The sequence below is a fragment of the Oncorhynchus tshawytscha genome, linkage group LG23, assembly GCF_018296145.1.
Source record: "Oncorhynchus tshawytscha isolate Ot180627B linkage group LG23, Otsh_v2.0, whole genome shotgun sequence".
Classification (NCBI taxonomy): Eukaryota; Metazoa; Chordata; class Actinopteri; order Salmoniformes; family Salmonidae; genus Oncorhynchus; species Oncorhynchus tshawytscha.
The window spans coordinates 20801193-20872933 of NC_056451.1; the positions used below are offsets into that span (position 1 = coordinate 20801193).

General features: G+C 41.2%; 3 protein-coding genes and 1 long non-coding RNA gene across 9 annotated transcripts; 1 reads left to right on the plus strand and 3 right to left on the minus strand.

Moving 5' to 3' along the window:
- The first annotated feature begins 4408 nt into the window (after positions 1 to 4408).
- Positions 4409 to 9554, plus strand: LOC112245891. 2 transcript variants are annotated; one of them, XR_006079764.1, is made up of 4 exons: positions 4409 to 4532; positions 5557 to 5699; positions 8489 to 8625; positions 9049 to 9554. It is a non-coding gene; the product is annotated as an uncharacterized LOC112245891 (long non-coding RNA). The 2 variants fall into 2 exon arrangements; XR_006079765.1 differs by lacking the exon at positions 4409 to 4532 and adding an exon at positions 4969 to 5322.
- A 3529-nt stretch (positions 9555 to 13083) lies between these two features.
- LOC112245881 (transmembrane protein 147) lies at positions 13084 to 16397 on the minus strand. Of its 2 annotated transcripts, none has more exons than XM_024414047.2 (7): positions 16188 to 16397; positions 15792 to 15908; positions 15313 to 15382; positions 14711 to 14913; positions 14446 to 14530; positions 14160 to 14281; positions 13084 to 13754 (listed from the first exon to the last, which is right to left on the minus strand). In XM_024414047.2, the coding sequence occupies exons 2-7, from the start codon at positions 15866 to 15868 to the stop codon at positions 13634 to 13636; spliced, it is 678 nt and encodes a 225-aa protein (XP_024269815.1). In that variant the 5' UTR covers positions 15869 to 15908; positions 16188 to 16397; the 3' UTR covers positions 13084 to 13633. The 2 variants fall into 2 exon arrangements, with proteins under 2 accessions (XP_024269815.1, XP_024269814.1); XM_024414046.2 differs by having other exon boundaries at positions 16198 to 16396.
- Positions 16398 to 17923: 1526 nt separating this feature from the next.
- Positions 17924 to 36535, minus strand: LOC112245882 (glyceraldehyde-3-phosphate dehydrogenase). Of its 4 annotated transcripts, none has more exons than XM_024414050.1 (11): positions 36420 to 36535; positions 25105 to 25164; positions 23950 to 24046; positions 23620 to 23726; positions 20969 to 21059; positions 20578 to 20696; positions 20356 to 20437; positions 20059 to 20210; positions 19641 to 19803; positions 18460 to 18557; positions 17924 to 18324 (listed from the first exon to the last, which is right to left on the minus strand). In XM_024414050.1, exons 1-11 carry the CDS (start codon positions 36518 to 36520, stop codon positions 18255 to 18257), a joined length of 1140 nt encoding a protein of 379 aa, XP_024269818.1. In that variant the 5' UTR covers positions 36521 to 36535; the 3' UTR covers positions 17924 to 18254. The 4 variants fall into 4 exon arrangements, with proteins under 4 accessions (XP_024269818.1, XP_042160785.1, XP_024269819.1 ...); XM_042304851.1 differs by lacking the exon at positions 36420 to 36535 and adding an exon at positions 36077 to 36114; XM_024414051.1 differs by lacking the exon at positions 36420 to 36535 and adding an exon at positions 35334 to 35389.
- A 2236-nt stretch (positions 36536 to 38771) lies between these two features.
- LOC112245864 (potassium-transporting ATPase alpha chain 1) lies at positions 38772 to 51205 on the minus strand. The gene is made up of 22 exons (XM_042304852.1): positions 51035 to 51205; positions 50785 to 50895; positions 50604 to 50663; positions 50285 to 50488; positions 46884 to 46997; positions 45824 to 45958; positions 44891 to 45008; positions 43645 to 43913; positions 43244 to 43552; positions 42998 to 43132; positions 42635 to 42827; positions 42086 to 42261; positions 41827 to 41963; positions 41460 to 41610; positions 41135 to 41303; positions 40808 to 40962; positions 40589 to 40712; positions 40224 to 40369; positions 39628 to 39761; positions 39333 to 39434; positions 39134 to 39225; positions 38772 to 38959 (listed from the first exon to the last, which is right to left on the minus strand). The coding sequence occupies exons 1-22, from the start codon at positions 51044 to 51046 to the stop codon at positions 38931 to 38933; spliced, it is 3075 nt and encodes a 1024-aa protein (XP_042160786.1). The 5' UTR covers positions 51047 to 51205; the 3' UTR covers positions 38772 to 38930.
- Positions 51206 to 71741: the final 20536 nt, after the last annotated feature.

The following is a 71741-nucleotide window of genomic DNA, read 5'->3' on the forward strand; positions in this document are numbered from 1 at the left end:
TTAGTGCCAAAGTGATTGTAAAAAACTGTAAGACACTTTATGTTGGTGTTTGATTTATTTTAACAGTTACATTTGTCATGATATCAATAACATTATATTATGACATCCATAGTCTCACAGTGCAGATGGCATATTCATTTGTAGGCTATTTCTCATGCATTATAAGGCCAAACTTACAATTGGGATCCTCATCGCTTATTAATAAAAACATGTGAACTCTCAACACTACGCAAACACTGCAATGTGGTCGTTATGACGCATGCTCCATATAGGAGGGGAGAAAGCACGTTGGCTTATGATCAGGGCACACAAATTCACTCATCCATTACGTAAGGGATACACACTTCCTGTAGGCACTAACTTGATAGATCTAGCATATAAACTCAGCAAAAAAAGAAACATCCCCTTTACAGGACCTTGTCTTTCAAAGATAATTAGTAAAAATCCAAATAACTTCACAGATCTTCATTGTAAAGGGTTTAAACACCGTTTCCCATGCTTGTTCAATGAATCATAAACATTTAATGAACATGTACCTGTGGAAGACAGTAAGACAGTAACAGCTTACAGACAGTATGCAATTAAGGTCACAGTAATGAAAACTTAGGACACTAAAGAGGCCTTTCTACTGACTCTGAAAAACACCAAAAGAAAGATGCCCAGGGTCCCTGCTCATCTGCGTGAACGTGCCTAAGGCATGCTGCAAGGAGGCATGAGGACTGCAAATGTGGTCAGGGCAATAAATTGCAATGTCCATACTGTGAGACGCCTAAAGAGAGCGCTATAGGGAGACAGGACGGACAGCTGATCATCCTCGTAGTGGCAGACCACGTGTAACATCTGCACAGGATTGGTACATCCGAACATCACACCTGCGGGACAGGTAAGGGATGGCAACAACAACTGCCTGAGTTACACCAGGAACGCACAATCCCTCCATCAGTGCTCAGACTGTCCGCAATAGGCAGAGAGGCTGGACTGAGGGCTTGTAGGCCTGTTGTAAGGCAGGTCCTCACCAGACATCACCGGCAACAACGTCGCCTATGGGCACAAACCCACCGTCGCTGGACCAGACAGGACTGGCAAAAAGTGCTCTTCACTCACGGTTTTGTCTCCCCAGGGGTGATGGTCGGATTCACGTTTATCATCGAAGGAATGAGCGTTACACCAAGGCCTGTACTCTGGAGCAGGATCGATTTGGAGGTGGAGGGTCCGTGATGGTCTGGGGCGGTGTGTCACAGCATCATCGGACTTGTTTGTTGTCATTGCAGTCAATCTAAATGCTGTGCGTTACAGGGAAGACATCCTCCTCCCTCATGTACCCTTTCTGCAGGCTCATCCTGACATGACCCTCCAGCATGACAATGCCACCAGCCATACTGCACGTTCTGTGTGTGATTTCCTGCAAGATAGGAAAGTCAGTATTCTGCCATGGCCAGCGAAGAGCCCGGATCTCAATCCCATTGAGCACGACTAGTACCTATTGGATCAGAGGGTGATGGCTAGAGCCATTCCCCCCAGAAATGTCCGGGAACTTGCAGGTGCCTTGGTGGAAGAGTGGGGTAACATCTCACAGCAAGAATTGGCAAATCTGGTGCAGTCCATGAGGAGGAGATGCACTGCAGTACTTAATGCAGCTGATGGCCACACCAGATACTGACTGTTACTTTTTGACCCCCCTTTGTTCAGGGACACATTATTCCATTTCTGTTAGTCACATGTCTGTGGAACTTGTTCAGTTTATGTCTCAGTTGTTGAATCTTGTTATGTTCATACAAATATTTACACATGTTAAGTTTGCTGAAAATAAACGCAGTTGACAGTGAGAGGACATTTCTTTTTTAGTTTAGATTAAATGGGAAAAAGGAAATGCATGACGTCTGCATGTGGCCCATTTATACCTAAAAGCCACACCACAGAGATAGTATTTTAGCATAAAGCAAGGGCATGTAACCAAATGTCATACAAATAAATACAAAACAGTATGGCCATCTATCATACATTTTATTTATGCAATTAGGAGAAAAGATTTCTTCCTGGGGTTGATAATAAATGGTAGAGATGATGGCCTATGTAAGTTGCTGCTGAGACTCAAGGTAAAGTACAAAAAGTATTGTTCAAAAGCAATGGGTCTTTGACACAACCAAATAAATAGGTAAGTTAACTGATAAACATATAATAAGGCCTATTACTTCTTCACCTTTGCCTATTCTGCAATATGTTCAGAAAAGTGAAGTACCCCAATGGGTACACACTGGTTGAATCAATGTTGTTTCAATTAAATAACGTTGAACCAACGCGGTTGAGACGTTGAATTGACGTCTGTGCCCAGTGGGTACTTGATATAAGAAATGGGAAAAGTATATTTGATTCAAACCTTGCAGAGGTAGCCTACTTTATTATCACTAACAGTACATAGGATTTACACTGGGCATTACACAATATGTTTCTAAAATGGACAAATGTTTTCATTCATAAAACAGTGTTTTTGTTCCCTATTTCCAGGTCGCAATTGTAAATGAGAACTTGTTCTCAACTTGCCTACCTGGTTAAATAAAGGTGAAATAAATAAAATACATTTCCCCACATAATCTCAGATATTTCATTGAAAATTAAAACTATCACAGACAGGCACCCAGTTTAATGGTGTGTATAAAATGAGGGAAGTGTTTTGCAGAAACATCCTAAACGGAAAACCAAGAAAATCCAAGGCAGCAACTGGCAGACCACTGCTGGCCGTCTGCAGTGTTTGTGCACCCAGTCATTTACATGAAATTGTGGCATTCTAAATACAATAAAACATTTGAAAACAGTAAAATTGTCTATTCAACTAATTAAGGGTAGTGCATTTTCAAAATGAGAAAAAAATATAATTCAACTTTAGACAGCCTCCATACTGAAGTAAATATATTTTTAATTTAATTGTCTTTCATTGAATTTATATAGACCCGTCTTGATTATCGATACAATACAGTATTATATTGCAAATATTCTGATCTACTTTTGGCAAATTATTCAACCTGTTAACTTTAGAATGTGCAAGAAAGGCATTTCACTGTACTTGTGCATGTGACATTAAAACTTGAATATTTGCCTTTGACTATCAAAACAGTTTATTTGATTGGATTTTATACATAATCATTTATGTATAAATAAATAGCCATGTCATGTGCTAAAATCTCAGAGAATACTTTTCAAGCTCCCACCCAGTCTCCCGCCAATCAGTCAATAACGTTAGTGTTTAGATTTAATTTTGGCAACCGTTCTAATAACAACTCACTGACACTGGCGTTGCCTATCAACTTCGCTGGATGAGGTTGTCAAATGGAGTGATTTCAAATGGAGAAAAAAAAAGGTAAAACGGAAACGCATTGTTGAGTCCAAGCCTGTTGAGTGCTTACGGTAATTGTTTGTAAAGTTTTGTGGTTGTTGAAATTAAGGTCCCTTAATTTAGGAACAAATGCTGTAGTTGTACTAAGCTAACGTTAGAGCTCAGCTTGTGATGATTCTGTGGTTAGCAACTGGAATTGAGTTTGTAACTAGCTAGCTAACAATTCTTTTTTTAAAATTCGCCAATTATAAATCAAACAAACCTTTCCTCGGAAGGAAGTACATATCAGACCTCTGCAGAAGTTTGTTCCTAACGCAGTAAGCTAGATTCCCTATAGATGGCGGTAGAGGAGAACATAGCCAGGCCTAATAATAATTAAATAAGTGAGCTCCACACGTACAAACCTCCTTTCTTTCTAATTGATATGATTGGTAAAGTTACTATTAAGCGCAGCTATAGGATAATCATGCCCTGTATTTCAGATTACAGTATCACTTCAGTAACCCTACCCTACCCTGTTCAAAATGACCCCAAACAGACAATATTTGTAAAAAAAAATAAATAGAATATTTAAACAGGGCTACGATTATCTTTAAAAAAATATTTTTTATTTTTATACAAATAATGAAAATATGTAGGAGCACCTAAAGAAATTTAGGAGCAAAATAAAACATAATTGAGGTAATAAAACCGTAATCCTTGATTATTCTAGGCTCATTGGTGCTCCTAAATTTCAATTCAAGGTTGCACAGCAAAATATTTAGGGGTATATGTGAGTAAAATGGTCACACTGTAGAGCATGGTTAAATGTTCTAATGATTGCTGCAGGTCCCAATTTTCTTCAACATACCTATACATTTCTTATTATTTCAGCCTGCAAATCTGGATATGGAGTGTGTGATAGAGCAGTAATGAGTCAACCCAATACTCCAGCAAAGTGGAACTCAAGGATTCTGGACTGTTGCATTGACAGGAGAGTCTGTAAGTGTAGGCTATAATAGCAAACATAAACCTTATTTAAAAGCTACAATGTCGACAATTTCCTAATCATTTGTATCTTCCAGGTTTGTGTGGTACCTTCTGTTCAATGTGCCTAGCCTGTCAGATGGCTGAGAGGTATGGTGAATGCTTCTGTCTCCCCCTGCTGCCAACAACTATGATGATGATGCGCACATCAATGAGAGAGAGATACAACATCCCGGTGAGATAGCTGTCTAGTACAGTGCAACAAACCTACAAAACATCTGTGTATTAATGAATAACTACTTTTTTTTATCATCACAGTGATATTGCTGAACAACATCATTGTCAATTTTTATAGCTTGGTTTGACTGTATGATTGATGTGTACTTATACAGTACAGTAGTCACCAATAAGCAAAATATATATATTTTTTATCATCCCTCTGTATTTCTAGGGCAGCTTAATTGATGACTGGGCAGTGTACATGTTCTGTGGACCCTGTGCTCTATGTCAGATGGCAAGAGAGATGAAACATCAGCTGTGTTGAGATTGAAAGGCAATCAATCCATTTGAGTTTTGGGGGTCTGTGCATACCTAATAAAAGAAGAAGAAAAACATTGATGGATTTATATTACATACAGTATCTGATGAATTCCAATTGAATAAGTCATGCATGGAATTTAGAAAAAGGCAGAATAAACCTGCATGTACGATTATACAACTTTTATATATTGTGCACAACCATAATAAATGTTTTTGTTTATTTTCTTGCACATGCAGCTGTCAATTTGACTAGTGATTATTGTTTGTTGCTAAAACAATGACAAAGTAAAGTACAAAGTAAAGTACATGAGGAAATACTCTCACATAATTTTCAACACATTTTTATAGTAATGGCAATGAATGGAGGGATGATCGTGGCTGTGGAATGCAATTTATGAATTACCGTTGCCTAGTAACATCCTAAACATCAAAGCGTGCCATAAACTAACTTTCGAGCTAGATTAGGCTTGTTTGTTAACCTCTAGGTACGTTTTTGAAACGCAAAATAAAAGTTTACTAAAGAGTAAACATTAAGAATGTAAATGCATTACTTTGCAGATAATTTTATTTTATAATATTTACATTTGCTCAAGTAACTGGCTACTGTTGCTAGGTAGCTAGCTAGCCACAGTAGTTAGCTAGCTATTCGTATGATGAGCTAGCTAGAAGTAAAATCTAGGCCTATATTAATTATGTATTGCTTTATATTCATTGAGCAGGGTAGTTGCAGGAAATATGTGCAACGTATTTCAAGACGCCACTACAAGACAACCAAGGACTTTAGCTGGGGGCCAGTTTGCCGGGATCCAGAAAAAGACATGGAGCTCTGGAGTGATGGATTGCTGTGTCGACAGAGATGTCTGTAAGTAATGGCTAGAATGGTACCTACACATGTTGATTGTTTGCATACTATTTGATTAATACGAGCCAACATGTACAACTACATATTTATTTTGACAGTGAAACTAAAACGTTTAATTTGGCTTTATATTACAGCATTTTGGATTTGAGATCAAACATGTTAACTTATGAGGCAACAGTACGCAATGTCACCTATATAAGGGTATTTTCATACATATCTGTTTTACCATTTAGAAATGAAAGCACTTTATGTAGCCTATCTAGACCCCCATTTGAAGCTGTCATATGTATTTGGACAAATTCACTTATAGTGTATTACATTTTGTGAAACTTTTCTTATTTGGTCCCATATACCTAGCACACAATGACTACATTATGCTTGTGACTCTACAAACTTGGTGGATGCATTTGCAGTTTGGTTTGGTTGCCCAATAGGAATGGATGGTAAATAATTTGTGTCATTTTTCAGTCTCTTTTATTGTAAATAAGAATATAATAAAGTGGGTCAAAAAAGTATTTAGTCAGCCACCAATTGTGCAAGTTCTCCCACTTAAAAAGATGAGAGAGGCCTGTAATTTTCATCATAGGTACACTTCAACTATGACAGACAAAATGAGAGGAAAAAAATCCAGAAAATCACATAGGATTTTTAATGAATTTATTTGCAAATTATGGTGGAAAATAAGTATTTGGTCAATAACTAAAGTTTATCTCAATACTTTGTTATATAGCCTTTGATGGCAATGACAGAGGTCAAACGTTTTCTGTAAATCTTCACAAGGTTTTCACACACTGTTGCTGGTATTTTGGCCCATTCCTCCATGCAGATCTCCTCTAGAGCAGTGATGTTTTGGGGCTGTTGCTGGGCAACACAGACTTTCAACTCCCTCCAAAGATTTTCTATGGGGTTGAGATGTGTTGGTACCATTCTTTATTCATGGCTGTGTTCTTAGGCAAAATTGTGAGTGAGCCAACTCCCTTGGCTGAGAAGCAACCCCACACATGAATGGTCTCTGGATGCTTTACTGTTGGCATGACACAGGACTGATGGTAGCGCTCACCTTGTCTTCTTCGGACAAGCTTTTTTCCGGATGCCCCAAACAATCGGAAAGGGGATTCATCAGAGAAAATGACTTTACCCCAGTCCTCAGCAGTCCAATCCCTGTACCTTTTGCAGAATATCAGTCTGTCCCTGATGTTTTTCCTGAGAGAAGTGGCTTCTTTGCTGCCCTTCTTGACACCAGGCCATCCTCCAAAAGTCTTTGCCTCACTGTGCGTGCAGATGCACTCACACCTGCCTGCTGCCATTCCTGAGCAAGCTCTTTACTGGTGGTGCCCCGATCCCGAAGCTTAATCAACTTTAGGAGACGGTCCTGGCACTTGCTGGACTTTCTTGGGGGCCCTGAAGCCTTCTTCACAACAATTGAACCGCTCTCCTTGAAGTTCTTGATGATCCGATAAATGGTTGATTTAGGTGCAATCTTACTGGCAGCAATATCCTTGCCTGTGAAGCCCTTTTTGTGCAAAGCAATGATGACAGCACGTGTTTCCTTGCAGGTAACCATGTTTGACAGAGGAAGAACAATGATTCCAAGCACCACCCTCCATTTGACGCCTCCAGTCTGTTAGCATGACAGAGTGATCTCCAGCCTTGTTCTCGTCAACACTCACACCTGTGTTAATGAGAGAATCACTGACATGATGTCAGCTGGTGTTTTTGTGGCAGGGCTGAAATGCAGTGGAAATGTTTTTGGGGGATTCAGTTCATTTGCATGGCAAAGAGGGACTTTGCAATTAATTGCAATTCATCTGATCACTCTTCATAACATTCTGGAATATATGCAAATTGCCATCATACAAACTGAGGCAGCAGACTGAAAATTAATTTGTGTAATTCTCAAAACTTTTGGCCACGACTGTCCACACAATGACAAAGTGAAAACATGTTTTTTAGAAATGTTTGCAAATTTATTAAAACATAAGTATTTACATAATCATTCTGACCATTTGCTATGAGACTCGAAATGGAGCTCAGGTGCATCCTGTTTCCATTGATCATCCTTGAGATGTTTCTACAACTTCATTGGAGTCCACCTAATAAAATTCAATTGATTGGACATGATTTGGAAAGGCACACACCTGTCTGTATAAGGTCCCACAGTTGACAGTGCACGTCAGAGCAAAAACCAAGCCATGAGGTCTAAGGAATTGTCTGTAGACCTCCAAGACATGGAACAGGTAGGTGCGCTAGAACTTATTCATGGTTCCTAGGCACGTAAAGGTGGTGTAATTATTAGAGAATTAAGTCAAGGTCAGAATACAGCGTATCTGTAGACACACCTCTGCCACACCTTCATGTATTCAAGCTCCACCTTAAACGAGTAGTGGGTGAATAGCATGCTATTCTCATACTTAAATTCAAGGTCTGAATATGCAGAGAAAAGTACATAAATATAAAAAGAGAATGACATTCCATTTATGCTTTCTTATCTTTGGTCAGAATCTGGGCCTGAGTGAATATGCTAAAATACTTGACACTGTCAAATGGGGGGACTAAATACATAAAGTGCATTCGTTTCCAAATGGATATGTATGGAAACACCTTAAAATAAAATGTGACATTATGTACTGTCGCCTCATATGAAAAATTTGTTGTCTAAGCCAAAATGCTGGTGTATAGAGCCAAGTTATACATTTTAGCTTCACTGTCCAAATACAGTACATTTACAGAGGAGTGTAATTGAGTCGGTTTCAGTCATCATTTACTTGCCTGTTCATTCATACCAACAGGTCTCTGTGGGTTTTTCTGTCCATGCATTCAGGCCATTAAGATGGCAGAGAAATACGGAGAGTGTTTCCTACTCTCTCATGTTCCATGGACACATTTTATGTTACGAACCAGCATTCGGGAGAGGTATAACATAGAGGTATGCATATGGCATGTTGCTGATTGTACAGCTGTATAGAAATTCATCTTCATGTATTGTTGAACATTTCCATTACCTGTTTCTCCACTACCTCATGCACACTAATCAACATTATCTTTGTCCAGCATCAACTCAGTTATATCACAAAGTACTTCGGGCGGTGTCCTGGACTAACGTTAAGCTACATCCTGGACAAAAAAAATGCTATTTCAATGGGAATTCTCCTTTGGCCATGCTTTTTAGTCCAGGACTATGCGTAATCTGTGTCCAGTAAATCAGCACTTTGTGTTATCTGTCTCATCCTCACCCTGTCAGGGCCAGCGCTAGTCAGGGCTTAGGGACTGATCATTATAGGCCTACGACATAGGAATGTGAGAAGTTGATATCACCTTAGCCACCCTAATAATATGTTGATTTCTACAGGGAACCATTTGCGATGACTGGTGTGTGACTGCTTTCTGCGGACCATGTGTTCAATGCCAAATGGTTCGTGAAGTCAATAAGGAGATTCCTAACTGACAGAGCCAGAAAGTTTATGCTGACCCGCAAAGTGTTGTCTCCCGCACCTTGTTATGAAAATGTTCATTAAATTGTTGCAGTGAGGACCCTCAAGTTTTTGTACAACAAACTTCTTATGGTTACCTTAGGACTGCTGTCATCTGAAGACTATGCCTGCAAGTCAACAAACTTTTTATGTTCCTCTGACTATACAGCACTATGTGAGCACAACCCTTTATCCAAATCCTCAGCAGTAAGAAAAAACAAGACACAGTACCATGTGACTGTCAGATGTATACAATGTGCAATATAACTTACAGTATTTTACTATTTATGATAAGTCTGTTATTACCAGATGATGGCTAATTTAAATGTATTCAACTACCAGTTGTTTATATGAAAATAAATTTGAAATAAGTACTACACAAGAATAGTTCAGAAATTAAATTCTTGTTTTTTAACTTTTTGGATTATGTGTGAATTGCTAGATATTACTGCACTGTTGGAGCTAGAAACATAAGCATTTCGCTGCACCTGCGATAACATCTGCAGATCTGTATTACGCGACCAATAAACTTTGATTTGGAAGTCGGTCTTTGACCTAATCAACAAGCACCAAGTTCAATAAAAATACTAACAAAGTTACAAAATATACAGTTAACCACAAGTCATTCCTGTGGCAGTAGGACTTTAGGACCATTTCAATTCAAATGTTATTCGTCATATGCTTCATAAACAACAGGTGTAGACTAACACTGAAATGCTTACATACGGTCCCTTCCCAACAATGCAGAGAGTAAAAAATGTATAAAAATAATTGAAAAATAATAATGAGGACTAAATACACAATTAAATGTTTTTGTTTTCACCTTTATTTAACCAGGTAGGCCAGTTGAGAACAAGGTCTCATTTACAACTGCGACCTGGCCAAGATAAAGCAAAGCAGTAAGACAAAAACAACAGAGTTACATATGGGATAAACAAACGTACAGTCAAAAACACAATAGAAAAATCTATATATAGTGTGTGCAAATGTAGTAAGATTAGAGAGTAATGAAGACTTGGCTATATCCACGGTGTACCAGTACACTGAGGCAAGTTTTGAGAAAATGTCCAACTGCAATGCCTGGGCGACTAAACTGGATTGGTGTAAAAATACTTTATAAAGTAACACTTATAGTATTTTGGTGTATCTGTCCTTTAATATTTATATTTTTGACAACTTTTACTTCACTACATTGTACTTTTTACTCCATACATTTTCTCTGACAACCAGAAGTACTTACTACATTTTGAATGCAGCAGGACAAGAAAATTGTGAAATGCATGCACTTATCAAGAGAACACGTGTCATCCCTACTGCCTCTGGTCTGGCTGACTCACTGAACACAAATGCATATTTTGTAGATAACATCTTCTGTGTTGGAGTGTGCCCCTGGCTATCCTTACGTTTTAAAAACAATAAAATGGTGCCGTCTGCTTTGCTTCATTTGAATGAATTTGAAATTATTTCTACTTTTACTTTAGATACTTAAGTATATTTTAGCAATTAGACTTACTTTTGATACTTAAGTATATTTAAAACCAAATACTTTTACTCAAGTAGTATTGTACTAGGTGACTTTTACTTGAGTAACTTTCTATTAAGGTATTCTTTTACTCAAGTATGACAATTGGGTACTGTAAATGACATGAAGACAAACCAATTCTTAGCCTAAATGATTTAAATACAGTCTATTACTAACGTTATAGTACAGTATGTTCTTACCAGACTTCGGGTGTTACTGTGAAAATATCTTCATCCTCAACTTTCATTTCCTCCGCGTATTTAAAACTTTCAAAAGAGTGAGTTTCTTTCGGACACAAAAGTCCGCGATAAACGACATAATTTTCATAATTCGCCATACTTAAACACAGTTTACAGAGTTAAAGTATGCTACTTTTCGTCAAAAACAACGAATGTGCGTCAGTAAAATGGGAGGGAAGCAGATGCAAAAAAATATAATTCACTCAGCAGATAGCAGCATAATCCAATTACAATAATACACTAATAATAATCATTCATAACAATTAAAATAAGAATTGCTCATACTAATACTACTACTAATAATACATTTTGAATAGATAGATGTGGACCTATCCAAAGATGCAGTTACAACACCAAAATTGGTTAATTATGTCATGTTTGATCATGTCAAGCTGTTGAGCCTTGAATTTGAAAAAGGTGCCTAAAGGCTTGCAGATCACGCTGAGATATGGAAATCTATTTAATCAATTACCTGATTTGGGGTAAGTTATAGCAAACACATCCATGTCCTGAACTTTTAAATCATTGGCATATTTCAGACTCAGGTATAGCCCGCAGTAAGGTTCTGCCAGTTCAGCCCTGACCTAGAGGCAATTGTTTAATACATCAATGCAAATGTCAGAGAGGAAAGTACCCCCCCTCTCTTGTAGCCCTTTATTGCAATGGGGCCTTTGTCAAGGGCATAATCAAATGAAATCAACTCAAATTTTATTGGTCACATACACATGGGTTGCAGATGTTATTTAGAGTGTAGCGAAATGCTTGTGTTTCTAGTTCCGACAGTGCAGCAATATCTAACAAGTAATCTAACAATTCCACAACAACTACCTAATACACACAAACTAAGTAAAGGAATGGAATAAGAATATGTACATATAAATATATGGATGAGCAATGACCAAGCGGCATAGGCAAGATGCAATAGATGGTATAAAATACAGAATATACATATTGGAAGAGTAATGCAAGATATGTAAACATTATTAAAGTGGCATTAATAAAGTGACTAGTGATCCATTTGTTAGAGTGGCCAATGATTTCAAGTCTGTATGTAGGCAGTAGCCTCTCTGTGTTATTGATGGCTGTTTAACAGTCTGATGGCCTTGAAATATAAGCTATTTTTCAGTCTCTCGGTCCCTGCTTTGATGCACCTGTACGGACCTCGCCTTCTGGATGGTAGCGGGGATGAACAGGCAGTTGTTGTCCTTGATGATCTTTTTGGACTTGTGATATCAGGTGGTGTAGGTGTCCTGGAGGGCAGGTAGTTTGCCCCCGGTGATGCGTTGTGCAGACCACACCACCCTCTGGAGAGCCCTGCGGTTGTGGACGGTGCAGTTGCCGTACCAGGGGGTGATACAGCCCAACGGGATGCTCTCAATTGTGCGTCTGTAAATGTTTGTGAGAGTTTTAGGTGACAAGCCAAATATCTTCAGCCTCCTGAGGTCCCCCAGAGGAGGGCTTGAGATGGGATGGATGGCCCCCACAAGAAGCAGTAAACCCAATTCAAGAAAGGAAGGAGTGTTTGTAAACCTTTTCACTGTCTATCTGTTCCCCACAGCTATAGGGTATGCAAACAATGAGACGTCTCACCTAATGTTGCAACCATTACAAATAGGTCTACCTTGCCATTGACAACAGGTTTCAATACAGATTGGTCAATAGGTTTCTACACAGACTATTCTGGTCAACAGGTTTCCACAGACTAGACTGGTCATTGTAAGGCTAACTACAAGGGGAACAATCTATTATCTCCAGTGAATTAGAAGTGGCATTCCGGTGGTAGGTGTGGAGCACCGATCCTTCAGATTGGAAAGGCAATATGTGTGGGAATCTGGACACAACAAGAGTATTCATCATTCAAGGACAAGCCCACTACTGTACAGACACCAAGTCACCATGGAAACCAGCCGAATTGGGTCACACAGTACATAATGGGGTTTGTAGTGACAGTATGCGTGCACGTCAGGTGTGAAAATGTGATTTTCTTCTCCTTACAACACCACACCATACATAAAGCTCTCATACGAGGAGCCTGAACTACACCTCAAAGTTGAGTACAAATTTGACCTCCATCTCCTCCCTTTTGTAGATGTTTTAATTAAATTTTGTATAGTATATCTTGTGTAATAAGCACACTGTGCACAAATCAAAAGTAGCATATGAAGTCATTTATTGGCCATTCACACACACCTCACTAAATTTCCATAGAGTAGCATAACCCACTGTTACCATGTCATGTAATCTTACAACATAAATAAGCCATTATGCTGCTTCAGTCATGTGACAAGAAGTGTGCCAACATTTGTATTTCATCATGTCGAATGAGATAAAGTTAATCTCTTTCATACCTGCAGCAATGCAGCTGAGCACACACAGTGTAACAACAGTATTGTACCATCTGCTTACATGTTAAAGTAGTATGGTAATTGTACTACAACGCTTAAGAGTCATCCACTTTCATCCACTTGTTATAAATACTCAATCTACCGTACTAATTCCAGCACAATAATAAATCATACATTTAAAAAAAATAAGTATCATAACAAAACAAGTCTGAAATCATGAATGCTCATATTCCTGCCATCTTTCTGAGCGATACAAAATTAATCTATACAGGCGCAGTCTGGTTGAAAGGCCCTGTGTGTGTGTGTGTGTGTGTGTGTGTGTGTTAAAGACCCTCTTTGTTTGGGCTCCCAGCCAGTCTCAGTTGCTGTGCACCAGTGTGACGAAGAGGAAGAGAGAACAGAGGGAGATGGATCCAGTGAGCACCGCTTTCACCAGGAGGGCTGTCCAGCTCCCCAGCAGGAACACATGGACAAACAACCTGAGAGAAGTTAGAGGACAGAGGAGAAAATGAGTAGATGTCTATGAACAATTATTATGGTTGTGTAGCTTTGTTTTATACCAATATGTCAGTTGTTGGCTACCATGAAACTGATTGTTGCTAACATCATAATTACAATGGATTATGACATGAACTTGGAGGTGTCATTGTTTTCAGTACCATTTCAATACTGTATTGTTTCTTTTGAAAAATAGGGGTTGGTTATCCAGACCATTACACAACTGTAGCTAGCAGTGTTTATAATGACCTCTAGTGGTGTAGAGAAAAACTTCAGTTCCCTCCCAGAACAGATGAGCACTATGAGCTGAAAACCAGCTCTGTGAGGATGACCATTTCTACAGTATGCAGTTCCACGGTTCCCTTCCCTGGGTACGTGATACTCACTCCATGAGGAAGGCCTTGTATACACACAGCCCTAGCAGTACAGTCACAGGCAGACGGAAGCTCTTCGGGAGGTCGTACCGCGTGAACATCCACACCACTGCTGCCATGGCGATATAGTGCACCTGAAATAGAACACGACACCGAATTTCCTTAAAAACTATACTTCTTCCAAGCCTGCCACAGGAAATGTAATGTTGATGAGTATTCATTATCTATGTATTTACTGGAAGTCCAAATAAATGTCTATTTGATTAAGCAGTATAAGTGTCAGTGCAAGGGGACTTACCAAGCTGATGTTGGAGTCGAAGCTCATCTGTATGTACTTCCAGTCAAACTCAATGCCTCTGGCACCCACCCATAGAGGTATACACCTGGATGACAGGGCAAGAGGATTAAATACAAGAGACACCATTGCAATTAAACATACTGACAACTACACTAGTGAGCTTGGGTAGTGAATGACTATAATCTACACTGAAATGAATGTGAATCTGGAATGCACCCAAAGAGATTTAAAGAGAAACAGAGAAAGATAGAGAAAGAGAATGTACCTTGACATAACGAGCTCTGCTGTGGCCCATCCCATCGCGGCCACCATGATCTTGTACTCTCCCTTCCCTGCGTTCCTGGACATGACCAGATGCAGGCCCAGAAGGTCTGCTAGGTCCACCGTGGCCTTCATAAACTCACCAACAAAGTCATACACACCAGCTCCTCCCTCCCACGTAGGGAAAAATGTGGCCAGAAATAGCATCTGGAACAGAGACATTGTTAATGCAGTAACACATTTTTTTTAATTGTCACATATACCGGATAGGTGCAGTGAAACATGCTGTTTTACATGGTCAGCCATAGTTGTACCGCACCCTTGTAGCAAATTAGGGATAATTGCCTTACTCAAGGGCACATTGACAGATTTTTCACCTTGTCGACTCGAGTATTCAAACCAGTGACCTTTCGGTTACTAACCGCTAGGCTACCTGCTGCCCTAGTAGGATACATATTAACTAGTAATAACTAATAACTAGTAGGCTACATTAGTAATCAAGCAGTTTTTAGTCTGCATCCCAATGTGATCATCAGTTCCTTTGACAGAATGATGGTACTTTTATTGCTTTTCAGAAAACAGACAGTTCGGACAGTCAATGTTCACCTTGCATAGCTGCACAAATAGGTAGGTAGCTCCTGCTTGAACACATCTCCAGAATGCATTATATTCTGATCTACAATAGGGATCAAGAGAGAGACATAGTTTAAAACAGTATAGTATACAGGCACATGGTTGCCTAGAGTGGCAGCAGGATTGGCTGACTTCCTCTCATTCTGCTGACATTTCCATGTAGATTACATTTCACCCTCTACAATATTTTTTCTATTTAACTCGGCAAATTAGTTAAAATCAAATTATTATTTACAATGACGGCCTACACTGGATTCGAACCAGGGACTGTAGTGATGCCTCTTGCACTGAGTTACAGTGCATTAGACAGCTGTGCCACTCAGGAGCCCAGTAAGGGTGACTAGCTAGTGAACAGATTATTAAAAAAGATATGTTCAGTAGCTAAATGTATGGGGTAAACTAACAAATTAATCCAATGCATTTTATATAGTATGAGAGGTGCTGATACTTACAATCCACTGCATTTGTAGGTTATAAAGTAGGGAAAATAAGCCAAGGCAAAGCAATTCCCGAAATGAAATAGCGTCATATTGCCAGGGAGTCCAACACTGGCGAATCCTCCAACGAGTCTGTGAATGAATGAAGACATGGCGGTTAGCTAGCAACAATTATCGACACAATATTAGCTAGCTAACGTTAGTTACTTTAGAAGCATTGGAGCAGATAATCTAACAGTAACGTTAATGTTACTTGCTAGCATCCTCTCTTCCTGCACGCTCAAAAGGTTGCTTCTGTGCAAGGTCTAACCTATTTATTCCGCCATTATAAATTTAAATCTGTTAGATAAGTTAAATGCGTATACATAACACACGTCTAAATGAAGATCGGCACGAATCATTTAGAAATACCTGTACTTACTCAGGTTGACCGAGGGATTATTAAAATGCTAATGCTAGTTTGCTAACTCGTTGGTAGAAGGACGGAAACTAGTTTTCCAGTAGTTACCACAGCCACAAAGTTGAAATTGGCTATATCGTAGAAAATTAATGTGAAAAAAATGTGCATTTTGGTCTTAATTTAAGGTTAGGGTTATGCATAAGGTTAGCAGTGTGGATTTGCTAAGGTTCCAAATCAGATTTTAAGAATATAAATTGTAGAAATAGGCGGGGTTTAAAACTTTGTGGCTGTGGTAACTAGTAAAGACCCGGAAACTACCAAAATCCTACCATTAAATGATTCCGCTATTCCTTGATGTCCCCGAACTATTGTTCCGCTCGTTTGCTTGTGCATTAGGACAGGAACTCAAATAGGGTCTTGTAAAGCAAATGGACGGAACGACAGAACGGAGTCATGGTTAACCGTAATAATTTCAAGGCAGGACTTCGGCAGTTTCTGCCAAGATTGTTTCGTATGAAAAGGTTTACAAACTCGGTGATTTCTGATGTTCATGCAACGAGTAAATAGTTCATGCATTGTCGTTGGCATGAAAAATACAACTAATGACAATTTATAAGTTTAAGGATATTTGCAGCATTATAGCTAGCCTGGACAGCCGCTAGTTGGCGCTATTATCCACTGACAAACGACGTTAGGAATAGCGTTCTTGCGGCGGCAGGGCTACACTATGTAGTAAAACGTCGAGTTAAAGGCCCAGTGCAGTCAAAAACGTGATTTGTGAGTTTAAAAAATATTTCCAAACTATGAGCTTGGAATAGTACTCTGAAAACTGTAATGCCCTTTTAGTGTATGAGCGGTTTTAAAAGACATTACATTTTAAAATAAATTTCAACCTCTTTTTTTGGTGGGATGGAGTTGGTCTGCTCCTGCTAAGAAAATTTGTTTTCAATTCAAATGGTCAAAAATAATCACAGTAAGGTACTTAGATTGTTACCCAGAAATTGATTGAGCTATAAAATGGTTACATTGAACCTTTAAAGGTCATCATGGTCATTCAGGCATCTACAATGTGCAGTAGTCTAGGCTACAGTCTAATATAGAAATGTACAACCATGCTATAATGACATTCCAAAATAATGGATGTTGTGGCATTTCATGTGAACAGTGTTGAATGCAGAAAATATACCACCAGTCATTTGGTTTACCTTATTGTGCTACAATATTTGCCACTAGATGTCTCCTGCGATTTCCATTAGGGCAGGATTAAGTCACTTGCAATAGGTGACTAACAGAACTTTCAGAATGCATTTGCATGTTCTTGGAGAGTTGATACTTGGACTGAGTTTCTCAATCCATGGCCTTACATCTGTTCAATTCTGTCAGATAACCTGGCTGAGAAGTCATCCAGTGCAACATGCATAACCAGATTGATATTGAATTTGCCAATCATGTTTGACTCCTGGTCCTAGGTACCAACAAGGGTATGGAGACTTGTTCCGGCATAGTATTAAAAAAACTGGCCTGGCTAAAGAATCAGCTATTAAAACGGTAGTTTAGGGATTAACATTTGTACGTTCAAATAATGCAAATGTGCATACAAAAGTCAAATCCTGTCATTAATGTAACAAACATCTTCATGTTCTGCATCCTGTTGATTATCCTGAATGCAGATGATGACTTGTCATTGTGAGAGAACATGTTCTTATAACACTGGGCAAACAGGAAACATGAACAACAAGGCAAGACAGACATTTGTAAAGATTTTCCAGATTTATTACTTTTTTAGTTACAGTAGCTTGTCTTTCTCACTTGACTTACACTAGAATTATTTTAAACACCAATATTACATGGTAACAGCCAGTATGGAGACATCACGGTTATGTTCTGGGAAGACAAACACATACTGTCAAGTCAAAACCGTCTCAGTGGGACTTTCTCATAAAGGAAAAAACAAATACTCGTACACACAGCCTACTACAGAGACTAAGTTGTGTTGTAGAGAGTGGTGGAGGGCTGGGGTACTAGGGGTGTGACACTGGAGGGTGTGAGTCCCATTCCAGCTTTCTGGAGCTGGACAGTTACTCCTTAGAATGCATGTACAGCAACAGGTCAGCGACGCGGTGGCTGTAGCCAAACTCATTGTCATACCTGGGGAAACAGACAGAGATGGAGTCATAGTTCAGTTGAGGGCTGAGAATAACCAAGGGGTCCAGCATTAGCAGGGGGGAACTATTGAATTAAGAATGATTGAATATTTACTCTAATTCTAAGTGAGTTATTTACCAGGAAATGAGTTTGACAAAGTTGTCGTTGAGGGAGATGCCGGCGCCAGCATCAAAGATGGAGGAGTGGGTGTCTCCAATGAAGTCAGAAGACACAACCTGGTGGGACAGGAAATATAAGCAGTGAGAAACCCACCAACAAAACAGCTGCAGTATACAGAGAGCTATGTCATCTAGGAGCCCTGCTTTTAAACTACAACTTACTAATAACACATATAATTGCCAGTAAAACTGAGCTCCACTGCCACCTCTGCTCATCTTTCATGTTGACATACATATTTTGTAATTAACTTCTCTAGGGTAGGGGGCAGCATTTGGAATTAAAAGCATGCCCAAATTAAACAGCTTGCCCAGAAGATATGATATGCATATAACTGGTAGATTTGGATAGAAAACTCATTTCCAAACCTGTTCAAATAGTGTCTGAGTATAACAGAACTGATTTGGCAGGTGAAAACTACAAAACCTACTTCCTGAATGGATTTTTCAATGCCATTACAGTATCCATTGACTTAGGACTCAAATTGCAGTTCCTATGCCTTCCACTAGATGTCAGTCTTTAGAAATTGTTTCAGGCTTGTATTCTGATAAATGAGGGAGTAAGACCAGTCTGAATGAGTGGACCCTGACGTGTCAGAGCTTTTTCATGCGCAAGCCCAAGTGTGCCTCTTGTTGACGACGTTATTGTCCGGTTGAAATATTATAGATCATTTAGGCTAAAAACCTGAGGATTGAATATAAACATTGTTTGACATGTTTCTATGAACTTTACGGATACAATTTGGATTTGTCTGTATTTGAGCCTGTGGATTACTGAAAAAAATACGAACAGGTTTTTGGATATAAAAGACTCAAACAAAAGGAACATTTATTGAGTAAATTGTCTTCTGAGTGCAAACATATGAAGATCAAAGGTAAGGGATTCACTTTCTCTATTTCTGACTTGTGTAACTCTTCTACTTGGCTATGTTCTCAAATAATCGTAAGGTATGCTTTCGCTGTAAAGCATTTTTTAAATCTGACAGTTAGGTTTAAAGATTAACTTCTTGTGAATCCATGTAAAATATGCTTTGTTTTCTGAATTTTTAGAATGACCATCTCTGTATTTGGCGCTCTGCAATCTCACTGGATGTTGGCCAGGTGGGACCTAGCGTCCCACCTACCCTAGAGAGGTTAACTTACAGAGTCCTCAGTGTATCCCAGGTATCCCTTCATGGGTCCTTCCGCGGCCTTCTTGACAGCCGCCTTGATCTCAGCGTAGCTGCCAGGCCGGGACAGGCGGCAGGTTAGGTCCACCACTGACACGTCAGCCACGGGCACACGGAAGGCCATGCCAGTCAGTTTGCTGACAGAGAGAAGACGTACATCAGCACTTATATAATCAGTATTTTTCATCACGCACACATCTGCATTCAGCATCTTTGATAAGTAGTAGGCACAATCACATAAATGTATGCAAACACCCATCACAGGAGGCTGCTGAGGGGAGGACGGCTCATAAATGGCTGGAATGGAGTCAATGGAATCGTATCAACCACATGGAAATCACATGTTTGATGTCATTCCAACCAGCCTCCTGTGACACACACCATCTACTGACCCGTTGAGCTCAGGGATGACCTTGCCCACAGCCTTGGCAGCTCCGGTGGAGGCAGGGATGATGTTCTGGTGGGCACCACGGCCATCACGCCATGCCTTGGCAGAGGGGCCGTCCACAGTCTTTTGGGTGGCGGTGTAGGCGTGGACTGTGGTCTGAGAGGACCAGAGAGAGAAAAAGATGAGCATGGGTTCCATAGCGTCAGCAGATGTGTCAATATGGACCACGGGAAGAAAAGACATTCAGATGCTCCCTGCTCATGAAGATGCATGGACAGTCTAATGGAAGAAACACACTGACCATGAGGGCCTCCTCGATGCCGAAGTTGTCGTGGATGACCTTAGCCAGGGGGGCCAGGCAGTTAGTCGTGCAAGATGCATTACTGTGGATGACCAGAGAAAATTACAATAGGTCACCAATTCAGATGAAGCAATTATGCTACCCTTATTAAAAGGTTGACTATTCTTGTGAAGAGTTCGCCCTTTGATCATGCATGTATTGGTCAGGAATAAAGGGACTCACCTGACGATGGTCATGCTGGAGGGGTCGTACTTGTCCTCGTTGACTCCCATGACGAACATGGGGGCGTCGGGTGAGGGGGCAGACACAACCACCCGCTTGGCACCACCCTGGATGTGGGACTGTGGAAACAGAAAAGAAAACGCATTGAGAAAGTCTCAAATCTTGAATGCACATCTAATACATCATATTTCATGTTTGTGTCTGGATCTGACTGGTCCTAATACACCTGAGAACTGTTGATAAAGTCTTTAGAGTTTCATCGGTTTATTTTGGCAAAGTACATTAGGGTTACTCATTTGGCTGACGCAAGGCATTGGTGAGCGCTATAGTCATCAGTGCTTGACAAGGACACAAGTGTGTCAGAGTCTTGTGTCTGGGTACTGCTACTTACAGAGGCCTTGTCAATGCTGAGGAAGACTCCGGTGGACTCAACGACGTAATCGGCACCGGCTTTACCCCATGGGATCTCATGGGGCTTCATACTAAATGGGGGAGAGAGAGAGAGAGAGATTAAGGAAAGCTTTGACTATGTACAGTCGTGGCCAAAAGTTTTGAGAATGACAAACATTCATTTCCGCAAAGTTTGCTGCTTCAGCATCTTTAAATATTTTTGTCAGATGTTACTATAGAATACTGAAGTAGAAGTACAAGCATTTCATACATGTCAAAGGCTTTTGACAATTACATTGTCACACCCTGGTCTTAGTATTTTCTTTCTTTATTTGGTCAGGCCAGGGTGACATGGGTTTATTTTGTGTTGTGTTTCTGTATGGTTTTTTTTTCGTAGGTTTTGGGATTGTGGCTTAGTGGGGTTTTCTAGCATAGTCTATGGTTGCCTGAGGCGGTTCTCAATCAGAGGCAGGTGATTCTCGTTGTCTCTGATTGGGAACCATATTTAGGCAGCCATATTCTTTGAGTGTTTCGTGGGTGATTGTTCCGGTCTGTGTTTTGTATTCAATAGATAGGCTGTATAGGTTCACGGTCCATTTGTTGTTCTGTATTGTTCGTGTTAATCTTCATTGAAGATGTATATTATCAACCACGCTGCATTTTGGTCCGACTCTCCTTCAACGGAAGAAAACCGTAACATACATGAAGTTGATGCAAAGAGTCAATATTTGCAGTGTTGACGCTTTTTTCCAAGACCTCTGCAATCTGCCCTGGCATGCTGTCAATTAACTTCTGGGCCACATCATGACTGATTGCAGCCCATTCTTGCATAATCAACGCTTGGAGTTTGTCAGAATTTGTGGGTTTTTGTTTGTCCACTCACTTCTTGATTGACCACAAGTGGGATTAAGGTCTGGGGAGTTGTTTTGTTCAGAGCCACTTAGGTATCATTTTTGCCTTATGGAAAGGTGCTCCATCATGCTGGAAAAGGCATTGTTCGTCACAAAATTGTTCCTGGATGGTTGGGAGAAGTTGCTCTCAGAGGATGTTTGTTTTGGTACAATTCTTTATTCATGGCCGTGTTCTTAGGCAAAATTGGGAGTGAGCCCACTCCCTTGGCTGAGAAGCAACCCCACACATGGTCTCAGGAAGCTTTACTGTTGGCATGTCACAGGACTGATGGTAGCGCTCACCTTGTCTTCTCCGGACAAGCTTTTTCCAGATTCCCCTTCCTGATATTTTGGGGCTTCAGAGAAAATGTGTTTACCCCAGTCCTCAGCAGTCCAATCCCTGTACCTTTTGCCAAATATCAGTCTGTCCCTGATGTTTTTCCTGGAGAGAAGTGGCTTCTTTGCACCAGGCCATCCTCCAAAAGTCTTTGCCTCACTGTGCATGCAGATGCACTCACACCTGCCTGCTGCCATTCCTGAGCAAGCTCTGTACTGGTGGTGCCCCGATCCTGCAGCTGAAACAACTTTAGGAGACGGTCCTGGAGCTTGCTGGACTCTCTTGGGCGCACTGAAGCCTTCACAATAATTGAACCGCTCTCCTTGAAGTTCTTGATGATCCGATAAATGGTTGATTTAGGTGCAATCTGACTGGCAGCAATATCCTTGCCTGTGAATCCCTTTTGTGCAAAGCAATGACAGCACGTGTTTCCTTGCAGGTAACCATGTTTGACAGAGGAAGAACAATGATTCCAAGCACCACCCTCCTTTTGAAGCTTCCAGTCTGTTATTCAAACTCAATCAGCATGACAGAGTTCGCTAGCCTTTTCAACACTCACACCTGTGTTAACGAGAGAGTCACTGACATGTCAGCTGGTCCATTTGTGGCAGGGCTGAAATGCAGTGGTAATGTTTTTTTGGGGTTCAGTTCATTTGCATGGCAGAGGACTTTGCAATTAATCTGAGCACTCTTCATAACATTCTGGAGTATATGCAAATTGAGGTAGCAGACTTTGAAAATGAATGTGTCATTCTCAACTTTTGGCCACGACTGTACAGACTCAGTGAGCATAGCCTTGCTATTGAGAAAGGCCGCAGTAGGCAGACCTGGCTCAAGAGATGAGACTATGTGCACACAAAATGAGGTGGAAACTGAGCTGCACTTCCTAACGTTCTGCCAAATGTATGACCAGAGACATTTCCCTCAGATTGCACAGAATTCAAAAACTATTCCAATTTTGATAAACTCCCATATCTATTGGGTGATATACCACAGTGTACCATCACCGCAGCAACCAGTGAAGAACACCATTGTAAATACAACCCATATTTATTCATTTTCCCTTTTCTACTTTTAACAATTTAAACATCATTACCACACTGTATATAGCCATAATATGACATTTGAAATGTCTATTTGGAACTTTTGGGATTAACATTCAAAATGGGAGAATATTTCCTTTAAGCCTCAGTTTTAACACTGAGCTGGGCCTTGCAGACAGGTGGCACCAGCTCTCAAAAGGCCAATAGCAACACTGAGGAGATACTGGCCAGAGGGATTACAGACCACTGAGGTAATACTCTGAGCCAGGGAGAAAGGGGCACACACATTCAATCCCAAATCAACCTAGCCCAATAGAATGGAACTTCACTCAGATGTGTGCTCGTGCGTGCAGCGTCTGTACGTGATGATGTCGTCACTCACCACTGGAATACGGAGATGGAGTGGTCGTCCACAATCAGCTTCCCGTCCTCCATGCTCACCTCACCCTTGTAACGGCCGTGGGTGGAGTCATACTTGAACATATAAACCTGTGGAGATAATGAATTTGAGAAAAAAAAAATACTGACATTGTCCGAGAACAATTTGGGTTATCAGTTCATTACACATGGGGTAATTGTTGTGTTTGTTGTATTACAATAAATACTACCACATAAGCACACGGGTAGCTTGATCTGGCCTCCTCTGATTAATATGGCAGGGTGCCATGTTATATGAAGGCTGTTGGTTGAGGGACTGAAAGACTCAGCTCACCATGTACTGCAGGTCGATGAAGGGATCGTTGATGGCAACGACTTTGATTCCCTTCTGCAGGCAGGCCCTGAGGACCAGGCGGCCAATACGGCCAAATCTGGACAGAGAGGGGAAAGGGTGGATTCAGTACAGACACAGGGCGACATGGGATTTCTACCCTAAAAAAACCATTCTAAAATCCCCTCGTCCGGCCTCTGTATTGAGACTGCTGTGAAATTCCAGATGATGCTAAACTAACATGTTTGAGTTAGGATTTACACATCATGTGGAAGGGTGAGTGAAGTAGTGTGTACTTAACCATGTGACTCGGATGCATGTGCATTGGTTTACCGTGTAATCCTTATTATCTGTTAACAGTGCGGTCCTCTTCCCATCGAACACTACGGACTCCCCTCAACACCACACCTTCTGGGGCTGGTTGCACCAGTTGGTCGTAACTATGTCCAACGTAAAATGTGCTCTACACTGGACCTAAAAATGATCCCTGTTACACCACGTTTGACCACACATGGCTATTACTTTAAACTATTTACATTAGCCTACTTTATTCCAATATCTTCGTAATTTAGAGGGTCATTCCCACAGTAATTATTGATTGACCCATCCAGATGTAGTTTAGAAAACATGCATAGTGGTGGGCTTTGCAAAGTGATGAGACATGCCTCGCAAAGTTCAGAATGGTCACGAGGATGGTAACAGCCTAGTAAATGGGCACAGGCTAGCAACCATCATTATAAAGCATCAAATCTCATGAACGCCCATTGCTTACGCCGGACTTAGCTACAACTAAATTCTTATCCCAAAGTTGGACGTAGCTACGCCCAAACTAAAATTTAACAACTTTTACACTCAACTGGTGCAACTGGCCACTGATGACAACCACAGGCTCTGTGGGGGCTGACAGATACCCATAGGAAGACGACCAATGTCTGTTCAGTGTTCGCTGCTCCCAATTGCGATTTACACCATAGATCCTTCAGTTATCAGTGTGTTTTGCAATTGCATTGCTTCATAGCCTGTTATTATTATTACATAACTCTTAACAGGGGCTGGATGTCTTTGAGTCATTTTCCATTATTTTTAATGGCAGTGTTTAATAATACCGTTTTTGATAAATATGCAACAATGTGTATAAGAGGTGAATGTAATGCTTACCCGTTGATTCCAACACAGAGGTCTGACATAGTTGCTGTTGAGTGGGTTGTAGTGGTGAACCTGAAACAAGACAGAAAATGTATTGCAACAAAAGTATCTCCCTGTAAAAACAGCAAAGTCTTGCAAAATGTACAGCTTTCACAAAGAGGGTAGACCTAACTAAGACTGCCTCTTCCCAGGCCGTCTATTCCCACAGAGCCTAGAATCGGCAATCACTTTTTTTCTATAACAGAGATAGTACCACAGTTTAATTTGTCCAGTTAAGTAACAGCAGTTAGCTAAGTCAAACACTTGTTCTGCTATGTAGTGCAGGACTAGGTGGCCTAGTGATGGGAGGTGTAGGTTAGATTTGTGTCCCTAACTTTGCTACGTGAGGCTCCATTGTCTCCAGGCCTGTTTAACATGCCAGACAGAAGCAGCAGGCCCAGAATTCCTATTCAGAGGACTTCCTTTGTCAACTCCAGGGGAAACTAGCCCAGTATGGAACAAACACTGGGTTCTGGGCTCCTCCCTTCTAGCCGGTCTCAATCCACAGGGGATATCAATCAGTAGCTCTCCTCTGCAATGTTAGCTCTCACTGTATTACCAGCCAGTAGGACTGGTGCCAGGCCAGTCTCATTACTTTCCAGAGGCTGCGGTGTGTAAGGAACGATAGAACACAACCTTCTGGTTTAATAGGAGACTAGGCTATTGGTCTACTTTGACTTCTCCAATGGTCCCATATCGGAGGATTGGACACAGACATGCTTTCTGTTCTCAGCTCAACTTGCATGGAAACGTATAAATATGAGCCTTAGGATAGGCACATTACTTATGACCAAGCTGCTGTATGTGTGGCATTTCTGACAGTGGCTGGCTGTTCTGAATTTCAAGCTCCAGACTAGTACTTTCAATTCCCCACTGGTGCAGTGAATGGAGTTGAGGCCCAGATGGCATTCATTTTGTAGCCGTGTGACTGCGTTAGGTGAGGATGATTCACTGTGAGCTTGGCCCAGTTGGTTCATTATAGGCCAGTGAAACCAGACAGCATATGCAGTGCATTCTATGGCTCTTTAAAAAGACCATGGGTTGGAGGAACAGGCAGATTAGGATAAGCCAGCTGGGTTAGTTGCAGACACTTCCTGTAACTAGAAAGCAAGTTATTACAGCTGAGACTATAAAAAAATAAGGCTTTATAGTTTAACTTTACATACTGTTTGAGCAAGTCAAAGAAATGTGCAACCAAATTATATAGCCTAGCAAAAAAAAAAAAAAAAAAAAAAAAAAAAAAGGGTTAGCAGTGCTGAAGGCAATTTGAGGTCGGGAGAGGTTTGAACACAAGGCAATACTTGCAAAATACAGTTGACCAATAACATTGTCTGGTACGTGTTGGAGGATGGACTGCATAACTAAGTTACTACCGTTTGCTAACAAAGTGATGCAACAATCAGGAAATTCCTGCTTCTTCATTTTGCAGCGATGAAAACATTTGTTGGAAATTGATGTGGCAAACTCTTATATTGAAACACTGCTGTTATAAACAAGTCCTAGCCCTGGGCTATAGATCTATCAATGCATCATGTTTACCATAATCTGTACTGCTCTATACAGTGGCAAGAAAAGTATGCGAACCCTTTGGAATTACCTAGATTTCTGTATAAATTGGTTGGATTTACATCCATGTGGACAGACAATTTCTCTTGTCTATATTGAATACATCATTTAAACATTCAGTGTAGGTTGGAAAAAGTATGTGAACCCCTAGGCTAATGACTTCTCCAAAAGCTAAGTGGAGTCAGCTAACCTGGAGTCCAAGCAATGAGACGAGATTGGAGAGGTTGGTTAACGCTGCCCTGCCCTATAAAAAACCCTCAACATTTGAGTTTGCTATTCACAAGCAGCATGGCCTGATGTGAACCATGCCGCGAACAAAAGAGATCTCAGGAGACCTAAGAATTGTAGACTTGTATAAAGCTGGAAAGGGTTACAAAAGTATCTCTAAAAGCCTTGATGTTAATCAGTCCATGGTAAGAAAAATTGTCTATGGAGAAAGTTCAGCACTGTTGCTACTCTCCCTAGGAGTGGTCATCCTGAAAAGATGACTGCAAGAGCACAGTGCAGAAGGCTCAATGAGCTTAAGAATCCTGGAGTGTCAGATAAAGACTTAAAGAAATATCTGGAACATGCTAACATCTGTTGATGAGATGTTAGCATTCCTCCTGACTGTTGTGCAGGTCTGATCCGCAACTACAGAAAATGTTTGGTTGAGGTTATTGCTGCCGACGGAGGGTCAACCAGTTATTAAATCTAAGGGTTCACATACTTTTCCCACCCTGCACTGTGAATGTTTACACGCGTGTTCAATAAAGATGTGAAAATGTATAATTGTTTTTCTTACCTTTATTTAACCAGGCAAGTCAGTTAAGAACAAATTCTTATTTTCATTGACAGCCTAGGAACAGTGGGTTAACTGCCTGTTCAGGGGCAGAATGACAGATTTGTACCTTGTCAGCTCGGGGATTTGAACTTGCAACCTTCCGGTTACTAGTCAAACGCTCTAACCACTAGGCAGTGGTAATTCCAAAGGGTTCATACTTTCTTGCCACTGTAGGTGACATTTAAACCAATAAAGCAAATGACAGACCCACTATTAATCCAGTTCAACTGAAAGAGTTCTCTATTGATTTGTCCTAGTCTGCCATGACAGAGTGATTTTGGCTGCACATGGAGTTCCAAGCGAACAGAAGTAAAAAAACATTTAGGTCTATAAAAAAAAGAATTCCGTGACCATGTCCAGTTCAAAGGAAAGGTAAATGTAGTTTCTCTCAAGTGAAGATAAATTAGGCCATAACCTAGCCTCGCTGTAACCTAACCTAATTAAAACTCAGAAATTGTAAGGTTATTAAACACATCAGCAACTGACAGTATGAGCAGATGTTACGCCTAAAATGAGACCTTGAAAAAGCCTGAGTGCCTCTTTGTAAACTAATCAACAAGTGAAGGGTGTCACCATAACCTCGAAACCAGACACTGATATAAAATCCCTGGACAGATAACTCTAATATAGGCTATGGCTAGAAGGTATCCAGCTTTTGTCAAATTAACATCAAAACATTTTAGCTAACCCTAATCCTTTTCCTAACTTTAACTTGCGCAGCAGGTTAGGATAATTAGGTTATCCGAATCAGCTACGAAAAGTCAAATCTGATGTTCATTTGACAAAAGCTGGATCCCTATATGAAGGGAGTCCCAGTTATCCTCCATTAGCTTTTCCACTGAGCGGAAGGTCACCGAAATGGGTGCACAGAAACAATCCATACACGGAACAGAACTAGTACTGAACTCTGGGCATTAGGCTAGACTAGTGGGAACAAAGCCCTTGGGGCGAAAACACCTCAGACCAATCGAAGCAACACTTTGGTCAATCAACACAAAATAGCTATAAATAGGCCTAGGTTCTTCCAATGGATTATCTGGTTGTCTAATGTCTAGCACCCACTTCAAACTGTGTGTAGGCTATAACGTGAGGGCTATGCAAAACTACATATTTAATTGGACTAGTATCATAAGGTCAAGTAAAGTACCTTACTGAATGGGCTTAGGATCTGTAGTATCCTCCAATGAGCAATAAATCATAGATCTCACAACTCCTCTCCACAGCTTGCAGGCCCATGTAAAACTGCTGTGCTGCAGCAAGGTAGAACTGAGCACTGTCTTTGAAAGGACACAGGATTGCCCTTGCATCTGGTTGGTGTAACATTAGACAACTTGATAATCTGTGCCCGTATTCCTGTGTGTGGCTCCCACCACAACTAACCCAGCTGGCTTATCCTAATCTGCCTGTTCCTCCAACCCGTGGTCTTTTTAAAGAGCCCCAGAATGCACTGTGTATGCTGCGTGGATTGACTGGCCTATAATGAACCAACTGGGCCAAGCTCACAGTGAATCCTCCTCACCTGACGCAGTCACACCGACTACAAAACGAATGCCATCTGGGCCTCAACTCCATTCACTGCACCAGTGGGGAATTGAAAGTACTAGTCTGGAGCTTGAAATTTACATTTTGATATATTCAGTAACATTGAACCTTTGGATAAGGACACTAAAAAGATGTCTGGCCATCTTCAATTCTCCTTGCCACACAGGCATCACAAGGTGACCCAGCCATTAGTGATACAGGCAAACAGGCTGGGAGGCAGTCAGAAGGCTCCATGTTAATATCGTGTTCACACCTTCCCCTTCAGCCTGGTTCAATCCACAAATCAACTCCGTTGCACTAGTTCTATCACCTCCATGTTGCTTCTTGAGAAAAAAAACAGAGTAGACAAGCGGCACGCCTGTCTCGTCAAAAGAAAATGTCAGCGGGTTGTGTTATTGTCTGAAGTACTACCACCCCTCTTTTGGTCTCAAGAGTATGCAAGTGGGTGGACAAATAGAATCCTTTGTCGAGGGGACCAAGCAATACTGGACTTGTGTTGTGGATGCCTCAAGATGTCAAATGGCTCTCAAGAGCTGAAATGGAGGAATTCAACAGGCGCAGGCTGCTGACATGGTGGTGACTTATTAAAGCCCAGCACAGACAAACGGCACGATTTGTACAGGCCTATAGGATCCACCTCTGCTTCTGACTCAACCGCAATCAATTATCTGCCTGTTCTACTGAAAACTGACACTCAACATAAGGTTTAACCACACGTCTGCATACCAACAGCCCATGATCAGGTTCCAAACACTGAAAAGAGTAGTTTGTGATTGTGTCATTCAAGCAAAAGCCTGAGCCATGGTATATTTATGTATGGCACAATTACTATATAACTTTGTAACAGATGAAGACTGTCATGAAAATAAAATAACCTTCATAACACACATGAATGAGTACCAGTCAAAAGTCTGGACACCTACTCATACCAGGGTTTCTTTACTTTTACCATTTTCTAGTGTGCAAAGACGTCAAGGCAAAAGGGTGGCTACTTTGAAGAATCCAAAATATATATTTGTTTAACACATGAGTCCATATGCTTTACTGCAGGTGTCCAACTTTAAGTAGGTGTCCAAACGTTTGACTGGTACTTAGGGTTGAAAACTTTCCTGGAAATTTCTCATGGGAAGTTATTCCTAGGAATTTTGATTACATTCAGAAAAGTTAACTTATAACAGTGAACCTTTGTGGGATACACATAAGGCAAGTCTAGGTCTTGTGGCATATTTCGGTCAAACTATCCCCAATTCAATGGCATTGCAACCCTCTGCATGCACAGTGCATTCTTCCATCACATGCACAGCTGATTCAAGATCTTGCACACTAATGGGATGCTATTGAGCCCACTGTACTACACTGTCTGAGCCAAGGACTACATGCCTTCTGGTAAGTTGATTACAATACTGGGTGGGGTGAATATATTTTATGACATACATGATTTGTAAATAGTAGCCTACAGCAAAGTGTTTAAATCATTTCTAACTTGTTAAATTTCTGCTAGTTAGTTTACTACCATGTGAGTTTTAGCTTGCTTAAGCCTGCTAACTGAGGAGTGTTAATTCACCTGTTTCCATACATGTTTCATTTTAAAACACTTCTTACAATGGAGTTGTTTAGTTTAACTATTTATCTGTACATGGAATTATTATTTTTTACTAATCTTTACAGAAAAATGCCACAGGCACTATCTGATGTGTGGAGACATTTCACTGCAACTAATTTTGAAGGAAAAGCTGTGTACATTTGCAAATACTGTGCCAAATCATGTGAAGAATACAAAGATGCAGAATCTGCCCAAGTGCATAAAGTTCCCTCAGTGCTCACAACAAGCAACTTCTGACAGAAGTCCCTCTACTTCTATTTGAGGTGAAAATTAGGATTCAGACACCTTATCGATAGCAACAGCTTATGGTCCTACTGGAATCAGAAGTTTGACTCAATGGAGGAACGTAGTCAGAGAAATGTTGTTGGTCTTGCTCGAGCTGTGTATGCAACTGGTTCCCCTCTGATGCTGACAGGCAATGTGTATTGGAAGAGAATTCTGAATGTTCGTCCCCCAGCATACACCCCTCCAACCTGACATGTTTTATCTACTCATTTGCTGGATGAGCACCACATTGAAGCTGCCCAGCAACACATGTTGGGGTGGTGTTGTCATCATGTTTGAAAGTCTCCTGGAGGTGAAGGAGTCGCTTCAAGAAATGACCATATCACAGTCTGCCGATATGGACAGTCCCATCAAGAAGATCCTCCTGGATTATGCATTTTTGGAAGAGAGTGGTATAAGCAGCCTGAAACCTATAGCAGTAGCCATTGCACAGATTGAGGGAGACAATGCCATCCTGTCTGATGTTCAGACTCTGCTTGCATATGTAAGAGAAGAAATCCGTACTACCCTGCCCACTTCACTGTTGCTCCAAGCAGAGGAAACTGCAGTTTTGAAATACATCAAAAAGCGTGAAGACTTCTGCCTGAAGCCCATACACGCCACAGCTTACATGTTGGACGCCAAGGATGCTGTCTGGTGCAAAGATCAACAAGGCCTATGGTGTCATCACTACCGTGTCTCACCACCTTGGCCTGGATGTGGGAAGGTTCTTGGCAGTCTGGTGAAGTACACTTCCAAGCAAGGGCTTTGGGATGGAGATGCAATATTGCAGTCGTGCCAACATCTCATCATCCACATGGTGGAAGGGACTTTGTGGCTCTGAGGCCCTTTCCCCGGTTGCCTCCATCATCCTCCAAATCCCACCAACAGCCACCTCAGAGCGCAACTGGTCCTTGTTAGGGAACGCACGCATCAAAGCACGCAACAGGCTGACCAATACAAAAGGTTGAAAAATTGATGGCCATCCGGGCAGATTTTAGGCTTCTAGAGCCTGACAACGAGCCATCCTCAACAAGGTTGGAAAGTGACAGTGAAGATGAGGTCTGAGTGATGTTCATGAGGTGGACATTGAGGTCCAGGGAGAAGACATGGAAGCCTGAGAGGAAGACAACCAAAGCTTTAGTTTCTAGACTCTCATTTTAGATGTTGAAAACATTTTTGGGAGATGCGATGGATCATTCGGTATTCTGTTGTACAGTGAAATCATCCCATGTGAAGAGTCAACTCATTTAAAGCTCAAACTACATTGAAATGGTATTAATTTGCATATATTTCCTTTGGAAAGTTTCCACCTCTAAATATTTCCCAAATTGTGCAACCCTACTGGTACTAAAATATATTCACACACACACTATTTGGTGTGTGGAAAGAACAGCCGACTGAAAACAGGAGCCGGGCATTCATGCGGTTGACGCCGTTTCAGCTGTAACATGGACTCTACAACCTGATGAAACTTTGTTGCTCCTTTCTGAAACAAGCAAGATGCTGTAGCAAACTAATATTTGGTTGTCTAAGTGATTCCCCCTCCCTGCAGCAGCACCTGGAGTCAGGAGAGGATGAGAAAATGTGGGTCTTACAGCTATTCCGGTGACAGCGGTCATTTGGCTGACCAATAACCGCCAGCCAAAATTCTATGACCTGACCGCCACATCCCCAGGTATATTGACCATCATACCAATAATACGTCATAGCAAGGTATTAAAAATGCCTGGGGTAATAAAGCCCAATAATGACTTTGTTTTAAACATCCACCATTGGTAATTGTCTGGCTAGACAGACTTGGAACAGTCAGTCAAGTGCTATGGGGCTACTCTGTTGGGGTGCAGCCATCCACCCCTCCACTCACCCAGACAAGTACTTGTCCACAGCTACAGCACCAACCCATTACTGGGGAGAAACAGGGTGCCTGCAGTAAGTGTCATTCACCCCAGGAGCATACAGATACACTCAGGCAGAAAATGGCCCAGACAATGGGACAAAAATAAAGTGGGTGCGTCTCAATAGGGAAGTGTTTATGAACGAGTTGGCCTTTTACTACAATATTCATTCAAATGCTGACAATCAAGAAACAAAGCAAAAACCAGCATGTGGCTGTGTTGAGGGATGAGGCAGATGGAAACCATTCCTGTTAGCAGAGGTGAGCCTGGGAGCCATTTTGAGGAAGTGCTGTGTCATACCACCACATCCATTTACTGTGCTGCACACAGGAAGAATGACACGCAGCCAGGCAAATATGATGCAAGCCGAGTAATTGTAGGTAATAGATATTTACAATGCAATAACAATAAATATACTATAATTTCCATGACCAGCATTGTCATTTACATAGAGAGGACACACATTAACCTCTACAATCTGTCTTAACCTCAGCAGAGAGAGAATGAAAACATGCTGCCTCACACACACCCAGCCTCTCACTGGCATTTTCTACATTCCCAGGCATGTCTTGAAATGATTGTAGCTCAGTAGTTTTCCACTGTTGAGACCTGAGCCATGAGGGGCAGGCCCTGATACTAGACTGTAGACTGCTCAGTATTCACCATTCAACCTGCTCACGGACCGCCACACGCCTTTGGAAAATAAACTGCATTAAAACTCACGCAGCCCCACAGCTAGAATATTATTTTCAGTAAATCAATATATCAAACAAATGCGATTACCTAACATATTTTTTTGGTCAAAAGCATGTTTTCAAGATATTCTGAATCATTTGAAAAGTATGATTTTATAGCCTGCAGCTAAACTATTGTATGTTGGCTAATCTCAAATACAGCAAATAAACCTCTGATAACATTCTCAGACTGAGAACCAGTAGTCTAATATGGTTGGGCAGCTGTCAGAGAGAGCGGCATGATTCTACAAGCCTCAGCACCTTGCCTATTTACTGTCACATGACTGCCCTCACTGCAGACAGCCAGTCAACTCACGCAACTAAGGATCACACCATCAAGGCCTAGTAATAGACTAACGTAGTCAGCTTTGTCTGGACAAAACCAGAAACTTGCTAAATGCATGATAAGCCAGTCACTTGTACTGTGGTGATAAGAACAAGTTGTAGCCCTGTTGTGTCATGTCAGACTAAATCGTCAAGGCGGCAATATGTTTAAGTCCATTCGTCTTCTGTTAGAGCTGTGAAACCTAATAGGTCAGCAGGAGATGCCGACCAACTAGAACACAACAGGAAGGCACACAGATGGGAAAGGCATGACGGTGGCCGCTGAAGAACAGAACAGCCATGACTAAATGAACTGTTGTAGCAAACTGCAGTGGATCGATGAAGGAGAGGTTACCTCCTGACTGCCTGAAATGTGCAGCTGAGTCAGGGGGGGAATTAGGAGAAACATGACATCCATGTGATAATTTACTAATGTCATCTTTGGGGAAGTGATAGCTAGTTCTAACCCCAGCATCAAGAGAGGACACTGTCAGCAATAATTAAATTCAAAATTCAAGCCTAGTCGAGCCAGGGGGTGTGGTTAACGATCAACCCAGGCAGTTATACAGCTAGTGATGGGCTGCATGTTGCATCAGCAGTGCTTAGCAAGTTCTCACCACTATACTGCACAAAAATAGGCCTACATAAGGCAGATAAAGAAGAATGTGTTCCCTCAGACAAAACTGATTCAGCCACACACCAACACAGGTATAAAGAACACACGGATAGGATTCTTCACACACTGTAAATAATGGTGGGGGAAATATCTCCATGGTAACCTCAAGGTGATTAAGTGCATACCAAAAAAAGGAAAGCGCATTGAGCAGGTCAGAGAGGGGGAGTAGAGTTTGAGGGAACCACCTCTTACACAGGAAGACACTGGTCGCGGTGGACATTGCAGACGACTTCAAAAGAAAGTCGAGACTGGCTGATTAACTTGCACCATAAACAACTATTCCATTTCATTTGTAGATCAGTCTCAGTTTTCCCATGATACATCACAGTTTCGATGATCTCGAACACAGTCTTTGAGTCAGAGAGTCTCTTAGCTACAGGCATGTTCAGGCCTAAAACAGGAAAACAGGACTAGGCCCTATCAATAATCACACGACCAAACCAGTACATCATCTTGTTTACATTAGGCCTTTGTAATCAACACCCTTAGCAGTCTTCCAGAAGGATACTTGACAGTGCACATGCATATAAGCAGGCCAAACTGGATAAATTAGCAGTTTACTAATTTGGATGATTATATGCATTACATATTGGTCATTGAATACATTTTGAAATATATAATTATTTCAACTATTCTAACATGCCATTTCTGTTCTTTTGCATGAGGAATCATTTTATATCCAGAATATGATAATAAGTGGTTTATGCAGGAAACAATTAATTCAGCAGGGAATCATTCACTCAAATATGCCAGGTCTGTAAAATGACCTTACAGTATGATACGACCTTCATCGCAGTGATGAAAAAGGCCCATCTGGCGATGGCTGCCTCTCCACCCTCCATAGTGACCCGAGTCGAAACCTGTTGTTCCCGTCTTTGCAAACGGTTGACATCTTGATTAAAGTTTAAAAACATGTATATTTGAGCAACTAATACAATTAGCTACAATTCGGACAAAGTAACCTAATCGGTAGGCACATTGATGCGACACGGCACGCCATGGCTTCCCCCTTTTGAGAGCGTCATTGGAATCATGAAAGTCATCTTCAATCACTATTGCTCTCATATCCAAAATTAAAACATGAATGTATCAATTACAATTCAACATCCGCTTCATAAAAAAATAAAAAAGTGGGCTCGGCTTAAATTTGGCTACATTTCTTAGTTTAGATTTTACATCATTGCCACGGTAACATTCTAGAATGCTCTGACGCAATCAAAAATAATTCATCATGAGTATGTGGTGAGGCACGTAGCCAGTTAGCTAGAGTAACATTTCTGGGATTTCCTGTACAGACATCTTCTATGCCAGAACTCTTGATTTACACCAACCATTTGATACAACTATTTAGGTTCAGATGTGGGGAAACAGATTAACTGGTTATTTATTGCAAAGACAAATTGCAAAGACAAAAGACTAAATGTTGTATAAAGCCACAATATTCGTTCTCAACAGTCTTCCGAAAAACGCATCATCGTTCGAGCTACAGTGTCACGTAATCTCTGCACATTTTACCTTCTAATGGATGAATAATGCATTATCTTGATGGTCTCAATAAACGCTCAACTCGTGTCTCAAATAAGATTAGTATGTGCTTTGCATTAGTTGGCAAACTACACGTCATATTTTCAGAAATTAAGTTGTACAGAAACGTGAATTATTACACAAGGCCATAGGCGCATCCTTTCCCCGCCTCCATCATTTCCTGGCTTTGTAATGTTAAAGCGAAAGGAGAGGCTCAGAAGTAGCTACTGCTACACTATTACAACCGTATTAAAAAAAAAAAAAAATACACATATTAAGCAATAGGTATTACAATGACTGTTGTAGAATAAGTCCTTTTGTCGATTATACATACCTCGAGGAGATGCTGCAGTGACTGTGCAAGCTGAGAGAACAGCCTTCCAAATTTATAGCAGACACGTGACACGCGTATTGGTCTAATTGCCCTAGAAACATGACGTCACTTGATCTTCTGCTGGGTCACGGCTGCTATGGAAACCATAGAGAACTGGGGGAGGTTGCCAAATTATGGGCGGTACAGGAGGATGCTGCAAACTGATTTTTTAAATTAATATTTTATTTAACTAGGCAAGTCAGTTAAGAACAAAGTCTTATTAACAATGACGGCCTTACACCGGACAAACGCAGAACTGCCCTATGGGACTCCCAATCACGGCCTGGAATCGAACCACGGTGTCTGTAGTGACGCCTCTAGCACTGAGATGCAGTGCCTTAGACCACTGCATCACTCGGGAGTTCATGATGCCCTGCACATCCAACCAAGCATCAATTGAGTATTTAGAAATATAAAAAAATAGGCTACGAATGTTTTTTATTTTTTATGAACATAAATCGAAACGAGTATTTTATATTATTTTCACACACTGAACCATAACCATACTAACGGATCATTAATGACAAAGTCGTTAATTTGCATAATTTGATGGAAAAATCTGAGAGTACCGCTCTAAAATTCCACATGCTGCAGCACGTGACTATCTGGGCACGTGTTCTGCAGAGCAGAACTGGCTGCTGGGCTACGTGAGATATGGTGCGTGCTTTGTGGAATGGATGAAAACCGTGTGAGACCACATTGTGGTGAATCCATTGTAGTTACACGCGATCTCAATGTAATAACGTATTTCACTCATCTAATTTCTGAGTGTAAAATAATATCTCAGGGGAAAAACATTTAAAATATACAATTAATTTATGGAAAGGGGATACCTAGCCAGTTAACTGAATGCATCTTCCGCATTAAACCCAACCCCTCTGAATCAGAGAGGCGTGAGTTCTGTCATTCACGTCATCGGCGCACGGGGATCAGATATTGTTGGGTGTTAACTGCCTTGCTCAAGAGCAGAATGGCAGATTTGTCCACCTTGCCGGCTTGGGGATTCGAACCTGTGACGTTTTGGTTACTGGCCCAAAGCTCTTAACCGCTATGGTGGTATGCTACCTAAACGTTGAGTTTAGAAGTTGATTACAACAGGGTGTATATTAAATGTTACATCACATATGGTGAGTTGCGTAAAAATATCTAAACGTATAGGAATAATAATATGTGAAGCCAATTAGCTGTCAAACCACACAGTCATTATGTCAAACCATGAACACATTGTAGCCCACTTTTCTCAATGGCGCCATCGTGTGGTAGTGCGTTGAAATGATCCAAAAGAAAAGGAAGTACATCAATGACTTCATATCCCTCAGATCCCCCTTTTCTTTCAGCAATATCTTTCCCCTAGGAGAGCAGCACCATCAAGAGAGTCAGGAAGTAAATTCTGTAAAGTCATCCAGGTGAGTAGCCTACCCACAACCCAGCTCAGCCAATGGCAGTCCAGCTCAGCTACCCACAGCCAAGCAGACGGTCTGATGCTATGTGGACCGATGTAGGACAGGATAAGATTGGATCGACCAGAGGTAGACTGTGCTACACAATGTACAAACACCCGAGTGTCTCTGGCTTTTAATAAAATTGATTAATTAATTTGAATTGAAATTATAATGGTGGTGCAACATTTCAGGTATCTCTCTAGAATATGAAGTCATACAATACATTATATTTGACACACTTTATTAATACAAATACATAAATACAATGCATATAGGCTACTGTACCACCAACGTTATCACCAAGAAAGAACCCTTAACGGCAAATATGTGTGATGTTATACATAAAAAGGCAATAGAATTCAGAAACAAAAGGCAATCACCCACAGACATCCACATACTACATTTACAAAAGGAAATGATTCCAAATTCAAATTGATATGACAAACTCACATCAAGCATTCTATTTTTTTGTATTAGAACATGGAGGTGTGTCTTTACAAACATATCACAAAATAATTCATGGTTATTGTTTCAATATATAAGATTTGGTTCCATATCAGAAATGGTTTAGGATATTCAGAGCTATACTTGTACATAGTTTGGCAAACCTTGTTTGATATTTAAATTGTATTGTATTGTATTGTAATGAAATGTTTGGGACCAAGATGGAGGACAGTTTGCTATCCAGACTTCTCTGTATAGCAGGTTGACGTTTATAGTCATGAGTCTTGTCCTAGAGGCATAACTGAGAAATTTCCTCTTAGCTGCAAAGTCAAATTGGGTATATTGTAAAATTAATGAAAACAAAAATGTGCTTTTTGGTCTTAATTTAAGTTTAGGGTTAGCCATTTGCTAGTGTGGTTAAGGTTTGTGTTAGGGTTATAATTAAAATCAGATTTTATGACTTTGTAGCTGTGCCAGCTAGTGACCACTGCAGAGCAGAGCTGCCTCCAGAACAAGATTCATGACGGAAAATGCTAACCTGCATCTTTATACCTATGTCTCTGGTCTAGATATATGCCCTCTTCTCTCAATAATACAGCTCCTGGTCCCACCAACCTGTGATGGGGGAATAGAAATAATCTGAATTAGGGCTGACTACTGCAAGGAATGGATGGATCGATGGATGATAAATAGATGGATGGATGGGTGGGAGGGTGGGTGGGTGAATGGATGGATAGATGCATGGAGGATGAATGGATGGACAAGACAGAGGCAAGAAAGGCTACTTACTTCCTGGATGTCTTCTGACTCCCAGCTTCCTGATCTCGTCATAGACAAAGATTAGAATTCCGTACGGGATTGGAACGAACCACCATTGGCCCCTGTAAGGGGGAGTTACACGCATGAACAAACCAACATGAAAGCCATCAAAACAATGACAGAGAAGATGAATCGACATCCGTTCAAGTCAAACAGAGTGTAACAGTACCTAATGGGCATGAAGTTGAAAATGTTTGGCATCCCTGGGCAGTAGCACAGCAGGTTACCCAGTAACAGCTGGAAGACGATGGCACTCACTAGCACCTTGTTCCTGCACACAAAGGGAAAACACGGAGGATGGTCAAACAATGTTTTATTAGTCCCATCAAGATTGATACTTCCCAAGTTATTTTGTTGTAAGCCTTCTCTGCCACCATCCTTTCATAAACAATACATTTCATAGAGTATATGATTGTTTGTAGGGAGTAAGAGACATTTGTTCCATGCAGTTAACATCCACTGACCTAAAGAAGCCCTGCTGGAAGATGGACAGACGGCGGGTTTTCCTGATCAACACATCAGCAATCTGGCAGATCTCAATACTGATGAAGAAGACAGTGTAGCAGGTGTACTGCTGATACAGACGCTGGGCGTATGTCTGCAGAACAGAGAAGACAGGATATTTTCAACTGGCATTTCCAGGGGTTACAAGTAAGTGACGGCGCTGTAAAGCCACATGCACTTCTCCATTCCTGGCCATAAGACACACACACACGCTTATCCTACAGTAAGCCACCCACACTCAACCACTCCTGGTCATATCTATCCTACAGTAAGCCACACACACTCAACCACTCCTGGTCATATCTATCCTACAGTAAGCCACACACACTCACCACTCCTGGTAATATCTATCCTACAGTAAGCCACACACACTCACCCACTCCTGGCCATGTCTGTCATACAGTAAGCCACACACACTCACCCACTCCTGGCCATGTCTGTCATACAGTGAGCCACACACACTCAGCCACTCCTGGTCATATCTATCCTACAGTAAGCCACACACACTCAACCCCTCCTGACCATATCTATCCTACAGTAAGCCACACACACTCACCCACTCCTGGCCATAGCTGTCCTGCAGGTCCTGCAGATGGACGTCCTCCCAGTGGGACCTGAGCCCCACACACAGCAGGGGATACCAGCCCTCCTGGGCCATCGCTGTAAAGTAGTCTGTGAAACCAGCGAAAGACTGGATCGCTCCTGGAGAATGGGATAGGGGGAGAGATAAACCAAAAGAGAGGGAGGGAGGAGAGAATTGAACATGACATATGTACTAAAAGACTATTTGTAGGTTATCACCTTGAATATTGGTCAATAAATCATTCAGCTTCAAGGATCAATCGGTCTCAAAGGACCTAGTGAAAAAGCAAGGCCTTTTTCATACATTTACATACTACAGGAGCAGACATGAACCCTCACCAATCTGGAAGTAGGAGTAGGCAGCCAGAGATTCGTTCACCAACCGATCCTTACGCGGGTTCCTGGGTTTCAGATGCATAATATCACTCTCTGCCTTCTCATAGGCCAGAGACACAGAGGGAAACTGTAGGATAGAAGAAGGATAATCGGCATCATTCTAGAATGGTCTTATAGTGCAGGGAGATGAGGGGTGAGGAAGAGGAAGAGGAGAAGACTCACAATGTCAGTGGCCAGCTCGATCATGAGGATGGTGATGCAGCCCAATGGCAGAGGAACACTGACAGTGATGTAGATGAGGTAGGGTGTGAGCTCCGGAATGTTCTTGGTCAGTGTGTACGCAATGGACTTCTTCAGGTTGTCAAAGATCAGACGGCCTGGGTGTCAGATATGGTCGAAATCAATCCCTCAATATCAGTATTACTTAGTGTCATGAAGGCTTATCTTTGTGAAACCAAATATTGGTTCACAGGATACATTTCAAATGTAATCAGCCTGTTAAAATGGCTGTTGTTGTGTTTTGTGATTTGCTAAGACACTCTCACTCACCCTGCTCCACCCCTGTGACGATGGAGGCAAAGTTGTCATCCAGCAGAATCATGTCAGCTGCATTCTTAGCTGCATCGGAGCCAGCTATGCCCATGGCAATACCGATGTCTGCCTTTTTCAATGCAGGGGAGTCGTTCACCCCATCGCCTGTCACAGCCACAATGGAGCCCTTAGTGAGAGAATGAGACAGAAAGAGAGGGGGGGAGAGGGTTTGAGAGAGATAACATGACAAAAAAGAAGGGTAAGCCAAACCAAAAACCTCTCTGGAATGCAGTGTGACTAATGACTTGGTATGTGTGTGTGGGGGGAGGAGGGGGGGGCTCACCAGGCGCTGACAGCTCTCCACGATGATGAGTTTCTGCTGGGGGGAGGTGCGGGCGAACACCATTTCAGGGTGACTCCTCAACGCTTCGTCCAGCTCTTCACTGCTCATGTCCTTCAGCTGACCACCACTGATCACACAGGCACGGGCGTCCCTGAAGACCACATAGAATAGATGAGAATATGATAGAACAGAATAGACATGTCAAATCCACTGACAGGGCGTTATTACCTCCAGGAAGTTCTCACTCCTTCTTACGTATACAAACTCTGTATAAATAGTCAAATATGTCACAGGAGATTCATCAACCACAGTGAGAGTCAGAGTCCTAATCCTGCAGACTGTGTTGGTGTTGGGGACCAAAACCCACCTCCTGTTGACCTGCTCCACTGGGATGCGTTTCCTGGTAGCGATGTCCTCTACTGTCTCACTGCCCTCTGTGATGATGCCAACGTTCGCAGCGATGGCTCTGGCCGTGATCGGGTGGTCGCCTGTCACCATGACTACCTGAGTGAGGTCACAGTGGAATGAGTTGATGTTGGTTGACGTGACACAATGAGGGAGACTGTGATGGCCTGTTACATTGTATTAGCTATGTTCTAGGTCTCTCCCCCATTTTACCCTCGTACCCTTATTCCAGCCGTGCGGCATTTCATGACAGCGTCAGGCACAGTGGCGCGGGGCGGGTCGATCATGGAGATGAGTCCAGCGAAACACAAACCAGACGTGGTGAAGTTCATCTCATCGGAGTCAAACTTGTAACCACGAGGGAACTCATTCTCATTCAGATAGATGTGACAGAAACCTGGAGACAAATGTTTGGACAGATTGGAGGGGTTAGTGGGTATTTATGGGCATAAAGAAGAGATAGCATTAAGTGTTGGGGAAGCTACTCTGAAAATATTGTTTACCAAGCTACAATTTAATTCACACTGGAAGAAGTTAAGCTACACTAAAGCCACCATTAAGAAAAACTTAGTTTACTTAACTAAAGTTACTTAGAAAAGTAATTCACATCGTGATATGATAATTTATTACAAAGTAGTTTATCTAAATCTGAAATGTCATAGACTACAAATTGCAAGAACAGATCACTCTGCAGTCAGATGTTAACAAAATGTAGTTCAATTACTAGTTGTATTACATGTAGTTCACTACACCCCAACACTGTCCCTTACCCAGCACTCTCTCCCCCAGGCTCCCCAAGTCCATGTATGCGGTCTGGAAGGCCTCTCTCCACTGTTCATCCAGGGGTAACTCCTGGCCCCTGACCAGGATGGTGGAGCAGCGCTCTAAGATCCTCTCTGGCGCCCCCTTCATCACCAGCAGGTAGCGCAGGTCCATGGGGTCTTCCAACTCATGCACTGACAGCTACTCGCCACCGGTGGGAGAAAGAGTACAATTCAAACACAAATAGCTCATTCTGGTAATGCCATTAAAGTATGCCTAATAGTCACATGACACACCTATACAACATACTGTAGATTATATAACACACTTTCAACTGTCTTGAAATCAGATCAGAAAACCAGGCCTCTTACCTGGAACTTGTTGGTGGAGTTGAATGGTACTTCAACAACCTTTTTGAAGCGTTCCCTGTATTCCATCATGTTCCCTATGGCCAGCTCAGTGAACTTCAGCAGAGCCGTCTCTGAGGCGTCGCCCACCACTATTCTCTGTTGCACATAGGTGCATTGGAATAAAGATAACTCATAAATCATATAGTTTTCATTGATGCTGTGTCTGTGAATGAATGTGTCTGTTGAGGCTGGTGTCTATCAGCTCACCCTAGGAATAGGCAGAGACTCCTGGTTGGGTTTGAAGATGGCCCGGTTACAGAGTCCTGCCACTCTTGCCAACGATCGCCATGTCTCGGATGATTGGTCAAAGCTCTGACCTGATTGGTCCTCTGTGGTGTCTGCGGCATGGATCACATTGTCGAACCACAGGTGGGCCACGGTCATCCTGTTCTGGGTCAGAGTGCCCGTCTTGTCGGAGCAGATGACCGAGGTGGAGCCCAGGGTCTCCACAGCCTCCAGGTTCTTCACCACACAGTTCTTCCTGGCCAGACGCTTGGCCGTCAGCGACAGACACACCTGGGGGGAAAGAGAGGGAGATGGTTGATGAAAACTGCTAATAACCAACTTGATATAGGCCTAGACAGACCAGAGCCTCAGTGTTGACTCACAGTGACAGTAGCTAGTAGCCCCTCAGGTACATAGGCCACCACGATGGCCATGAAGAAGATCATAGCCTCCAGGAAGGCATAGCCGATAAACATGGCCACCACGAAGAAGGTGAAGCCAAAGAAGATGGCCAGCCCAGCAATGATGTCAACAAAGTGCTCAATCTCTATGGCAATTGGCGTCTTCTCATTGCCTACGCCTGACGCCAAGCTGGCAATGCGGCCAATGATGGTGCGGTCACCCGTGTTGATGACCGTTCCTGTGGCCACTCCTGGTAGGGGCCAAGCAGAGAAAAAGGGATTTTAGATTACATTATGAGTGTACTGTTGATGTTTTTGCAAATTTTTGCTGTTATGAGTGTAATGGTTTCTGTGGGAATCTTTTCTGTGTGTGATTTAATAAGGATTGTGTCTGTCAAAGGAGGCTGGTGGTGGAATCAATGGAATGGTACCAATACTACCAAACACATCAAACACATGGAAGCAACATGCTTGACTCGGTTCCATTTTAACCATTAAAATGAGCCCATCTTCCTATAGCTCCTCCCACCAACCTCCTCTGGTGTCTGTCTGTAGTACCTTTCAGGCAGTGGTGGCATTGTGTATGTGTGTGTGTTTATGTGTGTGTGTGTTTATGTGTGTGTTTATGTGTGTGTGTGTGTTATTTATGTGTGTGTGTGTGTGTGTGTGTGTGTGTGTGTGTGTGTTATGTGTGTGTGTGTGTTTATGTGTGTGTGTGTGTGTGTGTGTGTTTTATGTGTGTGTGTGTGTGTGTTATGTGTGTGTGTTTATGTGTGTGTGTGTTTATGTGTGTTGTGTGTGTGTGTGTGTTTATGTGTGTATGTGTGTGTGTGTGTGTTTATGTGTGTGTGTGTGTGTGTGTGTGTGTGTGTGTGTGTGTGTGTGTGTGTGTGTGTTTGTGTGTGTGTGTGTGTGTGTGTGTTTAGTGTGTGTGTGTGTGTTTATGTGTGTATGTGTGTGTGTGTGTGTGTGTTTATGTGTGTATGTGTGTATGTGTGTGTGTGTGTGTTTGTGTGTGTGTGTGTGTGTGTGTGTGTTTATGTGTGTGTGTGTGTGTGTGTAGCATAGATTGGTGGCACCTTAATTGGGGAGGACCGGCTCATCGTCCGGAATAAATGGAACGGTGTCTAACACATTGTTTCCATTTGTTTGATGCTATTCCATTTACTCTATTCCAGCCATTATTATGAGCCGTCCTCCCCTCAGCAGCCTCCTGTGATGTGTCTACCTTCCAGGCAGGTGGTGGAGAAGAAGGCGATGTTCTTAGTCTCTAGGGGGTTCTCGTGGGTACACTCCGGGGTTTTGCTCTGGGGCTCTGACTCTCCTGTCAGGGACGAGTTATCCACCTGGAGAGGATAAGGAGATCAAGGAACTGACAGGGTTATAACATATGAAACCGACCAGGGTTCAATTCTGGGTCTTCTGCATAACCTAACCCTAACGCTAGCTTCATGTCCACACCCTGGGTCAACCTTAAACCTAGCCCTAACCCTAGCTTCATGCCAACACCCCGGGTCAACCTAAAACCTAGCCCTAACCCTAGCTTCATGCCAACACCCCGGGTCAACCTAAAACCTAGCCCTAACCCTAGCTTCATGTCCACACCCCAGGTCAACCTTAAACCTAGCCCTAACCCTAGCTTCATGTCCACACCCCGGGTCAACCTTAAACCTAGCCCTAACCCTAGCTTCATGCCAACACCCCGGGTCAACCTAAAACCTAGCCCTAACCCTAGCTTCATGTCTACACCCCAGGTCAACCTTAAACCTAGCCCTAACCCTAGCTTCATGTCCACACCCCGGGTCAACCTTAAACCTAGCCCTAACCCTAGCTTCATGTCCACACCCCGGGTCAACCTTAAACCTAGCCCTAACCCTAGCTTCATGTCCACACCCCGGGTCAACCTTAAACCTAGCCCTAACCCTAGCTTCATGTCCACACCCGAGTCAACCCTAACCCTAGGTTCATGTCCACATCCCGGATCAACCATAATCCAAGCTTCAAACCTTACTCTAACTATAACCCTAACACTAATCTTAACCTGAATCCTAGCTCTATGTTCACATTCCTGCTCAACCTGCATCAACACCCTTAGCCATTACTTCTAGGTTGAAAGTGTGTTAGTAGTCTATAATGGGAACTGGTGGCCTAGTGTACCTACCTTACAGCCCTGGGCAAAGATGATGCGGATGTCAGCAGGCACGCGGTCACCACCCTTGATCTCCACCAGGTCTCCCACCACCAGGTCCATGGCATTGATCTGGTTCTTCTGCCCGTCACGGATCACCAGGGCTTGCTAGAACAAGATAGATGATTAAACCAAATCCCCGTATTTCAATGATTGATTGCCTTGGATCAGTGCTGTAGTGAGTGGATTATGATCTGTGTTGATGAAAGGAATAGTTTTGTCTTGAAAGTAAACAGTTTCTTACAATAACAAAGTAACTGTTGTATGGGTATTTAGGGCCAGGAGTTTTTCCTGGTCTGGTAACATATTCAGGAAATACTCATGGCCCTAGTTGTAATGTATTTCCCTAGTTATAATGTATTTACTTAGTTCTAATGTATTTCCCTAGTTCTAATGTATTTCCCTAGTTCTAGTGTATTTCCCTAGTTATGTATTTCCCTAGTTATGTATTTCCCTAGTTATAATGTATTTCTCTAGTTATAATGTATTATTTCTCTGGTTATAATGTATTTCTCTAGTTATAATGTATTTCTCTAGTTATAATGTATTTCTCTAGTTATAATGTATTTCTCTAGTTATAATGTATTTCTCTAGTTATAATGTATTATTTCTCTGGTTATAATGTATTTCTCTAGTTATAATGTATTTCTCTAGTTATAATGTATTATTTCTCTAGTTATAATGTATTTCTCTAGTTATAATGTATTTCTCTAGTTATAATGTATTTCTCTAGTTATAATGTATTATTTCTCTAGTTATAATGTATTTCTCTAGTTATAATGTATTATTTCTCTAGTTATAATGTATTTCTCTAGTTATAATGTATTTCTCTAGTTATAATGTATTTCTCTAGTTATAATGTATTATTTCTCTAGTTATAATGTATTTCTCTAGTTATAATGTATTTCTCTAGTTATAATGTATTTCTTTAGTTATAATGTATTTCTTTAGTTATAATGTATTTCTTTAGTTATAATGTATTTCTCTAGTTATAATGTATTTCTCTAGTTATAATGTATTTCCATATCTTTACCTGTGGCACTAGATTTTTGAAGCTGGCGATGATGTTGGTGCTCTTAAACTCTTGGTAGTAACCGAAACAGCCAGTCACCACAACAACAGTGATCAGAGTGATGGCGAGGTACAGCTGTAGACAGGTGTGGTCACAGAGAATTAGTGATGAAACAAACAGTCACAATATGTTGACGCTGTAATACATGTTATTATCGTATGTATTCCCCTTTCTTCATAAAAAGTATTTTCTCTTTCAGCCTCCTACTGCAACTTTAGCCTTTCCTTCACCCTCCTAGTGCAACTTTAGCCTTTCCTTCACGCTCCCAGTGTAACTTTAGCCTTTCCTTCAACCTCCTAGAGTAACTTTAGCCTTTCCTTCACCCTCCGAGTGTAACTTTAGCCTTTCCTTCACACTCCCAGTGCAACTTTAGCCTTTCCTTCACCCTCCTAGTGTAACTTTAGCCTTTCCTTCATCCTCCTAGTGCAACTTTAGCCTTTCCTTCACGCTCCCAGTGTAACTTTAGCCTTTCCTTCACCCTCCTAGTGTAACTTTAGCCTTCCCTTCACCCTCCTAGTGCAACTTTAGCCTTTCCTTCAACCTCCTAGAGTAACTTTAGCCTTTCCTTCAACCTCCTAGTGTAACTTTAGCCTTTCCTTCACCCTCCTAGTGCAACTTTAGCCTTTCCTTCAACCTCCTAGAGTAACTTTAGCCTTTCCTTCACCCTCCTAGTGCAACTTTAGCCTTTCCTTCACGCTCCCAGTGTAACTTTAGCCTTTCCTTCACCCTCCTAGTGTAACTTTAGCCTTTCCTTCACCCTCCTAGTGCAACTTTAGCCTTTCCTTCACGCTCCCAGTGTAACTTTAGCCTTTCCTTCACCCTCCTAGTGTAACTTTAGCCTTTCCTTCACCCTCCGAGTGTAACTTTAGCCCCTCCTTCATCCTCCTAGTGCAACTTTAGCCTTTCCTTCACCCTCCTAGTGTAACTTTAGCCTTTCCTTCAACCTCCTAGTGTAACTTTAGCCTTTCCTTCAACCTCCTAGTGTAACTTTAGCCCCTCCTTCATCCTCCCAGTGTAACTTTAGCCCCTCCTTCACCCTCCTAGTGTAACTTTAGCCCCTCCTTCAAATCCTAGTGTAACTTTAGCCTCTCCTTCATCCTCCCAGTGCAACTTTAGCCTTTCCTTCACGCTCCCAGTGTAAAAGCCTTTCCTTCACCCTCCTAGTGTAACTTTAGCCTTCCCTTCACCCTCCTAGTGTAACTTTAGCCTTAGAAGAAACCTAGAGAGGAACCAGGCCTTCACCCTCCTAGTGTAACTTTAGCCTTTCCTTCACGCTCCCAGTGTAACTTTAGCCTTTCCTTCACCCTCCTAGTGTAACTTTAGCCTTTCCTTCACACTCCCAGTGCAACTTTAGCCCCTTCTTCATCCTCCCAGTGTAACTTTAGCCCCTCCTTCATCCTCCCAGTGCAACTTTAGCCCCTCCTTCATCCTCCCAGTGTAACTTTAGCCTTTCCTTCACGCTCCCAGTGTAACTTTAGCCTTCCCTTCACCCTCCTAGTGTAACTTTAGCCTTTCCTTCACACTCCCAGTGCAACTTTAGCCTTTCCTTCACCCTCCTAGTGTAACTTTAGCCTTTCCTTCACCCTCCTAGTGCAACTTTAGCCTTTCCTTCACGCTCCCAGTGCAACTTTAGCCTTTCCTTCACGCTCCCAGTGTAACTTTAGCCTTTCCTTCATCCTCCCAGTGCAACTTTAGCCCCTCCTTCAACCTCCCAGTGCAACTTTAGCCCCTCCTTCATCCTCCTAGTGTAACTTTAGCCTTTCCTTCACACTCCCAGTACAACTTTAGCCTTTCCTTCACCCTCCTAGTGTAACTTTAGCCTTTCCTTCATCCTCCTAGTGCAACTTTAGCCTTTCCTTCACGCTCCCAGTGTAACTTTAGCCTTTCCTTCACGCTCCTAGTGCAACTTTAGCCTTTCCTTCACGCTCCCAGTGTAACTTTAGCCTTTCCTTCACCCTCCCAGTGTAACTTTAGCCTTTCCTTCACACTCCCAGTGCAACTTTAGCCTTTCCTTCACCCTCCTAGTGTAACTTTAGCCTTTCCTTCATCCTCCTAGTGCAACTTTAGCCTTTCCTTCAACCTCCTAGTGTAACTTTAGCCTTTCCTTCACCCTCCTAGTGCAACTTTAGCCTTTCCTTCACGCTCCCAGTGTAACTTTAGCCTTTCCTTCACCCTCCTAGTGTAACTTTAGCCTTCCCTTCACCCTCCTAGTGTAACTTTAGCCTTTCCTTCACCCTCCTAGTGTAACTTTAGCCTTTCCTTCACCCTCCTAGTGCAACTTTAGCCTTTCCTTCACGCTCCCAGTGTAACTTTAGCCTTTCCTTCAACCTCCTAGTGTAACTTTAGCCTTTCCTTCAACCTCCTAGTGTAACTTTAGCCTTTCCTTCAACCTCCCAGTGTAACTTTAGCCCCTCCTTCATCCTCCTAGTGTAACTTTAGCCTTTCCTTCACCCTCCTAGTGTAACTTTAGCCCCTCCTTCGCCCTCCTAGTGTAACTTTAGCCTCTCCTTCATCCTCCCAGTGCAACTTTAGCCCCTCCTTCACCCTCCTAGTGTAACTTTAGCCTCTCCTTCATCCTCCCAGTGCAACTTTAGCCTTTCCTTCAACCTCCTAGTGTAACTTTAGCCCCTCCTTCATCCTCCCAGTGTAACTTTAGCCCCTCCTTCATCCTCCTAGTGCAACTTTAGCCTCTCCTTCATCCTCCCAGTGTAACTTTAGCTTCTCCCTCAAATCAAAATCTAATTCATTTATATAGCCCTTCTTACATCAGCTGATATATCAAAGTGCTGTACAGAAACCCAGCCTAAAACCCCAAACAGCAAGCAATGCAGGTGTAGAAGCACAGCGGCTAGGAAAAACTCCCTAGAAAGGCCAAAACCTAGGAAGAAACCTAGAGAGGAACCAGGCTATGAGGGGTGGCCAGTCCTCTTCTGGCTGTGCCGGGTGGAGATTATAACACCCTCCTTGTGTAACTTTAGCCCCTTCTTCATCCTCCCAGTGTAACATTAGCCTCTCCCTCACCCTCTCATTGTAACTGTAGCATATCCCTCACCCTCCCAATGTAACTTTAGTCTCTCCTTCACCCTCCCAGTGTAACTTTAGCCCCTTCTTCATCCTCCCAGTGTAACTTTAGCCTCTCCCTCACCCTCTCATTGTAACTGTAGCCTCTCCTTCAACCTCCCAGTGTAACTTTAGCAAACGCTTCAACTCTCTCCTTATCCATCTGTCAACAATCCCTTCCTCACTATTCTAATATTGTTCAACATTCCTGCCCTATAGTCTCCTACTTCACCTCTTCCTCCACCTCCTCCTACCCTTCGTCTCTCCTCCCCCTTTTTCTCTCTCCGCCCCATCATCCTCACATCGTCAAAGCAGCCGAGGGTTCCCCTGGAGAACTCAATGCCGAAAGCAATGAAGCAGATGACGGCTGCCACCCACATCAGACACTGCAGCCCTCCGGCCAGCTGACGGGCAAATTTGACGTACTCTGGTGTCCCTTTGGGGGGCAGCAGTTCGTTGGGGCCGTCCCGCTCCAGAACCTCCGCTGCTTTGCTGGACGTCAGGCCCTGAGGGGATTTAAGGGGGAGGAGGGGGGAGGGAGTGAGAGATTTACTCTATATTAGCAGCAGTCTGTTTCATCACACAGACAGACGGACAGAAACCCCATGGTAGATTAGTTACCTTGGTAACACTGGTGGTATACCTCATCTCTAGCTCTTCTATTGTGATCTCGTGGTCGTCCTGTAAAGATTGACAGACTGTTAAAGCTACAATGTATTTATGCTGCAATTCTGTCCCATTTAATTTAATTTGGCATATTCTCTCCAGCCTCTCTCCTTCTGGTCTTGTGAACCACACTCACAATGTCCATCTCCTTCTTCATGCCCTCTAGTCTATCCTTTTTCTTTATCTTCTTCTTTTTCTTCATCTTGACGTCCACCTCTCCATTCATCTCAAACATGTCGTAAGAGTCCTGGAGACAAAGAGATGACATCCTGTATCATCTCGCTAGGGGGTGAATATACAATATCCTTGATCATTGAAGGAAAATCTAATTTAATTCATGACAATTTGATCAGAGCTTTGATTAATCACACAAATGGGTCACCTACCCCTTTACTCATGGTGGAGGGCCTGCCCAAATCAATTGAAGTCCAACGCTCAGTCCTCTCTCCCCCCGAAATCTTGGAAGCGTCTTTATATCCTCACTAGGGATGTTCCTCACAGTAAAATCACCAACCTCCAGAGCAGGACCAGACTGTTGGCTCAGCTTTATATACTACTGCACCACCTTCACCTTCTCTACCCGCCCCAAAATGGCAGTGTTATTTTAAGTGTAGCCAATGTCACCCCTATTAAGGTGAATGGCAAAGCGTCCCCTACCCACTTTCATATCAGTGCCAATGGCCTTGTGCGTAGGGCTTGTACCTGTCTTATCAGAATACACACGTTTCTACATTCCCTGATTAACTGTAAAGCTATCAAGAAGGTCAATGCCGTTCCAAAGTCACAACTACTTCTTTCACTTGTGATAGGACAAATCTGTATTACATCAAGGGTGATTTTCTTCTCAACTCAGATACACATTAATTGACTGATATATTGACACTGAGACAATGACTGGTTCATCCCATTCAATGACTGGTACAGATATAGAAGACATGAATTGGATGAAACACATCTAGTGAGAAGTAGATTCAAATGCCTTGTATATACAGTATTATAGTTCATTATCTGCCCTCAGGAGGGCCTAACTTACAGTGTATATCAGTGTAAAAAACGGTAATGGTCAATTCAAATAAAATACAGGAATATGGTCATGCCAGGCCAGTAGGCATTTAGAAATGGAGACTTTTTTTCTACATTTCCTGTTTAGGGGCCAATGTCAGAACACCTTATCAGTGGAAGAGTGTGTAAATACTTACAGTATTTGTACCTCAGACTGCTAAAAGGTGTGATGGTGACACACTCCACATTGGCATCACTGCTGTGTCATCTGCCCTTATAAGGAAAGAACAGTTGAACATTAAAAACGAATTGACACTCACAACCTCTTATGTAATGCTCTGTGTTCCCATCACAAAGACACCAGTGGGTGGGAGATGAACTGGCGTAATACTTTTATTACTGTTATTGAACTACCACAATGCCTATTATAACTCTTATTGAATTAGGTGAAATAATGTTTCTTCACTGGGCAACATCCATCCAACAGTGAATTCTATCATCTGTCATTTTATCAATAATTTTCCATCATGTTTGTAAGACATGTATTGTAAGCACCCTGAACAGGTGATTTTTATAACTAACCCAAGTCTAACCCATGACTTGCCTAGTTAAATAAAGGTTAAATAAAAAATATATATTTTAAAAGAGATAGACCAGATTAGAAAAAAATGTGTCAACCAGCGTTGAGCTAAACTGAGCCAGCTCAACTGTGAATGGAAGCCAGTTTGGATTTTGGTGTCACTCCTATCAAATCCCATTAAGAGCATACGTCATTGACAGAAAAACTTGAATTGTTGCATCTGGTTGTGTTGTTGTCCTCCGGAGGCTAGCTAGCTAGCTAAAATAGGCCCTTTCCTAAATTATCCATTGATGGAGATAGGGATGTGGACTTGTGGTTTAACTTAATTCTCCATGCTGGCCAATGATTATAACAGCAACTCTGATCCAACCATTAGTTCATACATTGTTGTGCCCCTGGCCTGAGAGGATGAAAGTTCAACATGTAGCTAGATGTAGAAGGCTAATGTTAACTAGGTAACGTGTCCCATGAATGGAAGTTAGGCCAGCAAGCAAGCATTTTAGCCAGGTAGCCGAGGACAACAAAATAAAGTGTGTACTGTATGACAGAGTGGTAGATCGTTTCGTCAACATGAAAGAGAGGAGGATGGCATTGGCGTTTCTCTACAAGTAGGGTGAGTCAACATGCTTGCACGAACGCGCACACACACACCCACACAGAAATCAGAACCATAGACAGCCACATCATATTTAGCTTCCCTTGATTGATCTAAATTGTTTTTGGTATCTTTTAGTTGTCACCTTATTAGACTAAGCAGAGGTAATTTGATGATGTTGAAATGTTGAAGTTGAAATGGTGCTGGAATAGTGGAGGCAGCTCCTGTTTTCTTTGCAATTTATGGTAACTCTCTGTGGTTCTAAATCAATAGTTGTTTAGTGGTCCGGAAATGTCAGAAACATTAACTTGCTTGACCATGCTGTAGGTCATGTAACTGTCTGTCACATGCAGTATATTCTTTGCGGACTTCACTGGACAGAGGTTGCTATGATTAAACAAAGGTGTGGTTGAATTGATTCTGCCACTGTGCTTCTTATTGTCTCACCCTTTAGGCCTTTATATCAATCGCACGGCATATGAATTAACAGGTTATAGAGCAAACAATGCAATTATCACAATACATAGGTTGTAATATGTTTTTTTTTTGGGGGGGGGGTGATGTAACCCACACACTGCTGATGTAACCCACACACCGCTGCTGTTCATCGACGAGATTATGTGCAAAATGTAAGCAAAAATCCATCTCGCTCCATCTGATCCCACTGCTGGCCACTGGGCTTCCTCTCGTTATCATATTTGGTAGTGAGTGGAAACGCCAAGCGGATGCTTCACATTTATACATCCTGTTAAATTTCTGGCTCATTGTTCTAACTGTGGTGGAACTATTAGAACAACATGAAACAACATGGAGATGCTTTTCAAACAGGACACTAGAGTCCTAATCTCAGTAGGGTAGAGTGGGCTGGAATTGGAATGTGTTCCACTTTATAAATCAGAGAGGTAGTGGAGTGCCCACCGCTTGGAAAACACTTACACCAATCACTTAACAGCTTATCCATGGCTTGGATAAATGCACAAACTATAATGGTCCTGTGACAATACAGCATTGAGAGTCAAGTTTAATATGTCGAAATACCATGCACAATATGTAAACACGTTAAAAAAACAAGTTCTGCGAAATGTAGGCATTTCACGAATAGGTGAGCAGTTGTTGTCCAAACCCAAAGTGAAGTGGTCAGAATATCCTGGCTACAGTGGTGGTGACACCTCCCATGCAGGCCTACAGGGGTTCCTTTAGCCTACTGTGTGTAAATAGATTTACAGTAGGACCTGGGCCTGAGTTCGTTAGTCCACCAGGCACTTTGTCCTGCTATCTGATCACAGAGGTTGTGTTATCTCTAACTGAGTGGGAGAGAGACTGTATGCACATTGTTACAACACTGTACATAAAACATTTGAAATGTCTCTATTATTTTGAATCTTTTGTGAGTGTAATGTTAACTGATAATTTCTGATTGTTTATTTCACTTTTGTTTATCAGTTCCACTTGCTTTGACATTGTGAAGATGTTTTCCATGCCAATAAAGCCCTTTGAATTGAGACAGAGACACAGATAGACAGAGAGATACAGAGATACAGAGAGACAGAGAGACAGAGAGACCGAGACAGAGAGAGAGGTAATAAGAGAGAGAGAGAAAGAGTGGACACATACCGTACACAGTAGCCTCAGTTAACCTCTACAAGCGGTTTTAACCTCTTGTCTGTCATGTCATGTTCCACTTCTCAAGTTGCACTTCCTTTCTCCTACAGAACAATAAGGTTAGGGAGAGCATATTGGTGTGTGTGTGTGTGTGTGTGTGTGTGTGTGTGTGTGTGTGTGTGTGTGGGGGGGGGGTCTTTGTTACTCCCAAATACTATTTTCCTCCCTGTTACTGTAGTTAGTATTATTGTAGTGAGTATTGTTTCCAGCCATATGTCTTCTACATGAGCCTGGCAAGCTAAGCTATACAGTTGTCTACACAAACCAAAAGGTGGCAGCAAGGCAACACTGGTAAACCAGGACACACCCCTCATCCAAAGCAGGCCAATGGACTCTCTCATGTGGGTGCATTGCACCCCCTGAGCAAGACTTACTGGCTTTGATACTGTGTGGCTTTGTGTGTAAATAGACTAAATGTGGGTGAGCAGACTTACGGCATTGACGCTGTGTTTGTTTTCTAGCGTTAAGTTTTAGTACTCCTTTTTTGGTTCAGTTCGTAGAGCACAGATTTCTCAAGCAGTACATTATTTTCAAGAGATAATCCATTTATCTGTAATATAACTTCTAATTTTAGATATGAATTTCGTTCTGTATTTTCCAGGCTTACTCCATAGGCGGACCAGAACGGGGTCAACACGGACCGTGGGCCCTGAAAAAAATTGAATCATAATGTTTAAGGAACTCCGTTAGACTTTCAACTTAGTCTTGATTTTGTTGTAATATTTGAGTCACTCTGATAAATAACAATATCCAGCCGGACCTTTTGCCACCTATCAAATTTGTGTAACCGGACTTTCACAAATAGTATTTGAGAACCCCTAACCTGGGTTAACAAGTTGAGGGATTTTCAGTAGGCCTACAATATAAAATGTCATTTCTGGTAAGTTAAATCTATGCTAGTCAAACCAACATCCTAAACGACATAAATCAGGAACCAAAGATAAATACAGCAGAGGTTACTGATTAACCTCATTGTTTTACAAGTATTGTCATTCTCAGTGAAAGTGAGATGTCTGCTCACAGTAACTGGTTGATTACATTATACTGTGTTGAAGTAGTCAAATACTGCATTTCCTTCTAGCCACTCAGAGGAAACATTTAGAGGACCATTAACGAGATTGCGAAACCTGCATGCTGTCTCACTGCTTCAAGTACAATAAGCAGCCATGTATAAGCTGTTTGTGCAATAAACATGTGGGTGTTATAACGCAGATGGTTCATCTTAAATGAAGAGTGCTCATGGATAGGGAAATATAAACAGGGTAAACTCTGTTCAATCGTAACAAAACAAACGTTATCAGCCTACATGGAAGGATTGTAACATAAAAACAGGATATTGCTTTTTGGGTTTCATGAGGTTCAAGTGTTTCAGAGGTAGCGTTTGTAGGGGAGAGTGGGGTAAGCCATTTTTTTTACATTCAGCATCACTCCATCAAGTGAAATATAGTATTCTTTGTAACAAAGATATCTACATATACTTCAGGATGTTGTATATCCCTGGAAATGATCAGAATTAATGTAAACATAGCTTGTCCCCCAAAAAAGTAGTCTCTTGGCACAAGTTAGCCCAGGTATGGGGTAAGTTGAGCCGTGGGACAGGGTATGTTTAGCAACCTACACATTTATGTATTGAATTAAATATTACCAATACCTTTTCAAACCATGTCTATCTATATTTCCCAAACACAATTCAACACAATCACGATCACTTTTTGTTTTTAAATCAATATTAAGCATATTTTAACACAGGCAAAACACCAAACAAACACTTTGTACTTTCGTTTAACACTTGTAACATAGACTAGGCCCTGTTGTTACCTTGCATCTCAGCGATAATGCCTTGCATTACGCCTGGGGGGAAAAAAACTTTAATTTGATCAATTGCCATTGGCTCAACCAAGGCACACAGCTACAAGGAAACTTATAGAGACCCCAACTGATGTATTTAATAATAGTAAAATGACTTGCTTTGGTTTAGATACAAGCAACATGAAACCTCACACAATATATTCATTTGACTGTAACGTGATTCTTCCTGGGAAGGAGAGGCGGACCAAAATGCAGCGTGGTTGAAGTTCATGTTTTTTAATAAGACAACTAAACATAATACAAAACAACAAACGTGGAAAACCGAAACAGCCCTATCTGGTGCAACAAACACAGAGACAGGAACAATCACCCACAAAACCCAACACCAAACAGGCTACCTAAATATGGTTCCCAATCAGAGACAATGACTAACACCTGCCTCTGATTGAGAACCATATCAGGCCAAACACAGAAACAGACAAACTAGACACACTCAGAAAATCTGTTACATTTTTTAACCTAAATTGCTTACAACTTTTCCGTGTCGTTTTCTTCCTTTTAAACTCCATGAAATGATGGCCTCATCCTAAATATTTGGTCAAATTATTCATATTGTGTATGGTATCTGAGAAAAAGGGTGGCTCAAATGAACCCTTTTGCTCAACTTACCCCACTCTCCCCTACTTTGTATCCACTTCAGTATGGTAATGAGACTTCTTTCTGCATAATGAGGTGTGGCGTTAGCAGGAAACCTGTGGCGACTGAATCTTAAAAGTGACTCGCTCTCAAATACGTTTACATTCTAATGAGATGAACTTTTCAATACCAATACCGCACCATACTAAAATATAGGAAAGAAAATAGTGGCCATACATTGAACTGTGGGGAGGAAGAGGAATCGAGCACGTGGACGATGTTGTTAATTCATTCACAAAGGAACCATACGTGTATGCTCATTTACTCAGATACGTGCAATCTCACCTTCCGTTACTGATTTATGAGAGGACAAGTTCAGCGTTTTAGTAGTTCTAACCACACCACTCTCAGAATATCCTGTGTGCAAACAGAAGATGTAGGTCACAATGCTTCCCACAATGTCAACTGTCAACTGTGTTGTGGATTTCCCATGACATTTGTTTGCACAGGTGCATCTGAAATAACAGACAGGCAAAGGATGTAAAGACTTTGATCATGCAAAGCCGCAATGGAACATAAAACCAAATACTAAGAGCTAAATGTCAAGCCACTCTATAGAAATCTGGTCCACTCTAAAATGTAATGGGTAAAAGATGGTTAAGAGAATACACTGGCAGGTACCGGCAACGAAATAACATGAGTATGTTGGTTCTAATAGATGAGTCAAACGGCTGATGTGTTATTATATCATCCATGTTTTCAGTCTCTCATGTAGCACTGCTTTGCTTTACCTTGGCCAGGTCGCAGTTGTAAATGAGAACTTGTTCAACTGGCCTAACTGGTTAAATAAAGGTTAAATAAAAAATGTAATAAAAAACATCAGTAGGCTATACACTGGCTGAAGAGTCTTGACCTAAACTAGTGTCCTTGAAATGAACAACACAACAATGAAGGCTAATAGACTACTTCAAAATATCAAATTACAAGTAAACTCCAGTACGGGAAGAATTTAGAGTTGGTACACCTACATTATACTGTATGTGGGGATTTATAGGACCATGCCCCAGGACTACCTGACATGATGACTCCTTGCTGTCCCCAGTCCACCTGACCATGCTGCTGCTCCAGTTTCAATTGTTCTGCCTTATTATTATACGACCATGCTGGTCATTTATGAACATTTGAACATCTTGGCCATGTTCTGTTATAATCTCCACCCGGCACAGCCAGAAGAGGACTGGCCACCCCACATAGCCTGGTTCCTCTCTAGGTTTCTTCCTAGGTTTTGGCCTTTCTAGGGAGTTTTTCCTAGCCACCGTGCTTCTACACCTGCATTGCTTGCTGTTTGGGGTTTTAGGCTGGGTTTCTGTACAGCACTTTGTGATATCAGCTGATGTATGAAGGGCTATATAAATACATTTGATTTGATTTGATTTACCAGTCAAAAGTTTGGCCACACCTACTCATTCAAGGGTTTTCCATTATTTTGCACTATTTTCTACATTGTAGAATAATACTGAAGACATCAAAACTATGAAAAAACACACATGGAATCAGGGAGTAACCAAAAAAGTGTTAAACAAATCAAAATGTTACGGACTCCTGGGTGGCGCAGTGGTCAAAGGCACTGCATTGCAGTGGTAGCTGTGCCTCTGGGTTTGAGCCCAGGCTCTTTCGCAGCCGACTGGGAGGTCCATGGGTTGATGCACAATTGGCCTAGGCTCGTCCGGGTTAGGGAGGGTTTGGCTGGTAGGGATATCTTTGTCTCATCGTGCACTAGTGACTCTTGTGTCGGGCTGTGCAAGTGCACGCTGATCAAGTTGCTAGGTGTATGGTGTGTCCTCTGACACATTGGTGCGGCTGGCTTCTGGGTTGGATGCGCTCTGTGTTAAGAAGCAGTGTGGCTTGGTTGGGTTGTGTTTTGGAGGACCCATGGCTCTTGACCTTCGTCTCTCCTGAGCCAGTATGGGAGTTGTAGCAATGAGACAAGACAGTAACTACTAACAATTGGATACCAAAAAAAGGGGGAAAAAATATCTGTTATATTTTAGATTATTCAAAGTAGACTTAAGGACATCTATTCGCACACTCTAAACATTCTCCGGACTTCATGATGAATGCTTTTCCATAGTCTTCTAAATTATTGTACAATGTAGAAAATAGTACAAGAAAATTGCCAGGGGAAATGCAGAGCGCCAGATTCAAATAAAATGCTACAAAATTCAAACTTTCATTAAATCACACATGTAAGATACTCAATTAAAGCTACACTCGTTGTGAATCCAGCCAACATGTCAGATTTTTAAAATGCTTTTCCGCAAATGCATAAGAAGCAATTATCTGAGAGCCTGCACCATCTGCACCAGCAGTGAACTAAGGAGCTAGCATATTTCAACCCTGCAGGCTCTACACAAAACGGCTGAAATAAAATATAAAACATGCATTACCTTTGACGAGCTTCTTTTGTTGGCACTCCAATATGTCCCATAAACATCACAATTGGTCCTTTTGTTCGATTAAGTCCGTCCATATATATCTAAAATGTCCATTTATAAAGCGCATTTGATCCAGAAAAAAAACAGCCTACAAAAACGCAACGTCACTACAAAATATTTAAAAAGTTGCCTATAAACTTTGATAAAAAATTTCAAACTACTTTTGTAATACAACGTTAGGTATTTTTAAACGTGAATAATCAATCAAATTGTAGACGGGCAATCTGTATTCAATACAGGAAAGACAACAAACCAGCGCTGCTTTTCACGTCTTGCGCAACTCACAAAAGTGTCCCCAGTTCCGAGTTGGCCTACTTCTTCATTGCACAAAGGAATATCCTCAACCAAATTCCAAAGACTGGTGACATCCAGTGGAAGCGGTAGGAACTGAAAATAGGGTCCTACGAAATATCCCATGGCAAAGACAATTCAGGGAACAGAGAGGGGGAAAAAAGAAAATAATTCTGAACAGTTAGTCCTCTGGGTTTTGCTTGCTACATAAGTTCTGTTATACTCACAGACATGATTCAGACAGTTTTAGAAACTTCAGAGTGTTTTCTATCCAAATCTATGAATAATATGCATATCTTATATTCTTGGCATGAGTAGCAGGAAGTTCAAATTGGGCATGCTATTTATCCAAAAGTGAAAATGCTGCCCCCTAGCTTCAAGAATTAATGCGTTTGAGCCAGTCAGTTCTGTTGTGACAAGGTAGTGGTGGTATACAGAAGATAGCCCTATTTGGTAAAAGACCAAGTCCATATTATGGCAAGAACAGCTTAAATAAGAAAAGGGAAATGACACCCCATCATTACTTTAAGATATTAAGGTCAGTCATTCTGGACAATTACAAGAACTTTGAACATTTCTTCAAGTGCAGTCGCAAAAACAATCAAGCACTATGATGAAACTATCTCTCATGAGGACCGTCACAGGAAAGGAAGACCCAGAGTTACCTCTTCTGCAAAAGATAAATTCACCAGAGTTAACTGCACCTCAGACTGCAGCCTAAATAAATGCTTCACAGAGTTCAAGTAACAGACACATCTCAACATCTGTTCAGAGGAGACTGCGTGAATCAGACCTTCATGGTCAAGTTGCTGCAGAGAAACCACTACTAAAGAACACCAATGAGAAGAAAAGACTTGCTTGGGCCAATAAAAACGAGCAATGGACATTAGACCGGTCAAAATCTGTCCTTTGGTCTGATGAGTCCAAATTTGAGATTTTGGGTTCTAACCGCCGTGTCTTTGTGAAATGTTGAGCAGGTGAACGGATGATCTCCGCATGTGTGGTTCCCACCGTGAAGCATGGTGGAGGAGGTGTGATGGTGTGGGGCTGCTTTGCTGGTGCCACTGTCTGCGATTTATTTAGAATTAAAGGCAAACTTAGGCAGCATTCTGCAGCGATACACCATTCTATCTGGTTTGTGCTTAGAGGGATTATTATTTGTTTTTTTGACAGGACACTGACTCCAAACACACCTTCAGGCTGTGTAAGGGCTATTTGACCAAGAAAGAGAGTGATGGAGTGCTGCTCCAGATCACCTGGCCTCCACAATCACCCGACCTCAACCTAATTGAGATGGTTTGGGATGAGTTGGACCGCAGTGAAGGAAAAGCAGCCAACAAATGACCAGCATATGTGGGAACTCCTTTAAGACGGTTGGAAAAGCATTCCAGGTGATTGCCTCATGAAGCTGGTTGAGAGAATGCCAAGAGTGTACAAAGCTGTCATCAAGGCAAAGGATGGCTACTTTGAAGAATCTCAAAAATATATTTTGATTTCTTTAACACTTTTTTGTTTGTTAAATAATTTCATATGTTTTATTTCATAGTTGTTATGTATTCACTGTTATTCAACAATGTAGAAAGTAGCAAAAATAAAGATGAACCCTTGAATGAGCAGGTGTGTCCAAACTTTTGACTGGTACTGTATATTTAATACAATTGCTAATATACATAAATCAGAGGGTAAAGAGAGAAATGTTCCGTTTTAAGATTAATCATGCATTTTTAGTTGATCAGTTGGACTTGGGGGTGGATTATTAATTGTACCCTGCCACCAGTAAAAAGGCTTTTGATCTAAATGTGTCTGAAATGAGAGTGTGTGATTTATTTACCCTTTGAACTTTATTTTAAAACAAATTTGCTTTACATATCTGTATTCTTAAAATGTATCAGGCCTCAGCATAAAACCCAGATGCAGACAGTTCGAAGTAACACACGTTTATTACAAAAACATTGGGCAGGCAAACGACATGTCAAGGGCAGGTCAGTAATCCAGAGCATAGTCCGAAAGGTACAGAATGGCAGGCAGGCTCATGGTCAGAGCAGGCAGAATGGTCAAAACCGGGAAAACTAGAAAACAGGGACTAGAGAGAAAACAGGAGTATGGGGAAAACCGCTGGTAGGCTTGATGAGACAAGATGAAGTGGCAACAGACAAACAGAGAACACAGGTATAAATACACAGGGGATAATGGGTTAGATGGGTGACACCTGAAGGGGGGTTGAGACAAGCACAAAGACAGGTGAAACAGATCAGGGTGTGACATAATGGCCTCTTCTTATTGTGTTTTCACAAACAAACATACATGATACAAGGCAAAACTTTTTTCCAACAACTATGCACTTTAGAGAAAGATAAAGTACATCTCCTTGATAAATAGAAGAGGTGAGCAAACACTGAATACATAGTAAAATAAAATAGTTATCTATCATATACAGTGTTATGTCTTTACTTTCATCAAATCGAAGACTCAGTTTTTATCAAAGATTCCTGTAATTAGTATTACACGATTAAACTGAATAATCATGTAACTAGGAAGTCGGGGCACCAAGGAAAGTATTCAGATTACAAAGTTATAATTTCCCAATATAACCTTTCAGATATTTTTATATCTGATCAATAGTCTTCTGATTAATGATTTCTTTATTTTACCTCATGTTAGTCTCATTTCAAACGTTTCAAAATTGTTGGTTATCTGCACGAACCCAGTCTTCACTATGAGTTATCCATACATCAATTGTCTTAAATAATTTATTTATTACTAATTAAGTAATTCACAGAAATGCATAAACAAACAAACATGGTAAATGTGGTTACATGAAATGATAGGAAAATGTGCCCTAGTGGGCTGAACCGGCATGGCGGCTTGTTAGACAAAAGGGAAAGTGGGGGTCAACTAAGAAGTCACGACAGAGTGATAATTATAACAATTAAAATGCTAATCCTTTACACATGAACGCTCACTCATTCGGGAACAATTGCAATCAATGTATATATTTACGCTCAGTGTTTCGTCTTGATCGCTGGTGAAAAGTTTGTGTCTTTCGTAGAATTGTCCGTCTCTCTCCCTCTCTCTGTCTTGGTTAGAGGGGATAGTTCAAAGTGACATTCGTTACAGAATGGTTGTTTCGGCGGTTGTCGTTCTTCGCGTTCAATGATACCAAATTCCTAGCTGCAGACTAGTAATTAATATCAAAGACTTGTTCTCATTCTGTTGGTATCGATAGTCTAAGAGTTTAACCACGTAGTATGGTTAAAAGATTCAGCAATGGTCTGCAACCTTTGTCCCCCTCCTAATGGAGAAAAACATGGTCTGGTGATGATTTCTCAAAGTTGGGTTTTATTCGGAATGGCAGAAAAGGGCAGTCCCAGGATGTCTGACCTTAACTGGCCTCAGGGGCGGTCCTCTGATTTAGTTCAAATCCAATTCCCTTTTTTGAGTTTTCCTTCATTAAACAGTCCAAAATCATATTGTAAAATTGTGTAAACAGTATCATACTCACTCATTCATCTAATACTACAATTAGATGTAAACCTTATCTCTGTGGCTATTATATAAACAGCGTTATGGTAATGTGGTCACACCGTCTCCCATGAGCTTCCCAAGTTGTGACAAACGGACCAGTTCGTAGCTTGATTCTTCACCGATCTTTTACACTTTCTCCGGAACATGAAATTGGTTCGTATCTCAAGTTCTGTGAGGTGGAAGGATTTCCTTTGCCTCCATGAAAAACGACTCTCTATAACTGTGTGTCCATGAGGTCTTCTCAGGAATTTAGGACCTCTGACCACAGCAGCCTAGTTGAAGGAGGCAAGGGGGAGGCAGGGGGAGGCAGGGAGAGGGGGATGGGGTTGCTATACTCAAAGAGGCCAAAGTCATGACATATACATAATCTGGCAATATGTGACTATAAATTACATTGATAGTGTGGACATTTTTACACTATGATCAATTTAAGGACAAACTGGAACAGTGCTGCAATTGCTTTTTACTTCAAGAGCTAGATTCAATCTGTACCAAAAGGAAAAAAGAAATGTTCCTTTTGCATATGGAGACTGCATTTGCGGTAAATGTTTCATATGTCGACTCAATCAGAAATTTCCTTTAAATTTCAATCGTGCTTTACAATGGATCTTACCTTTTACAGATTGAATGTAGGCCTTAGTCTCCACGGTTGTCCAAAAATACGTTGAATTGAGTATTGCTTGTGGCATTGCTGACAGCATAGAACACTGAATTGAGGATATTGAGACATTTGTGTAACAAAAAGTAAATATTTGACATTGAGTTGTAAATTGTTTACTCTTGTGAGTGGTAGACTTACTGGCACTCTGTGTATTGACATCCAGGAATACATGTCTTCTAAGACTTTAAGAATAGTCTCTTTCACCTGCATTCTCATAACATTGTCAAATCTGTCTCCAGTGGTGTAAAGTACTTAAGTAAAAATACTTTAAAGTACTACTTAAGTAGTTTTTTGGGGTATTGTACAACTTTTATTTTTACTCCTCCACATTCCTAAAAACAATGATGAACATTTTACTCCATACATTTTCCCTGACACTCAAAAGTGCTTGTTACATTTTGAATGCTTAGCAGGAACATGGTCCAATTCACGCACTTATCAAGATAACATCCCTGGTCATATAAGGAATATTAAGCATCCCTGCTTAATATAAGGAATTTGAAATGATTTATACATTTACTTTTGATAATGAAATATATTTAAAAGCAAATACTATCAGACATTTACTCAAGTAGAATTTTACTGGGTGACTTTCACATTTTCTTGAGTCATTTTCTTTTTACTCAAGTATTTTTTACATTTTACTCAAGTATGACAATTGGTACGTTTTCCAAAACTGTCTGTCTCTAAACTCTGATATGACTTATCCACACACGTTAAACATACACTATCCTTATTAAGACAAGTATTATAAATATTCCAAAATACAATTAGTGTCCATAATTTTGTGCTTATTTATTTATATTAAATGTACAATTAAACAGGTAAGAGAATCAATGGCTTAAACTAGCCGGTCTGAAGGTATTCAAAAATGTAAGTCTTTATTACCATCAAATACTCTTTCACTCCTTGTTAATGTAGTTATTATTATTGCACTAAGTATTGCTCCTAGCCGTCTTCTACATACTGTAAGCCTGGCAAACTAAGCTATACAGTTGTCTACACTAACCAACAGAAGGCAACACTGATAAACCAGGACACACCCCCATCCAAAGCAGGCCAATGGACTTTCATGTGAGCATACTTACTGGCATTGATGCTGTGTATCATAAATTGTGTTGTGGATAATTATGAAAGTCTGGAAATCCTGGAGGGAGTCAAGTTAATAAATCAAGTTTTGGTTCTCCTTTTTGGTTCAAATCAAATCCAATTTTATTGGTCACATACACATGGTTAGCAGATGTTATTTTGAGTGTAGCGAAATGCTTATGCTTCTAGATCTGACAGTGCAGCAGTATCTAACAGGTAATATCTAACAATTCCACAACAAAACCTAATATCTAACAAATTCCACAACAACACCTAATAAACACACTCTTGTAAAGGAAAGGGATAAGAATATATACACTACCGTTCAAACGTTTGGGGTCACTTAGAAATGTCCTTGTTTTTGAAAGAAAAGCACATTTTTGTCCATTCAAATAACATACTGACTCCGACAGTATATCCCAATAGAGCCATGTTTCCGTGAAACAGTATATTACAATCCCTGATGTCTCTCTGGAAAGCAACCCTTGCCCAAATCTCGTAAACTTTTTTTTATCTAGGGACTGGACATTAGCAAGTAATATACTCGGAAGAGGTGGGTGGTGTGCGTGCATCCGAAGCCTCACTTGACATCCGCTCCGGCATCCTCTCCTCCGGCGGCTTTGTTTTGGGTCGGCCTTTGGAATCAGTTCAAGTGCCCTGGGAGGTGCAGACAAAGGATCCGCTTTGGGAAAGTCGTATTCCTGGTTGTGGTGCTGGTTGTGCTGGTAAGTTGACGTCTGTCTGATATCCAATAGTTATTCCCGGTTGTTTTCTGGGCTAACAATGTAAGAAATAATACATAAAAAACAAAATACTGCACAGTTTTCTAAGGACTAGAAGCGAAGCTTCCATCTTTATCGACGCCATTTTGCAGGTCATGTGGCACTGTCTCAAAACAGTGGTTCATATAGTACTGATTTCTCAGGCATTATGTTATTTTCAAGAGATAATACAAATATCTGTAACATAACTCATTTAGATATTTAGATTTTGACATAGGCCAGCAATACTCAATAGCCGGACTGTGATCCAGAATGGGGTCAATACGGACTGCAGGTAAAAAAATAAAATTAAAATAATAAACTCAACTTACTTTTGATTTTGTTGTAATGTTTGTGTCACTCCAATAAATAATAATATCCATCTGGATCTTTGCCACCTTTAAACTTGTGTGACCGAACCTTCACAAATAGCGTTGGTGTACCCCTGACCTTTCATTTTTTAAATGTATTTTATTTAACCTTTATTTAACTTGGCAAGTCAGGCACTGAGATGCAGTGCCTTAGACCGCTGCGTCACTCGGCAGACCTAGTATACTAAGTTGAGGGATTTTCAGTAGGCCTAAAATATAAACATGACATTTCTGGTAAGCAACATCTATGCTAGTCAATAATCTAGGTAAATCAGTAGCCAAGGATAGATACAGCAGCACTTACTGTGTACTGTTATTGTTTTACAATTATTGCTTTTAACGGTCATTCTCAGTGAAAGCCGGGAAGTCTGCTCACAGTAACAAGTGAAATAGTAAAATACTGCATTTCCTGCTAGCCACTCAGAGGAAACATTTAGAGGATCATTAACGAGATTGTGAAACCTGCATGCTGTCTCACTGCTTCAAGTACAATAAGCAGCCATGTATAACTTGTCTGTCCAATAAACATGTCAGTGTTATCACGCAGATGGTTCATATTAAAAGAAGAGTGAGGGCCAGTGTTACTTATCATAAGCTTTTCAAAAATTCATCCTTATTCAAACTGCTGATGAACACTGATGTTTTTTGGACATTGATTCCTCAAAAAGCTCATCGATAGGGAAATATAAACATGGTAATTACATTGCATCAACTTATTGACTCTGTTAAATCTTTATATACAGTGCCTTGCGAAAGTATTCGGCCCCCTTGAACTTTGCGACCTTTTGCCACATTTCAGGCTTCAAACATAAAGATATAAAACTGTATTTTTTTGTGAAGAATCAACAACAAGTGGGACACAATCATGAAGTGGAACGACATTTATTGGATATTTCAAACTTTTTTAACAAATCAAAAACTGAAAAATTGGGCGTGCAAAATTATTCAGCCCCTTTAAGTTAATACTTTGTAGCGCCACCTTGTGCTGCGATTACAGCTGTAAGTCGTCCCAGTCTCAGGTCTTTTGCAGACTCCATCAGGTTTTCTTCCAGAATGGTCCTGTATTTGGCTCCATCCATCTTCCTATCAATTTTAACCATCTTCCCTGTCCCTGCTGAAGAAAAGCAGGCCCAAACCATGATGCTGCCACCACCATGTTTGACAGTGGGGATGGTGTGTTCAGGGTGATGAGCTGTGTTGCTTTTACGCCAAACATAACGTTTTGCATTGTTGCCAAAAAGTTCAATTTTGGTTTCATCTGACCAGAGCACCTTCTTCCACATGTTTGGTGTGTCTCCCAGGTGGCTTGTGGCAAACTTTAAACGACACTTTTTATGGATATCTTTAAGAAATGGCTTTCTTCTTGCCACTCTTCCATAAAGGCCAGATTTGTGCAATATACAACTGATTGTTGTCCTATGGACAGAGTCTCCCACCTCAGCTGTAGATCTCTGCAGTTCATCCAGAGTGATCATGGGCCTCTTGGCTGCATCTCTGATCAGTCTTCTCCTTGTATGAGCTGAAAGTTTAGAGGGACGGCCAGGTCTTGGTAGATTTGCAGTGGTCTGATACTTCTTCCATTTCAATATTATCGCTTGCACACTGCTCCTTGGGATGTTTAAAGCTTGGGAAATCTTTTTGTATCCAAATCCGGCTTTAAACTTCTTCACAACAGTATCTCGGACCTGCCTGGTGTGTTCCTTGTTCTTCATGATGCTCTCCGCGCTTTTAACGGACCTCTGAGACTATCACAGTGCAGGTGCATTTATACGGAGACTTGATTTACACACAGGTGGATTGTATTTATCATCATTAGTCATTTAGGTCAACATTGGATCATTCAGAGATCCTCACTGAACTTCTGGAGAGAGTTTGCTGCACTGAAAGTAAAGGGGCTGAATCATTTTGCACGCCCAATTTTTCAGTTTTTGATTTGTTAAAAAAGTTTGAAATATCCAATAAATGTCGTTCCACTTCATGATTGTGTCCCACTTGTTGTTGATTCTTCACAAAAAAATACAGTTTTATATCTTTATGTTTGAAGCCTGAAATGTGGCAAAAGGTCGCAAAGTTCAAGGGGGCCGAATACTTTCGCAAGGCACTGTATATATATAAAAAACGTTATCAGCCTATATATAATGATTCAAATATAAAAACAAGGTATTGCACTTTGGGTTTCATGAGGTTCACAGGTTGCAGAGGTTGGGTTTGTTGGGGAGAGTGGGGTAAGTTTAGACATTTTTTACATTCAGCATCACTCCATCAAGGAAAATATAGTATTCTTTCTAATAGATATTTAAATATATTTTAGGATGTTATGTATCCCTGGAAATAGCTTGTCCAAAAAATTGGTCTCTTGGCACAATTTACCGCGGGTATGGGGTAAATTGAGCCGTGGAACAGGGTGCGTTAATTAAGCACTTACAAATGAACCCTTTTGAGTTCTATGTAGAACCCTTTCCACAGACGGTTCTACATGAAACCCAAAATAGTTCTACCTGGAACCAAAAAGGGTTATGCTGTTGGGGACAGCCAAAGAACTCCTTTGGAACCCTTTCTTCTAAGAATGTACATTTACATTCTACTGAGATGAACAGTTCAATACAAATAATGCACCTTACTAAATAGGAAAGAAAATTGTGGCCATACATTGAACTGTTGGGAGGTAGAGGTATCATGCATGTGGGCAATGTTGTTAATTATTCATGAGGGAACCACAGACACACGCTCATTTCCTCATTCCATCAAACAAGTGCAATCTTACCTTTATTGGTTTAGAGGACAAGTTCCACTTTTTGGTTATTCTTACCACACAACTCTCAGCGTAAACTGCATGTAGGGCAGAGGTTGTAAATCAAAATACTCCGACATTGTCAACTGGCAACCCACTAGGCAAAAACTGGTTGAATCAACGTTGTTTCCACGTCACTTCACTAAGATGCAATAACAGACTACTAAGAGCTAAAGCCACTATCAAGCCACTATCAAAATCTGGTCCACTCTAAAACGTTTGGGTAAAAGATGATTAAGAGAATACACCGGCAGGTACCTACAAAGAAATAACATGATTATATAGGTTGTAATAACAGCTGATGTGTTCTTATGTCAGCCTTACATTCAGTCTCTCATGTTACATCAGTTGGCTATACAATGGCTAAAGAGTCTTGACCTAAACAAGTGTCCTTGAAATGAATCACACAACAATGTAGGCTAATAGACTACCTCAAAGATCCAATTACATGTAACCTCCAATAAGGGTAAATTGCCCGCACTGAAGACGTCTATATTTGTCCGCTAATACAAGACTAGTGAAGGTCCAGTGCACAAATGTTTCGAAAACATTTAAACTAAATGTGTTTGTGTGTTTACAACTTGAGTTTAATAATTATCTGTAGAAAAAAGTTAATCTGATAATATAAAAATACTTGCTTGATATACAGTACCAGTCAAAAGTTTGGACACAACTACTCATTCAATGTTTTTCTTTATTTTTACTATTTTCTACATTGTAGAAAAATAATGAAGACAAAAAAATAAATAAATAACACATATTGAATCATGTAGTAACGAAAAAAAGTGTTAAACAAATCTAAATATATTTTATATTTGAGATTCTTCAAAGTAGCCACACTTTGCATTGATGACGGCTTTGCACACTCTTGGCATTCTCTCAACCAGCATCATGAGGTAGTCACCTGGAATGCATTTCAGTTAACAAGTGTGCCTTGTTGAAAGTTAATTTGTGGAATTTCGTTCCGTCTTAATGAATTTGTGCCAATCAGTTGTGTTGTGACAAGTTAGGAGTTGTATACAGAAGATAGCCCTATTTGGTAAAATACCAAGTCAATATTATGGCAAGAACGGCTCAAATAAGCAAAGAGAAATGACAGTCCATCATTACTTTAAGACATGAAGGTCAGTCAATGCGGAACATTTCAAGAACTTTGAAAGTTCATTCAAGTGCAGTCACAAAAACCATTAAGAGCTATGATGAAACTGGCTCTCATGAGGACCGCCACAGGAAAGGAAGACCCAGAGTTACCTCTGCTGCAGAGGATAAGTTCATCAGAGTTACCAGCCTCTGAAATTGCAGCCCAAATAAAAGCTTCACAGAGTTCAAGTAACAGACACATCTCAACATCAACTGTTCAGAGAGAGTGCGTGAATCAGGCCTTCATGGTCAAATTGCTGCAAAGAAACCACTACTAAAGGACACCAATAAGAAGAAGAATCTTGATTGGGCCAAGAAACACGAGCAATGGACATTAGACCAGTGGAAATCTGTCCTTTGGTCTGATGAGTGTAGAGGTTCATGTCTGTATTATCGAATGAGGAGAGACAAACAAGTCAGAGTTATACTTAATCTAAATCTGTATTCACTTATTAATAAGGAAAGCATGTCACACCCCACACTCAAGTGAATTATGTGAGTACTCTGCAATAACGATGGCTGGTCGACAAACCACTCTTAGATGCTTTGTTGAGATCCCCGAGACAAAGAATACAAACACCTTTTATAGCAAAGATACACCCCCTTAGTCTACATGACAAACAACGGATGTGTGGAATGGGTCACAAGGTGAGACTTGATAAATGAGAAAGAGTATCACCCAGCCAGATAGTATTTGCTATGAAGACTGTTCTTGTTGTACAGAGTTTGGCCCCTAAGACAAGGCTCTGATCTCGTCCCTGGTACTTCATAGTACAGAAACATTAATTCATTCTATGGAATGCGAGCTCCGAGAGAGGACAAGACCATCATTAATCAGTTGCTAGAGTTAAATCTCAGAAGCTCCTCTCAGTTCACACAAACACAAAAGAGTTCCAACCCTATTCTGATGCATAAAACAACCATTCGTTGCAATAACAGTATTATAACAATCTTGTAATTTCTCCACGATATGAGTCCAAATACACACCTCCAGGCTGTGTAAGGGATATTTGACTAAGAAGGAGAGTGATGGAGTGCTGCTTCAGATGACCTGGCCTCCACAATCACCTGATCTCAACCCAATTGAGATGGTTTGGGATGCGTTGGACCGCAGAGTGAAGGAAATGTGGGAACTCCTTCAAGACTGTTGGAAAATGATTCCAGGTGAAGCTGGTTGAGAGAATGCCAAGAGTGTGCAAAGCTGTCATCAAGGCAAAGGGTGGCTACTTTGAAGAATCTAAAATCTAAAATATATTTTGATTTTTTTAGCACCTTTTTGGTTACTACATGGATATATATGTGTTATTTCATAGTTTTTGTGTCTTCACTTTTATTCTACAATGGAGAAAATAGTAAAAATAAAGAAACTTGACTGGGACTGTATATAGTACAAATGTTAATATACATAAATCAGAGGGTAAAGAGAGAAATGTTCAGTGTTAAGATGAATCATGCTTTTTTTGTTGTTGATCAATTGGACTTGGAAGTGGATTATTAGCTGTAGCCTGCTGCCAGTCAAAAGGCTTTTGATCTAAATGTGTCTGAAATCAGTGTGTGATTTATTTACCCTTTGAACTTTATTTGAAAAAAAATGTGGTTTACATATCTGCATTCTTATAATGGTCTCTTCTTTTGTGTTTTCACAAACAAAAATACATGATACAAGGTCAACACTTTTTCCAACA

What these genes read in the sequence shown, in the direction of transcription:
- LOC112245882 (XM_024414050.1), bottom strand. Translation starts at nt 36,520, where the DNA reads ATGTTTCTAGGGCAATTAGACCAATACGCGTGTCACGTGTCTGCTATA. An exon ending in TCATCGACCTGCAGTACATG is followed by an intron (nt 23,727 to 23,949) that starts GTGAGCTGAGTC and finishes TTATCTCCACAG; the next exon opens with GTTTATATGTTCAAGTATGA. An exon ending in TCAGCATTGACAAGGCCTCT is followed by an intron (nt 20,697 to 20,968) that starts GTAAGTAGCAGT and finishes CTGTTTCCACAG; the next exon opens with TCCCACATCCAGGGTGGTGC.
- LOC112245864 (XM_042304852.1), bottom strand. An exon ending in TCAAAAATCTAGTGCCACAG is followed by an intron (nt 45,959 to 46,883) that starts GTAAAGATATGG and finishes ATCTTGTTCTAG; the next exon opens with CAAGCCCTGGTGATCCGTGA. An exon ending in CTCCACCACCTGCCTGGAAG is followed by an intron (nt 43,914 to 44,890) that starts GTAGACACATCA and finishes GGCCCCTACCAG; the next exon opens with GAGTGGCCACAGGAACGGTC.
- LOC112245881 (XM_024414047.2), bottom strand. Translation starts at nt 15,868, where the DNA reads ATGACGCTATTTCATTTCGGGAATTGCTTTGCCTTGGCTTATTTTCCC. An exon ending in TATTTGTGCAGCTATGCAAG is followed by an intron (nt 14,914 to 15,312) that starts GTGAACATTGAC and finishes TCTCTGTTCCAG; the next exon opens with ATGCTATTTCTGGCCACATT. An exon ending in TACAAGGCCTTCCTCATGGA is followed by an intron (nt 13,755 to 14,159) that starts GTGAGTATCACG and finishes AACTTCTCTCAG; the next exon opens with GTTGTTTGTCCATGTGTTCC.